The sequence below is a fragment of the Hevea brasiliensis genome, chromosome 1, assembly GCF_030052815.1.
Source record: "Hevea brasiliensis isolate MT/VB/25A 57/8 chromosome 1, ASM3005281v1, whole genome shotgun sequence".
NCBI lineage: Eukaryota > Viridiplantae > Streptophyta > Magnoliopsida > Malpighiales > Euphorbiaceae > Hevea > Hevea brasiliensis.
Window position 1 is genome coordinate 119,284,085 of NC_079493.1, and position 60,948 is coordinate 119,345,032.

Sequence of the window (60,948 nt, forward strand, 5' to 3'; positions counted from 1 at the left end):
TGAGGGTCTTCTTCAGTAGCTATTAACCCTCTTGAAGTTGAGGTATTTCAATGGGTGCTAGTTCAAAGGATCATTACTTTCACTTCTTCACCATATCAAAAAGAGGGGGAGAGATATGTAGGGGACAAAGAGGGAGAGAGAAAGGGATATATTTATAAAAGGAAAAGAGGGAGGAAGAGACATACAAGAGAGAGAGAGAGAAGGAAAGAGGGAGAGAAGGATAGGGGTAATATAGGAATAAAAACAATTCTCACTCATTAGACTTACTTTTCATAGCATTGATTAACTATAAAAAAGTATAAAAATAGATGAAGGGACTATTTAATTGACAAAAACAAAATTTAGGAACTTTTAATATAATTGTCAAACTATAAAAATTGAATTGGCAAATTAATAATGTCAAACCCTATGGACCTTAAGGTAATTCACCCAATTATTTTTATATCTAATTGAACCTCAATGCTGAATACAACAACCATATTCACATTTTGAATTTTAAGTTTGGCGTATTGGGTAAGTCTATTGACTTGAAGTTTAGTTTTGGCCTATTGTGCTAAGTTTTTCCTAGATTTTATTAATAAAATTTTACTTATTAAAAATAAACATATTTTTGATAGGAAATTAAACAGCTAGGTTTTGGTGAAAGATTATCTACTAGAATCGCATAAAATGTACTAACTAATGCTCAGAAAAGATGATGAAGTCACATCGGTCTCACTTAAGTACCACCTCCTTAGGTAACATTTCTTAGATATGAAATTTATGCAATCCAAATAAAACCGAATCTATGAGTAAGTACTCTTTTCTCATAACATTATCACGGTAATAGATAGGAGTCGCCACTCGGGTAATAACTAGGACATATTCATTGTTTCTTCCGAGGGACATCTGATTGAGGTAAGTTTTTGATGGGACAATCGAAGGGACTTGATTGATGCACTCAATTTTCCGATAGGGTCGTGGATGGCAACTCACTCATTGCAGAGGTTTCACAATCGTCATCACCATAGCGCAGTGTCTAGATTCAAGATAGTGAGTACATAAGGGGAAGGTGCCTGATCTAACCTTGTTAATTCGAGTGCCAGTCTTCTACTAATGTTTCTAAAAGTCTTATTTATTATTCTTTTATTAAACTTCTTACTTAAAGATGCAATTTTTAAACATACACATGCAAGTAATTCAAACAAGAGTTATTGTTTATAAACAATTTTTATGCATAAGTACACTCTATCCATGGGATTGCTAAATTAAATTAAGTGAAATTTACCGAATGACTAAAATTAATTTATTATTGATAATTTAATTTATAAATAAATTCAATTTACAAACAACCTTAAGTTTCTAATTAAATTATTTTATTTATTTACCAAGTTACCCTAAAGATAATTAAACTAAATAAATTATGTACATGTTGTAATTTATTCTAACAAACACATAAAGGCTCAAGCTATTACATCATAAAAAATATTTATTTCTAATATTCTAATTTATTTTATTTTTTACCAAATATTTAATTACATTTAATTTATATGCCGAAGTTAGTTTTTGTATAAACAAGATTTAATTTTAATTTACCTAATATTTGTTTAATTAAATTTTATACATAAGTGGGTTAAATATACAAATAAAATTGATTTTATTATTTATCAAGTAAATCCTATTATTATTACATATTACATACAAAATTGTTTTTTTAAGAAAGTTTAAGGGTAATTAACTTTTAATCATTGTAGTTGCCATTGGGGCAAGTTACCCTTAAAGAAGGGCTTTCTCTTCTAGTATGACAAGTTAATTTTCGTTTTACTCCCGTTAAGCTATACTAAGGTCCAAGTAAATATTATCCTTTTTGATACTTATCTTAGGATTACATACCAATTTATTTTTTAAAATAAAATAAGCCTTACAATTAAAAATTTAATCACTTACAATATGGGCTTTTAATAGATCAAAATTATACAATGGCCATGGGTCCATTTAACATAATTCTAATACTTTATAACACCATATCACATCACATATATCATTAAAATTAAATCAAAATGCAATTTAAAATTTGAACACAAAAAAAATATATAAACAAAAGGAAATTTCCAGATCTAATATATTCACTTTGTCTTTGTGTTTGAATTTCTAAAAATATCTAAACAATTATAAAAATTAAAGAAAAATTATAGGAGCAAGATCAAACATCATGTTAAATTATAAAATTAACTACCAGGGCAAAGTCATTACCAAATAATTTACAAAAATCAGAATTTTTAACAATGATAGATTTATACTATTTTTTTTAAACTGCAATATCTCTCAAACTGTAAAATATATTTTTATGAAACCAAAGGAAAAAGTTAGAAAAGATCTTGAATTTAATTTTAGACTCAATAATTGCAGAAAAAGATGAAGAATTGAGGGAGAAAGTCAGCTGCATTGCAAATCATGATCTATAGATACCTTAATTTTGGACAGCCATAATTCACTCAATTTAATAGCTTTTGTCACGATTATTGAGGTTAAAATTATCAAAATTTCATGAAGATTACAAATATAATTTTTATAAAAACATATATACACAAAAATTAATTAAAAATGAAGTGACTAAAATAAGAATATGCTAAGAGTTGTTATCAACCTGAAATTTATCACATATACATAAATGTTATGAATATATGAGACTATCTAAAGGCACATAAATATGAAATAATATATGTATAGTACATTTCTTGAATATTTATAACTTAGAACACATACTTTAAAGAAATCTTAAAGGTTTTTTGAAAAAAAAAAAAAAAGAAGAAAGCAAGAAGAAGAAAAAAGAAAGTAAGAGATGAGGAAAGCTCATCAAATTGGAGGGATGGAGTGAAAGTTTTTTTTTTCTTGTGTTGTGTTGTTCTCTCCACCCCTTCCTCTCTCCCCCTTGTTTTTTTTTTCTCCCTTTTTTTTTTAGGTATTTATAGGGTTTAGGTCAAAAATCTATATAACAAGTGTATGTAATCATTAAATAAGAAGATTTAAATAGCTTAAAGAGGAAATTTCTTATTTAATTTTTATTTTTCTTTAAAAAAAATTATAGGCTTTTATTTATTTAATTAAAGTTTCCTACTAAGCCTTAAAGAGCCCAATTAGATCTAATTAGTTTTTTTAATAAAACATATTCTCAAAATTAATTTTAAACAAAAAATAAATCTTATTTAAATTTAATTAAACATTTTTTTACTCTTCAAAATTATTTTCTCCATGAAACATGCTATACATATGATTATCCATTTTTAATGCCTTTAAATATATCTCACAGTCATATAATTTTTTTTATTATCGAGTTTCTCATGCCTCAATATATATGTCTACAAGGTTACAAAAATAGGAGACTGCACATACCAATTTGCAGCCAATAGAATTGCTTGACATCTTTCGGGTTGAACTTTAGTTAAACCCCTTGTTAGCTACCATGTGAATGTTCAGTTGTTTACCTTTTAGAAATAGACAACCAAATCCTTGGTTTTGAATGAATTTAATTGAAGTCTTGCAGGCCTGTCAAGGCTTCCATTTATCTCATTTTGAAGGAAAAACTTTAAAATACAATCATTGTATATATAACTATCGATCATGATTATATATATATATTTTTTTGTTTGACTGAAACTTGAATTTGAAAACTCTTCTATACCATTGAACTAAAATTTATTGGCCGAGTGTCAAGCTTTTTAATAAAATGGTTTACTATATTGACTAGACTCAACTGGACTAAAATATCCTATTAATTTTAAAGATACTTTCACTTAATTTTAGCTATAACAGATTGTTAATATGGTTGGCTAGGCATGGAGCAACAGCAGAGTACATGCTCCTTTACGTCGAGTGATCATCAATGGAAGCCAAACAAGATACTCGATTGGGCTCTTTTCTTTTGGCAAAAGTATAGTAAAAGCGCCAGAAGAGCTAATCGATGATGAGCATCCTCTCCTGTTTAAGCCCTTTGATAATATTGGATTTTTGCACTACCTTGGCACCGAAGAGGCTCATGCAAACGACTATCCTCTCAAAGCCTACTCTAGCTGTCTTGCTTTCTTTCTATTATTAAGCTATTATAAACTAGGATCGGAAGAAATTTTTAGTATTAATAAATTTTAACTTTTTGATTTTGGCTTTCTTATATAAAACAAGCACTTATTAATTATTAAGTTTAATAATTTAGTTATTTATTATTATTATTTTTAAATATGTTAGATGAATGATATGTCTTCTGCCATTAAATTAAGTCATATTAGATGTTATTCATTCGTCATTAAATTATTAATATAATCTTTAAAAAAACTATAAACATGTATGTTGATTCTAAAAACTGACTACTAATGATTATATATATATCTCATAATTATGAATTTAATATATATATATATATTATTAATTAAAAATTTTAAGATAAAATAAAATAAATACGTGCTTGTCCACATTTATATTTTAATGTGCATTTGCAAATGTGGGTATATTTATATGTGCATTTTTATATATTTTTTAAAGGAATAAAGAAACAAATAATGCCATCCAGTTGAAAACATCCTCTTCCTCTGTAGCAGATTGGGCAACCTACTGTTTAACCCAATGTTATGTCCTGCTAACGATTTTTAAGGTAGAGTTTATTGTTTTGATTTTGTTAAAATACTATCTCTTTTATTTATATTATTTAATGATATAATATTTATATTAGTAGCTAGAAGTTGAGAGAGTGTTTTAACTATGATAAAAAAAATCACTATTTTTATATTTACTAGTTATTTTTATTGAATACTTTTATTTTAAATTATTATATAAATAATTAATTATCAATAGTTAATATTTAGCAGTATAACAATTAACTACTAAAACAGCTAATCGCTATTAGAACAATTAATATTATCAAACTGATTCTATATAAAGTTGTATACAAAAATGCTAATAATTTAAAAAAAACTTCAGATTTTGTATACTTTAATTTTTAGCCTCGATTATAATATTATAAATAATTTAATTTAATTATTATCAATATTATAATTTAGGTTAAAACTGATATAATTTTTTAAAAAATTATAAATTTAGAAAAATGTGTAAAATTAGGATAATAAATAAATATAAATATGATAATTACTATCAATGGTAAAGGGGCCTAATTATACAAATCTTTAAAAAATAAAAAGCAGCCTTTCTGGCCTCTATTATCAGAGAGTTAATTACTTTGGGTAGGGACTAAGCATTTCCAACTTTTTTTCTTAAAATGCTGAGAATCTGTGCCCAACGTCAAAACAGATCAATAGGAAAACGACTAAATTCTGCATTAAGAGACATTTTGAGGTAGGTTAACCTTATATATCACATACATAGTTAATTAATTAATTAATTATTAATCCGATCGATTAGATTACGCTCATTAACATTGTTGCTTCTTAATTTGCAGATAAGATTCTTTATATATAGATTTTTTTTTTTAAAGATTTCTCTAAGCAACAGTAGCACCAGTATTGAGAAATTCTAACTCAAATTTGATTTATTATTAATTTAAAACATAAATATATGAAATTAATATATTTAATTGATAAATCTCGTCCTACATTTTATTTTTTGGGTTTATGATAAATCAGGTTTATGTTTTTGTTGTCGATAAGTTAATTGATTTATGCTAACTTTATTAACAATGTCTATTGTAACAATAAAATGTGTATTTTTGCTATGAAAATTATTGAACCAAAATGCAAAGGATGATGATTGTTTTTATTAATTTATTACATACATTAATTAAAAGGATATTGCTAGATAATTCGATATTTATTCAACTGTTGCGGTATTTAATAAATTGTTATATTTCTATTTTGCCATTATTATTTCAATTACAGATGTATGAATAAATATAATCTTTCTACAATTTTTTTTTGGCGTATATAATTATTTTATATGAATATATTCGCCGCTGGGTGTATGTACCTGTGCACTTAGACAATCGTTAGGAAAGAAAAGTTGGCACCGACGAAAGCCCCACCGAGGAATTAATAATAAGATTGCGTGCAGATTGTTGAGAGTATTCAACTCCCAACTTTATGTTTTTAAATTATAAACTAACCTCTAACAACTTCCCTATAGTTTTTAAATTGTATCCTGTTTCTCTTGATTTTTTCATTGGAAAGGTCTAATGGTCGAGTCTCAGTTGGATGATGCATATATTAACATTTTTTTAAATTATTATTGATAATTTTATATGGAAAAGTTGTTTTAGAAGTCATAAAACATTTCCTAGAGTTTTTGGTGTCCAAAACATATGTATGACATACAATCGATGAGTTTTTAGAGGTTTCCATGCGTAGTATAAATAAATATTTTAACATATAGAATTACTATAGCTTTTGATATATTAATTATAAGGATTTTAATTTGATATATAGAATTACTATAAATTTTTTTAATAGATTAGATCGTATATTTATACTATAAAGTCCAAGCTGCATTCATGAATTTTTTAGGATGATGTTGGATTCATGAATTTTGAAAAAGCCTTATTAATGTTTTTGTATGATAATAAAAAAAAGTAATTAAATTATTTAAATTAAAATAAAATTCTCTTTAATTTAACTAAATCACTCTTTATCTCACTTAATAAGAAGGAGATGATAAGGTAAGTCATAAAAAATTGTAAAAATAATTATTGTACTTAGTAAAAATAAGGATAAAATGAGAAAAAATTAATTAATGCACCTTAATATTCTCAAAATGACATACATGCCCTGTTTGACAATATTAATTGTTCTAGTAGCTGTTACTATTTGAGTAGCTATTAGCTGTTTTATCAGCAGTTAGATATTAACTGTTCGTGATTAGTTGTTTATGTAGTGATTTAAAGTAGAAGTGTTCGATAAAAATAGCCATTGGATTAGCTATTAAATGTAAAAATAGTAATATCATCTTATTAGCCGTAATTAAAATGCTTTCTCAACCTCTCAAAATTAAGACGGATAACTTTTTATAAATCACTCTTTCAATCTCTAAATATTATTATAAATAATATGTTATCAAAGTATAACTAAGATAGGGAGTATTTTGATTATTGCCAAAATACTAAATGCTGCTTTAAAAGTTACTGCCGAACAGGGTCATAATTTTAAACAAAATAACTTTTGAAGAATGACAGAAAAAATTAGGCGGAGGAAGTATTATTCTAAAATCATTTTCTATAAGTTCTCAATTACATTTATTATTATAAATTCAATTAATATTTAGGATAAAACGAAGTAAATGGATTAATTTTTATTTCAAGCATTTAATTGTGTATTTTCACTTAAACTGTTCGGCTCGTGAACATATTCCATCTTTTTTTAACTTAACAAACCAATCTTTAACTTAATTAATTGGTTCAACTCAATTAATAATTACACCAATAAGCGTATTTCTCAGCTTGTATAAATTGGATGGAACATCCAAATTACTCAAACTCGTCATAAGTTCTCCTTATCAAATTAAAGATTTTTTTGTGGAAACAAAATGAGCCGTGAAACCCCTCTTAGTCTTCCTGTTATAGATTTCTGTAAGTTAGATTTAAAACCAGGCACTACTGAATGGGATTCGTTAAGGTCCCAAGTTTGGAAGGCAATAGAAGAGTATGGTAGCTTCAGGGCTGTGTTAAGCCAAATTTCACAAGAGCTCCGAGAAGCATTTCTTAATGAACTTGAAGAGCTATTTGCCTTACCTCTTCAGATCAAGAGATGTTACGTTAATGAAAAACCCTTCCGTGGATATGTTGGGCAATCACCCTCCTCGCCACTCAATGAATGTTTCACCATTGATGACCCAGTCATCTCCCAAAACCTGGAAAATCTCTGTAATATCTTGTGGCAGCCCCAAGGAAAACCCAGTTTCAGGTACATTTATGTCATGTCCTGGTTTCTATATATATATATATATGATTTGGTTATTGTGTGATTCACATGAACGATCTGGTTTTTGGTGGCAGAAAAATTATACATTCCTTCTCCAAAGAAGTACTTGAATTGGAAAAAATAATAAGGACGATGATTATAGAAAGCTTGGGTGTCGAGAAGTACTTGGAAGAGAACATGGACTCGGCCGACTACATGCTTAGAGTCACAAAATATGGAAGCCCCCAGACAAGCAATGAACTGTCTGGTTTACGTGCTCACACAGATAAGAACATGATTACCATATTACATCAAAATGAGGTTGATGGGTTGGAGGTACAAACCAAAGGTGGAGAGTGGATTCAGGTGAAATTTTCACCAGAGTCTTTTGTCATCCTAATCGGAGAGTCTTTCGACGTAAGAAACTCCCTTTTCTCTATCTATTTATTTATTGGTATTACGGATTGGTGCATTCAGCACAATCGATCTTTGATTGATAAGGAAGTAGAGCTTTCGATCATTAGCCTTCTATAATTTTATAATCTTATACATTTTATATTGTAAATACAGGTACAATTTTATTTCGCATTCCTATATTTTGTACGACATTTATTTAGGGTGGGGACATGTCCCCATGAGGACAAATCTTTTTTCCTTGTTTGCAGGCATGGGCAAATGGCAGACTTCACTCTCCTTATCACCGGGTAAGGGTGAGTGGAAATGAAGCAAGGATCTCTGCTGGATTTTTTTCAGTGTTCAAAGCAGGGTATTTAGTAAAAGCCCCAGAAGAGATGGTTGATGAAGAATATCCCTTGCTATTTAAGCCCTTTGATTATTCCGAGTTCATCAAGTTCTTTCAGACACCCGCTGGCAGGAGTTCTCCATCTGCTTTAAAGGAATATTGTGGCGTCTGATCCGCTTTCACTAGATAAAATTATTGTAACTACATTGGCTTCACTAGATAAAAATTTGGATGATTAAATACTAGTCCATCAAGTATTTAATCATTTTTATCTTTTTTTAAGAATTGTTAAAAAAAAAAAAAAGTTTGCCCACGTAAATTTTCCTATTTGATAATAACTTATTATTTAGCTGCAATTTATATAAATAAATATGGTTGAAAGCAATTCTTTATTCATGACATTTGACACCTTCACTTTTGGTGGCATATTATTTGACACATGAACTTCATAAAAATGTAATTATTTAACTCCTTATCTTTACAAAAATTTATCAACAATGATATATTCTAAGAAATATGCTTAAAATTTATTCTAAATGGATACAAATATGAGAATTATTGAAAAAAAAAAAAAACAAAACAAAAAAACTGATAGAAAAGAAATTATAGTGAGGGATTTCCACCATTGAAAATATTCATTAGTGGCTACCTAAAGAGGAGATAAAAAAAGAAAAGAGAAAAAAATAGAAAAATAGAGGAAAGTAAGAGATTTGTAGAGAGTGTAGGGCCCTTCTCTATTTTTTTTTTTTTCATTATAAAGACTAATTATATTATTTATATTGATTGATCTACTTAAGTGAAAAAAAAAGCATCACATATGTATGACATAAGTATGCCATTCATAGCTTTGTTTATTTATTTATTTTAATTGATTAATTAACTTAACGAGAGCATCTCTCACATTATAAAATTGTTTTATCATTTCATAACATGATTCTAAAGATATCTCTATGATTAGAGCAGGGCATGACATTATTAGGGACTCCAGGGTGGAAGAAGGAATCAACTAGCTCTAAATTCCTTTGCACATGAGGACATCCCTATACCATGTATTACTGCATATATAAGATTGTTCCTAAATTGTGGATATGCCTCAGTTCTAATTGACAAGATCAGATCATGTATTTTTGTTGTATAATTAGGGTTAAACAATGTTAAGAAATAATATATTTCTAATTGTAAAACTAATTAAATTGAAAAAATCTACTTCATTGTTGTAAATGCTCCTACAATTTAGATGAAATTTTATTAAAATTTAAAAATATTTTAACCTTATTAAAATTAAATAACTAGCTAGAGTCTCTCGCACCTTAATTTGTTTCAGAATTTGATATTTTCTGCATAAATCAAGTGAGAAAAAAAGGCCTCAAGAGCTAAAATATTTATTTTCTTTTAGGGATAGGATGAGGAAATATATTAGAGATTTATGCAAAATTCTTTTCTAAATTTAGTTAAGTATATCGGACTAAATAAGTTTTTCTTGAGACTCATATTGAAAAACTCATGAAAATAAGGGAAGAGAGGCTGCCATTTGATTGAAAAATCAAATTTATGTTTAAATATAAAAATATATTTAAATAATATTTTTTATTATATGTTATTTTTTTAATATTTTATATTTTAAATTTATAATTAAAATTATCTTGATTATAAAAAAATTCTCTCAATTAATTTACTATTAAATATTGAAGAAGTATAAATTTTAACTTAAATAATTACTCAAAGTTAATCTCCCTTTTACCCATTAAATTATTTAATGGTATTAATTCCATTGATTTAAAAATAAAAATTTTTCTTCGTCATTGTCAATTAGTTTGGATTTTTTTTAAGAATTATTCTAAAATTATTTAATAATTTTAATATATTAAATGGAAGTAAGGACATCTACAATTCCAATATTAATTAGTATGTTGGCAATCTAAATTTTAATTTAAAATTAAATTAATAAAATTAATTTTTCAAAAATTAATATATTTAAAATTAATTCAAAATCATTTCTATATAATTATTTGAAGAATAATTTAAATAATTGGCAATTTAAAATAATATAATATTGTGTTTGGATTCAGAGATTTGAATCTATTGATTTTGAATTAAATAAAATGTCTTATTTGGAAAGCTTCAAAAAATATGAATTTGGATTTCAATCAAATCCAAACTAGTATGAAACTCAAAAAAGTGATATTTAAAATAATAATATTTGTCGCAAGGTATTTTGTGGTTGCCTGAACGAAAACTCTTCACTGAAGTGGGAAAAGTGAGGAGTCGCCACTTTAATTTTGAGGAAAATTAAAGAAAACCATTCATGAAAATAAATTTTTAAAAAAAATGACTTCGAAAACAGAGATTCTAGGTTTGGGGTTCATATATGGGCAGGAAAGGTGTTAGGCACCCTGCCTCGTTCCTCAATGAAGGTAAATAGATTTAATGTTATGCTCTTTTATAAATTAAAAGGGTAGTTAGGGGGGGTGGGATAGTGATGATGTTAATCCTTTGTGCAAAATAAAGGGATGTTTGATATTTCACTTATCTTGGGTTGCCTAGGAACACAAGTTCGTGAGATGGCCCTTTAGTGAATAAGTGTTTGAATTAAAGTAGTATTGTGTATTGGAGTTATATTATTAATTTGAATTTTGTTAAGAGAGCTCGGGGTGGAGCTTCTCCCGATCCCTAGGTATGTTTTGAAAATTTTAAGCTGGAGATTTCGGATAAGAACTCTCCTCTGGTCTCCTCATATTTGATTTAAACGTGCATCAGGTAAGAACTCTCCCCCGATCTCTTAAAGTGTTTGGTTTAAAATTTGACGAAGGATCTCGGATAAGAACTCTCCTCCGATCTCCATGTTTTTTGTTTGAACGAGGATCGAGTAAGAACTCTCCCCCGACCTCTTAAAGTGTTCGGTTTCAAATTTTAATAAAGGATCTTGGATAATAACTCTCCTCCGATCGCTGTGTTTTTGTTTGAATGAGGATCGGGTAAGAACTCTCCCCCGACCTCTTAAAGTGTTCGGTTTGAAATTTTAATGAAGGATCTCGGATAAGAACTCTCCTCCGATCTCCGTGTTTTTGTTTGAATGAGGATTGGGTAAGAACTCTCCCCTGACCTCCTAAAGTGTTCGGTTTAAAATTTTAATGAAGGATTCTCGGATAAGAACTCTCCTCCGATCTCCGTGATTTTATTTGAATGAGGATCGAGTAAGAATTCTCCCCCGACCTCTTAAAGTGTTCGATTTAAAATTTTGATGAAGGATCTCGGATAAGAACTCTCCTCCGATCTTCGTGTTTTTTACTTGAATGAGGATCAGGTAAGAACTCTCCCCCGATCTTCGTGTTTTTTACTTGAATGAGGATCAGGTAAGAACTCTCCCCTGACCTCTTAAAGTGTTCGATTTAAGATTGAGCCTTTCTCCGATCTTGTATATGACTCTCTTGTCCGAACTCTTTGGCTGGCTACATCTGATCTCTTCCGGTTACCAGTCTTGGGTCTTATCTCGATCCTCGCTTTATTATGTTATTTCCTAGACTCGCTTAGTAGCCCAACCTCATGACTTTTCTCCTGATTCCCTATTCATTCTTTGATTATTTTTACTTATTTCAAAAGACACTATCACGTTAGGATATTGCTACCAACACTTTGCTAAATTACCTACAAGTTACTCGTAACCAGAACACCTATATTCGAAGGAAATAAAAACTAAGAACAAATAAATAACGTGAACTGAAGAATAGAAAAAGTAAACTCAAGAGAATAACTATCGGCCTGAAGGATCCACATGGGGATTTTTAGTATAACTGAACTTAATGAAAATTTTGAGAATAAAAATAGAGAAAGTAAAATGCGAGCGTTCGGTAAGGTGATAGTATAGATACTTACCTGTGTGAGGTCAAGGCTATCAAATTGACTTTAGAGATCACAAATATTATTGCGTTGAAGGCTGGTGGTTCCGGACCAATGCTTACTTTGAGATTGCGAGAACCAGGTTGAAATGCAGTTAAGCCGAAGCTACGGCTATCGGGTCAGAATGAGGTCAAGCTGAGAGAAGAATATATAGATGATGGGGTGATGAAGACGAGACTGAATGAAAATGGTATGGCAGAGTGATGAACAAACTGAAAATGAAGGATTTCAGGGTTCAAAAACTCTATCAATGGAAACACTCGAGAAAACTAATTTCTGAAGTTTCTCAATTTTTATGCAAGCTTAGAATGGCAAAGCAGCAAGATTGAATTAAATTTCAGAGCTTTTCCACTATAATCAACACCACCTTTTTTTGTCTATCCTTTCTACAGTATTGCATGCAGGCATTTATAGGGAATGGGTGCTCCCAATAAAGGGTCAGGATCTCTCATGTGGAGATGGAAGGTCTGGATTTCAAAGGACATGATCCGATGTCTGAGAATTAAAGAGAATCAAAATGGATGGTTGGGATCCTATCTAGAATATCCATCCTTTCTCTTCCTAATCCAACGGTTCAGGATCCTACCTTACAAGATGGATCTGAGGGCTGGGAATAAAAGGCGCTGGACCTGTCATCTGTTTTTGATCCAAGGGCTCCGAGTTCGTCCTTGCAAGTATGATCAACGGTGGGAATTGTGATGTACAGAACTGTCATAACTGTTTTTGGCGTCTGTCAGCAATGTGGGTGATTCTGCAAATGAGGCGTGCGGTGAAGATTTGATCACGCCTGCCACGCTTTAACTACCTCGGCTTTGATTATGTAGAGAGTTATTGGAAGTCATCTTATCCTCTTCGTGCTTTCCGATCTCTTATTCCTTCCGATCTCTCTATTATGACCCTTTTCCGATCTCTCATATCGGGCCCCTCTCCCGATCTCTCCCATTCTAGAACCTTCTTCTTTACCCGACCTGCCATAGTCAAAGCATTTAATTCTTCGGTTACTGATGCATCCGTTTCGATTTTTGTAGGCAATAAATGCTCAGGCCTTATATATATATGCCTCAGCGGGGAAACTCTTCCACATTTCATTTCTCCTCCTTCCATTTTCATTTCTTATGTTCTAGTTTCTCCGGTAACAATTCAGGCCATGGTGATCGCTTTTGATCTTTTTCCGACTGTTCTCTTTGCTCCTCGATTGAAAATTTATGATCTCGGTCATCGGAGAATCATGAGAACCACATCTGATGACAGTGAGAGAACTGGAATAATTTACTGATCAAGATAAAAAATGTCGATCGTGTCGATCTCGAATCGGTCTACCGATATAATCGGTGAACCGATCTCGGGCGAGAGGACTGCTAATTTCCATCTTAATATCGGTGAACGCCTCTTAAAGTTCATTTGGCTCATCACTACATCAAGTATCCCGACTGCAGCTCGGTTCTGGTCACTGACATCGACGATGACTCCACTCACCATCATGAGAGTCATAGTCACTCCATCTGAGCTGCACATCTATCCAATGCCTATGGCTGGCTTTTTGATTAAACACATTTTTTGATTCAGCCACAAGACTAGGCTTTGACATAGATCTTTACTAGGTAGGATGTAGTGCCAATCTTTAGAGATCGCCCAAATGATGTAATATGACCTTTAAAGGTTCTTAATGATGTAATCCAATCTCTTGAGATCGCCTAAATGATGTAATCTGACCTTTTGGAAATGAAATGAAATTTTATTTGACGGTTATTATTTAATTATTGCATTGGTTATTTTCCAATCTCTGATGTGCATATCTGATCTGATCTCTAACTAAATCGTCATTAGCTGATCTGTGGCTCTGAAAATTCGCACAACTTGATAACCCCGGCTATCCGATCTCATTTTATTCGATTTTATTATTGTGTTTCTGGAACTTTCCCGCGACGTGTCAAGAAAGAGGGTCAATTCTGCTAATCAAAGCGCCGCTTAGGACTTCATGAGCATTAAATGCTCAGACGGGTATTGCTCTCTTATGTCACTTTCAGCAATTTGCTAGCAACTTCAAAATTCTCTCGTTTCTTCAAATTTTTTCGGCACCGATCATATCCCGGTAAGGGTTTTAATCCTTCTCTTAGTTAAACTTCTTTCATTTCTTTGAAAATGAGCAGCGCTGAGGGTCAGAGAGCGATAAGCCCTCCTTCCGTCCATATCTCATGGTCATCGGATGAAGTCCAGGTGATTAGGTCAAGTGGGCACCCTGAGCCTCCTACGACCTCTATTTCAGCCCTTGGTCAAGCGGCACAATCAAGACGAACACCTTCCTTTGGGAGAGAAAATCTTCCCATGGATGAGTTGCCGTTAGTCCTCCAAGAAATCGATCTGCAGCCGATTAGTCAAGAGTACAACCTTCGGACCGACTCGTACGAGCTTATCAGATGCCATGGCGATCTCTGAGCCGATCACTTCTTTGAAGACAATGATGCGATCATGATATATGAAGAGCAATTAAAAGCCGGGCTCCGGTTTCGTCTTGACAACTTCTTCAAGGACGTTCTGAAGTTCCACCACGTATGTATAGCCCAAGTACATCTGAACTCATGGCGAATTCTGGTGGCTTTTAGAGGCTTATGCCGAGCCAAGAAGCTCGAGCCTACAGCAAAGGTTTTTGTCGAGCTGCATAGACTTACTAGTTGAAAGGACGACGAGTATTGGTTCTTCCAAGCCAAACCGCACTGTGGGCTTTTTACCGATCTCCCCTCTTCACTGAAAAATTGGAAGAATCGCTTCTTTGTTTTGAGGAGCAAGATTTCGAACGGTTTTGAGGGTTTCCCTGGCAGCATCTGGGCCCATCAATTCCAAAGAAGATCGCCCTGAGTAGGGACGATGGTGCCATGGTAATGGAATTAAAGGATCAGGCGGCCACTCAAAAGTATTCGTGCTTTTACGCTGTTATGGCCTAACTGAGATGGTGGCTGATGTGGATGATTGCCAATAAAAACTATGAACTGCAACTCTCTGACCTCGGACCCGGGACTGGTATAACCTAAATCTTTAGTCTCCTAGTTTAGGTAATCTCACTAACTGTTTTTCTGTGCAGAAATGGCTGGAGGCGAAGGCGCAAAGGAGAGCCGTAAGCGGAAAAGAGAAGTCTCTCGAAAGGTACGAGAAATGAAGATCGCCGAGGCATCACAAACGCTAAGGCGGGATTCGAGAGAAGTGCCGGGAGACTCGTCCTGACCTTCGAGGCAACCGGTCCCAGAAGTAGAGGTAGCTCTTTCTCTCCCTCGACAAGAAGAGCCACCACCTCCACCTGTTCCTTCAGGTGCGGAAGGGGGGTCTTCCCAACCTATTGTGAGGACCCTTTCTCATGGTGCCCAAGTCCTCATTCATTCTCTGGAGAAGAACCGATCCATTCGGGAGAATCTGGGCTTGGCCAAAGTTCTGGGTGCTACCATATGCCTCCAGGAGGACCGGAACAGGCTGACCCCGGATAGCATTGACGATCTCCTGGCTCAAACGATGAGTTTGAGCGTAGAGAGCCTGGTGAATCAACATATAATCAAGGAAAGGCTTATCTTCTGAGGCAGGAGATTCTGAAAGCGGTCTAGGATGTAGCTTCCGCCCGAGCCCAACTTTCATCCGCCCAACACTATATTGCTGAAATCAAAAGTTAGATGAAATCCTACGAGGATAAGCTGGCCGAACAGGCTCTTGAACTTGGGGAAGCTTGGTCATTCTGAACTGCCGACATCGCTCGCCTTACTGAGGAGCTCAAAGCGAAGGAAGAAGAGGCTGTGACGAGGGAAGCTGGTGCTTATGTGAATGCACGCAGTGATCTTCTGGCCGAGCTCGAGAGGCATTATCCTGGGGAAGACTTCTCCTGAATGGTGGATCTTGTTCCCAGAGACGAAGAGGGGAGCGAGGAGGAAACCAAAAGAGAGAGAGAGGATGAGCGAAATGACAATGTACCTGGAGAACGGGCTGGGGGAGACCCTCCAGCCGAATGAATTGTAAATTTATTTTGAAATGAAATGAAATCCCTTTTGCTCAATTTCTTGATGAGATCGGAAAGTATCCAAATTGTATGAGTGCTTGATTGTTTGAACATATTAAAACATCAAACTTAAAAGCGATTATTAATCTAAGTATAAGAGATCGGAAAAATATTGTAAGCATGAGATCTGCCTAAGCCGGGACCAAACACCGGGTAGAACTTCAGATCATTAAAATTGGAAACTTGATTTGAATACTTAAGATCGGAAACACCATTAAGTCGGACTGCAACCTTAACTTTGTCAAACGATTTTCCACAATATTTATAAAGGAGAGATCGAAAACAAGACTGGATGACACGGAGACCTGATATTGGTTTGATCTCCTTTGACGAGAGATCAGAAATGAGATTGGATGGCATGGAGACTTGATATTAGTGTGATCTCCTTTGTTAGGAGATCGGAAAGCATTCGACTAGATGCGGGATCGGTTTATTTCCTGAACGAGTCACTTGTAACCGAAGAATGTCAGTTGGGGTCATTTTTCAAAGTTCATTGACTTCGGTGATCGGCCAAAATATGGTGTCGACAATATTAATAATATTATTTGAAATTCTAATTCATGCTAATGAAATTTTTTTTAATACTCACTTTTATTTTAAATTTAAAATTATTTTTTTAACCAAGTATTTGCGACATCTGCATAGGTTAATTAGTTGATTTAGCATTGCTTTTGCGTTTAATTGTATATTTTACTTTAAATTAGAATTTTTATAAGAATTTAATTTAATTAATTTTTTTAATATTTATATTTAAAAAAATAATTTTTTAATTTTAAAAAATTATTTTTAAAAATAAAAATTAAATATAATTATACGATAATTCATTAAATTTTTTTTTTTATAAATGATTTATTCTACGCAAGACTTTAATTCGAGAACAATCAGGGCGGAGCCCACACCCTCCCTCACTCCAAAGTTTTGGAAATTAAAATTTTACGCCGAATATATATATATATATATATATATATATATATATATATATATAAATTACTGCTTGCCTCCTAAAAGTTTTTAAAATTAAAAATTTATTTATAAATTTTAATATATTTAAAAAAATTATTATTTACCCCTATATTTTTATTTCAACCTCTACATTTTTATATAAATTTAATTCATATTTTCTATATAATTTAATTTTAATCTTTTAATATTTTATATTTTTATTGTAACTCTTATATTTTATTAAAATTTCATTTAATTTCTTTTAGTTCTTATTTTTGGCCAAGAGTTAATTTCGAATTTTTTCCCTGAGAACAATATACCTAAACATATCCATTTTTTTCAGTGTTTAATATGATTTACATGTACAATCACTGAGAAAGTTCACCCCAACATCACAATCTCTGGTTTGTGTTTTTATTTTCTCTCCTTAATTACAATTCTCTAATAATTTGATTTTAATTAGAGTGGCAAATCACTCGTACCAAACACCGATTCCTAATTACCGCTTATTTTTTTATTAAACGAAAAGGTGATTGAAATTTCAATAGCATATATTTAATGAATTATATAATTAGAATTCAGAATGTCAAACAAGAAAGTTTAGTTATAAAAGCAAATTTGTTTATGAATTGGCATCAATACAATTCATAATTACGTAAAATTGTAAACTCAATGCATTTATTATCCTATATATATATATATATATATATATATATATATATATATATATATATATATACACACACACACACTTTCAACTGAAAATAATTTATAATATGTTTTAATTCGTATAAAATTCAAAATACTAATAGATCCAAACTCAAATGATATCTAATTAATAATAAATCAATGATTTGTTTGATTTATTTTGAATTTAATTGATTTTAATTGACTTTAGTATTACAATTTTGAATTGTAACCCCTCAAAATTTTAAATAATTATTTTATGTGTAGTATGTGAGTTTTAACTAGTTGGAGGGCTCAGGAGAGGCCAGATGATGTTGTTGAGATATGAATTTGAGACTTATAATTTTAGAAGTGTGATTTGAGCTATTTACAGGTTGGGTAGATCCTAGGTGTAAGGGAAATATTGCTGAATTTTCGGCAAAACCTAGATTGTCTTTGACTCTTTCAATATTTTATTAAGTAAATATTTATCAGTTTGTAATGTAATTGTTTAGGTGAGCCGGGCCAGCCTTCCTCCTTCGCCCAGCCGCAGTAGTGACTTGTGAAGTACTGTGAATAGATATTGATTTTACTTATAATTTCAATATTATTATATATTCAAGGCATGTTCATGCATCACTTATAGATATATGTACATAGTTATTAGCTAGGCATGCCTTGTATTGCATTTGTATTTGATGACATTGTTGCGGTTGATGCTTTATGGTAATCTGGAGTTGCGTGTGTGAGTTAGTGTACATATGATGTGTCTATGGATATGGGTAGGACGGGTAGTCGAAGCTGGAGCTTGACTCACCGAGACCCAATCCTCATTATGAATAAGTCGGGGTAGGCACAACTCGAGTTAATCTTGCTGGCCTCTGCATTTGGATATTAAGAGAAAGTCTGACTTTAAGTTGATCTCGTTGGCAGAGGTTGGAGCTAAGAGAGCTATATAGGAGATCAACTCTTATGTGTGAGTATGAATTTGACACACAGGTGTGTGAGTGCTCCAAATTACCTTTAGTGTGATTATGACTTGACTTATTTGAATTATGTGAAAATGTTATATTTCATTCTAAGGGATGCACTAGACTTAGATAGTTCGACTCAACAAATTTGCAAATCATTACTATTAGCAATAGATTAATAAATCTGTTACTAATTTTATTTTCAAATATTTTTTACAATATTGATTTGCAATAAATTTTACCAATGAAATCAAGATTTTGTTGTTAAAGTGTTATTCCATCTAATTTTATTTTAAATAGTAACGAAATAAAAAATAATTACAAAATTCATTACTCTAATCCGTTGCAAAAATCTATTGTTAAAAAGCAAAAATATTATGCTTTCCTTGTGTGCATATTGAATAGAAAACTAATTCCACGCAAGAGGAACTCCTATACGCTGTAGGAGTCCACCTTTGTTAAATTATTCCAAACAAAAATGTTAAATTTGGACAACCTTCTTAAGAAACATGGTGATGGGAATATATGCACAAGAAATTGGGCCAAATTTCAATATCCGACCCAAGATATCGAAAAATCGATGAAGCAGGTGGTAGTCGCATAATCTCGTGATAGGATGGGACAGCTCAAAATAATCTAGTGGCAGTCACATATATTACCTTAAAAAAATTAAAATTATTCTCAACGAGTTTTCATATTTTCAAAGCATTGAATAGCCGTTCATCATCTATTCTATCAAATACATCATTATCATTTTCAATGTAAATAATTAAATAATTATTTATCAATTGATCACCCCCATTTGATTACGTTTTCACAAATAATATCTTCGAATTTTATCTTGATTATTAGGATGATATTTTTATTATTTTGCTGCTCATGCTCTATGAGTTTTTGTTTTATAAGAAATTTATCCATTACCGACAAAAAACATGTTTCATAATTAAATTTAATTTTACAAAAATAATAAATAAAATAGATAGATGCAATTGTCTTGGAATAATATCAAATTAAATGGGTTAAATAAAATAGAAATTTTGATGGGTATTAGATCAAACTAAATGGATTGAAATAGTAATTAACTCAAGGAAATAAAATAATATCCATACAATTCTTAGCTTGTATAAATTGGATGGAACATCCAAATTACTCAAGCTGATCATAAGTTCTCCAGATCAAATTGAAGAATTTTTTTTTTTTTTTGGGAAACAAAATGAGCCGTGAAACCCCTCTTAGTCTTCCTGTCATAGATTTCTGTAAGTTAGATTTAAAACCAGGATCTACTGAATGGGATTCTTCAAGGTCCCAAGTTTGGAAGATAATGGAAGAGTATGGTTGCTTCAGGGCTGTGTTAAGCAGAATTTCATAAGAGCTCCGAGAAACATTTCTTAATGATCTTGAAGAGCTATTTGCCTTACCTCTTCAGACCAAGGGATGTTACGTTAGTGAAAAAACCTTCCGTGGATATGTTGGGCAATCACCCTCCTTGCCACTCAATGAATGTTTCACCATTGATGACCCAGTCATCTCCCAAAACCCGGAAAATCTCTGTAATATCTTGTGGCAGCCCCAAGGAAAACCCAGTTTCAGGTACATTTATGTCATGTCTCTGGTTTCTATATATATATATATATATATATATATATATATATATGATTTGGTTATTGTGTGATTCACATGAGCGATCTGGTTTTTAGTGGCAGAAAAATTATACATACCTTCTCCAAGGAAGTACTTGAATTGGAAAAAATAATGAGGATGATTATAGAAAGCTTGGGTGTCGAGAAGTACTTGGAAGAGAACATGGACTCGACCAACTACATGCTTAGAGCCACAAAATATGGAAGCCCCCAGAGAAGTAAGGAACTGTCTCATGTGTTTATCAGAGCTTCACTAATATTTTGCCATCATGAGTTCATCCCAAATGGTTCTTGCTACCCCTGTTTCTTCCTTTCGCTCCACCGCCCATCACACATTTTCTGTCAAACTCACTCCTAAAAATTACCTAGCCTGGAAAACATAGTTCATCCCACTGCTCAATTATCAAAATATGACCTCCTTTATCACGGGCTCTCCCCCGCTACCATCACGCACCACATTGTCTTCTGATAATCCACCCACTGAAATTCCCAAATCTGAATTTGGTACCTGGTATAAAAAGGATCAAATGCTTCATTCATGGATTCTTTCCTCTCTCTTTCTGAAGAAGTATTTCCCTATGTGATCGGCTTAACCTCTTCCTTTGAAATTTGGCAAGCTCTTGCCAAAGCCTTTGGTTCTGTTTTAGAACCGTCAACTTCAGCTTCACATCGAATTGCAAGAACTCAAAAGAAATGATTTATCTCTCTGTGTATCTACAATGTGCCAAAGGCTTAGCTGATGAGCTCGATGCCGCAGGCAAAACCATAACTCCAGCCGAGTTCAATGCCATATTTTACCGCAACATTGGTTCAGAGTTTCACCCATTATTACAGCCTTGAATCTCCGTTCAGAACCTGTCTCCTTTTCAGAATTGCATGGGCAATTAGTTGCTCATGAAATCCTTCTTAAAAGCTCCACCGAAATTCCACAAGTCAATTTTTCTGCTCGCTCTAATGCTAATCCTCCACCTTTGCCCACTCCTTCAAATCCAAATCAGAAACGCAGCAACAATGGTACTTCTCAACCCCGTGGCCCTTGTCAAATATATGGGTTCCGAAATCATACTGCTAACAAGTGTAGAAGACACTACACCAATTACTTGAGATCCAATTCTCAAAATCAAACAGTTGCTCCCACTGCCAATTTTTCAAATGCTAGCCCGACCAGGATTGCCTCTTCTCTATCTGCACCTATTGCTTATTACACACACATGAATTCTCCAATGCCATGGTACCCTGACACCATTGCCAACTACCAAATCACACCCTATCTCTCCACCCTTAGTATTGCCAACAAGTGCCAAGATAACGATCAACTCCATGTTGGTAATGGACATGGTTTAGATATTGCATTCACTGGTAAGACTTCCCTTCCTTCCTTTGGTCGTCCCCTTCAATTAAATAATGTTCTTTGCGTTCCTCACATAATTAAAAATCTGCTTTCAGTCCAAAAATTCACACGAGATAACAATTGTTTTTTGGAATTTTGGCCCTCTTATTTTGTTGTCAAGGATCAGGTGTCAAAGAAAATTCTCATGCAGGGCCTAAGTGAAGTCGGAGTATACACCTTTTGGCCTCATGTCAAACAAGCTATGAATTCTGAAATTCCATCCATCAACGATTGGCATGCTACCTTAGGCCATCCTGCTTGTCGGATAGTGTCAAAATTAATAAAAGAATTTCAATTACCTTGTGCTAGTCAGTCCTTTCAGCCTTGTTCGTCTTGTCTTTTAGGCAAATTAGCTTGTGTCCCATTAGCTTCTATTGAACATCGGTGCTCTGCTCCCTTTCAAATTATTCATTCAGATGTGCAGGGTCCGGCACCACTTTTATCTTGTTTGGGTTGTCGTTAAGTGTTCATTCTTGTAGATGATTTTTCCCATTTTACTTGGATTTATTTGCTTAAAAATAAAAGTGATGTTTCATCTATGTTCTTTAATTTTCAAAGTATGATTCAATGTCAATTTAATAGCAAAATTTTGTCCTTCCATTCCGACTGGGGTGGTGAATTTCAAAAGCTTAATCCATATTTTCAACAAAATGGTATTCAACATCGCATCACTTGTCCTTACACCCATGAACAAAATGGCGTTGTTGAATGTAAAATATGTCATTTAGTTGATACTGCTTTAACATTACTTGCTCATGCTAATGTTCCAAAAAAATATTGGAATAATGCCTTTGAAATAACCATTCATTCTATTAACATTTTTCCATCTTCAGTTCTTAAAAATAAAAGCCCATTTTCTGTTTTATATGATAAAAATTCAGCTTATGTTGATGTTAAATCCTTTGGTTGTGCCGTTTACCCTCTTTTGCGTCCTTACAACAGATACAAGTTTGATTTTAAAAGTAAACCGTGTATTCATTTAGGCCCTAGTCCTTCTCATTGTGGCAGTAGATGTCTTGATTTTACAACTGGCCGAATTTATCTTGTAAGACCTATGGTTTTTAATCGCAAATTATTTTTATATAAGTCTATCAATCGAGAGTCCCACTCTCACTCAAATTTACCCTTTTCACCGTGGCTTGTTAATGATAGTAATACTCCTCCTTCTCTGGCCTTGCAAACTTCAGGTATTTCTCCTCATCCTAATCCTCAAATTTCTAATTTAAATAATTCTGTTACTGTTAGTGTATGTGCACTGCAGCCAATGTGTTAATTGCAAGTGTGATCACTTAATTCATGTATATATATATATTATTCTTAATAAAAGGCTGCTTTATCTTTAATTATATCATTTAATTTTAATGAATATTAATTAATAAAGATAAAGTTCATGGAACTTATATACATAGCAGTGGAAATTATAATGTGGTTATAATTATGAGATTCTGACTGTATTATAGCATTGGTCCAAAAATTTTCTTGGTCAATGTTATATCAAGATTGGACATTGATATAACTGTTGAAACCAATACACGTTGCATTCTTTCTTTTATGAAAGGAAGCAGCAGTTCTCATTAAGCTGAGGTATGTGAGATACCTAGAACCAACGTGTAAGTACTTGTGGTGACAAGTTTACTGAACTGACCCGCATGAGGATTCCATATGGAAGTTTACCTGTGTCTATGGAAAGACTCATGTGACAGTCGTGTAAATGATCCTTAGACTTGAGACATTAAATTATCTTATGTAGGAATTACTGTATTTTGATACTGCTCACATATCATTTTATATAAAGATAACAAATATGGCAGCTATTGGATATAGTATGAACTATGTGGAGATATTTAATTGTCAAGATAGAATTCATCACCTTAGGTAATTAAGGAAAATATTTCAATTGTTCTTGGCCAGTATGGATTATTAAATCCTTGCGCAAGGTAAAATAAGATTGAGATCTTATTTAATTAATCAATCATACTGGAAAGACAGAAATGATTTATATATAGCAGACACATTCCATGCATCAATGTATAAATTGAAATATTATATTGAAGGGATATTAATTACACTGACAGACTGATCATAGAAGGTTAGTCAAACCACTTTGACAAGTTCTAATATTTGGGTGGTCGTTACACATTGCTAGATGTCAATAATGATCTACAAATATAATTAATCAATTGTGAATTGATGATAAAATTAAAGTATTAATTTTATTTAATTATATTTGTTGCCAACATATTAGGAACCTAATGGGTCACACACATAAAGACTGTAAGTGAGGAATTAAATTGAATTATCAAGTTAGACTTGATAAAAATAATTCTAGAGACTTAAGGACTGAAGTATAAATTTTATTTATACTGCTTAATGTCCTAATAATTAAGTATAGACTTAATTTAAAGTTTCTAAAATTATAGGAATTAATTATGTGAATTATAATTCCTATAAAGGGTCAATTTATAATTAACAAATTTAAAAGGTTAAATTTATAATTAAAAGAAGTTGTTCCCTATAAATAGGGAAGCTTGTCTTCCATTATAGAGAAGTTAGAAAAGAGCTAGCACTCATAAAAACTCCCAATATATTCTCTAAGAGTGTCTTGGAGAATTTCCTCACAACCAGTCTGTGTGGATACCATCAGAGGCCGGACATTTGGACGGCTGGTGGTTTGCTACAACCCGGTCCGGTGGTTAGAAAATTTCACAAGCTGTTTGAGGTAATTTAATAAATAATTTCATTTTAATTATCACCATTCCATACTTAGTTAAAGTTGATCTTGTTTAATTGAAAATTAATGCTTCCTTACAGTGGTATCAGAGCCATTTTAATTAATTATGGAATGTTTTGTTGTTGTTGGTGTTAGTTTGAGTATTAAATTCATGTAATTATATATTGTTTCTCCCAAAATTTTTCTTTCCTCTGCTCAAATTTGGATCTGAAAATTTTGAAGATTTGGGTTTTGTTTCTTATAGATTTTAATCTATAATAATATAAAATAAAAAAAAAAGGAAGGAAAAATCTGGGATTTTTTTTTTTCTGTTTTTGAAACCCATTTGAGGGTCTTCCAGATCGAGCAAGGAAGCTCGTTTGCTGGAGATTGGCTCCGCCAAAGGACCATTCGGAATGCATGTTGGACGTCCGGTGGTCTTCATGGTGGCGATGCGTCGTCCAGCCACCTCAAATGCTGCAGATTTATGGCCATCAAAGCCATGCGAGGCTGCTGGTTGTGCGACAGGAGAATGGCAGCTTGATGCTGCTGCTGGCTGGTTCTGGCAGTGTCAACGACGCTCCTTCAGCCGGAAATAGCCATGGAGATGGCTGCTGAACCTGCTGCACTTGGTGGTTTCAAGTGTGGGCTGCTGGTTTTTGGAAAACCAGACTGGACGAGGAAGGAGAAAGGAGCAGTTTGCTGCCACTCTGTTTCATAATATTTACAGTTTTGCCACTGTATTATACTGCCATTACTTTTGCTTGTAATTGCAAAACTGCCACTGCTATTATTTAGAAAATTGCCACTGGTCATGTGGCTGCAAATAGGTTCTTGTTTTGGCAGAATTTGCAACTATGCCATTAAGATTTCCTTATTCCAGTTTTGCCCTTGAATTTCCTATTGACTAAAATTAATAAGTACATAATATTATTTTATTAAAATTAATTTTTTTTAAATAAATAAAATTATGATTTTATTTTAGTTCAATTGGAAGATAAATTAAAATTGTTTAATTTAATATTAATTTTGAAAATTAGTTTCTAAAATTAATTTAGGGCGTTTGAAATAAAGGAATTTATTGAATTAAATTGTTTAATTCATTATCAATTTTGAAAATGTGTTTTCTAAAATTGATGACAAATTATGTAGCGTCTAAAATTGTTTTAGATTTTAATTATCTAATTAGATTAGATATTGAATTAAATTGTTTAACTCATATATATATAATATTAGAAAATTGTTTCTAAATTATGTAGTGCATTGGGTAGTATAAAATTTGATTTAATTGTTTTGTTAAATTAATAGGTATTTAATTGTGATTAAATTACTTATTAATTAAAGGAAATTGTTTCCAAGACAATTAAATAGAATTATTTAGTGGGAGGAACATTATATATATTTGTTTTGATTTAATATTTCTAATTGGTAGAAATATTATTTTAATTACATATGAAACCAACAACAACAATAAGGATGATTAAATTTATTTATGCATTTTAATTTGATTATGATGCATGATGGATGGTTATGGACTAAAGACCAATGCGATTGCTCTTTATATGGTTGAATGTTTGTATACTCATAAATAGGGATTGTGTTCCCTGCCTTCTCTTATATTCTGTGTTGTAAATTCTTTTCTCATCTTACTCCCCTTGAATGAAACTCGGGGTTTCAATTTCTGAAATATGTAAACGTTATATAGTTTTTAGAAAGAGTAGATAAGAAAATTATTTATGAATGTAAGCAGAAAGAGGAGCTGATGAATATACTTCAAGGAGCTGCTAAGAAGACTTGTGAAGTCCTAAAATGCTACTACCTAGGTTTTTGACCCTATAATTTTCTCAAATGGCTCGAGAAAATTATTTAGTAAAGTCCATAATCATCTAATTAGAAATGCATGCTAAGGGTGTATGTTATATATATGTGATGTATGATATTGCTAGCATGTTAATTAATGAGATCTAAAAATTGGCATAGACCCAAAATCCCTCATTCAAATATTAAGTACATGTTATGAACATGATGCCTTCCATTGTTATAGTATAAATCTGAGTTCTATATTAAAGTTAACTTGTTGAGCACACTCAAGGTTGCTTTTCTCTCGAACATGTTTATGGCTATGAAATATTGGATATTTGTGAACAATGGGTTTTACTTAACTGATTTACATGATTTGGATGAGCACACTCATGATCATGTAGAATCAGAGGCATAGTTTGGAGAAACATAAAATTATGTTTAGACAAATAGTTGTCACCTAACTAATCTAGGAGTCACATAGAGATGTGATTGATAAATAGTTATCTACCTAATTTAATTTTATTTTGATTTGTTGAGCACACTCAAGGTCAAATAAAATTAAAAGGGTTCCTAACCCACTAAGGAAATTAATGCGTTAAATTTCCCGAATTAATGGTGAGGGCTATTAATTTGAGTAAAATAGTGGGAGACCAAATGGATATTAAAGACCTTATATTAATTTGGTTAATGAAAATCATATACATGAAATTAATACAATTTTTATCTTTGTATCTGTAGATCACTAATATCACCATGAGTAACAACCATTCCCTCGTAGCATCTTTGGATGCTAATAAGTTGACTGGACCAAATTTCTTGGACTGGTATAGAAACTTGAGAATTGTTCTCAAGCAAGAAAAGAGGCTATATGTCATTGAACATGCCAAACCCAGTATTCCTCCTGTTGATGCTCCTGAAGAGGTACTAAGTGAGTTCATTCGTCATACAGATGATGATGAGCAAGCCACATGTGTGATGTTGGCTAGCATGTCTCCTGAACTTCAAAGGCAGCATGAGAATATGGATTCTCGAACAATCATTTTGCATCTCAAGGAGTTGTTTGATTCAAAATGCAGGAATGAAAGGTATGAGGTATCAAGGGAATTGTTCCGCTGTAAGATGACAGAAGGATCTTCGGTGAATGTTCATGTTCTGAAGATGATTGGCTATATTGAAAAATTAGGCCAATTGGGTTTTGTCATGGATCATGAGTTAAGTATTGAATTGGTCTTACAGTCTCTACCTCCTAGCTTCTCACAGTTCATAATGAACTTCAACATGAATCAGTTGGAAACTACATTGCCTGGACTGTTGGGGATGCTAACTACTGCTGAAGGGGAACTTAAGAAGAACAAGTCCCCTGTTCTTATGGTTCAATCTTCTAAGACCAAATCCAAAAGGTCCAAGAAAAAGAACAATAAGAAGAAAGGGACTTTCCCTAAAGCACTCAAGCCTACTGGGGGCATTAAAAAGGACAAAGGTACTTGCCATCACTGTGGCAAATAAGGTCACTGGAGGAGGAACTGTGCTGATTATCTTGCTGCACTGAAGGAGAAGAAGCTTAATGAAGCTTCTACTTCAGGTATGTTTATGATTGAGATAAATTTATCTATGTCAAATTTATGTTCTTGGGTATTAGATACCGGATGTGGATCTCATATTTGTAATAATATGCAGAACTAAGAAGACTTAGACCTTTACAGAAAGGTGAAATGGACCTACGGGTTGGAAATGGAGCAAGGGTTGCTGCTTTAGCCGTAGGAACATGTATTTTGTCTCTGCCTACGGGCCTTTTGCTTGAACTTGATAACTGTTATTTTGTTCTAGTACTAACTAGAAATATCATATCTGTATCTTGCCTAGCACTGAATGGTTTTAAATTTATTATTGAAGGCAAATGTTGTTCCTTTTATAATAATGATATTTTCTATGGATCTGGTGTTTATGCAAATGGTTTGTATATACTTGATCTTGAAAGGCCTGTTCTTAGCATAAATAGCAAGAAATTAAAATCAAATAATCAAAATCCATCCTATCTATGGCATTGTAGATTAGGTCATATAAATGAAACAAGAATCACAAAGTTACATAAGGAAGGATATTTTGATCCTTTTGATTATGAATCATATGAAACATGTGAAGCTTGCTTAACGGGAAAAATGACCAAATCACCCTTCACTGGAAAGAGTGAAAGATCTACTGAATCATTGGGCATAATACATTCAGATGTATGTGGGCCAATGACTATTCATGCTATAGGAGGATACACATATTTCATTACATTTACTGATGACTATTCGAGATATGGGCATGTATATCTAATGAAATATAAATCTGAATCTTTTGAAAAGTTCAAAGAATTCAGAAATGAAGTGGAGAAACAAATTGGAAAAAGTATCAAAATACTTCGATCTGATCGAGGTGGAGAATACTTAAGTCAGGAGTTTCAAGATTATTTGAAGGAGAATGGGATTCTTCACCAGTTGACACCTCCTGGAACGCCACAACATAATGGTGTTTCTGAAAGAAGGAACCGAACCCTATTAGATATGGTGCGATCCATGATGAGTAATGTTGACCTTCCAGTTTCTTTTTGGGGCTATGCCCTTCAAACTGCTGCATACCTTCTGAATAGAGTTCCATCCAAATCTATTGAAAAGACACCATATGAGATATGGATGGGCAAGAGACCTTCACTGTCACATATAAAGATTTGGGGATGTGATGCTTATGTGAAGCGTCAAATTTCTGATAAGCTAGGTTCTAAATCAGATAAATGCAAATTTGAGGGATATCCAAAACAAACAATTGGATATTATTTCTACCATCCAACTGAGCAAAAAGTGTTTGTCTCAAGGCATGCTACCTTTCTTGAAAGGGAATTTGTTCTCAAAGGTAGCAGTGGGAGTAAAATAGATCTTGAAGAAATTCAAGAACCACAAATTACCATCCAAATGGAACCGATGAGTGAGACTGTAGCATCAGATGCACAGCCTGAAACTCAAGTAACACAGGAACTTCGAAAGTCTAGTAGAATACGTTATGCTCCTACAAGATTGGATCTTTTAATAGAAGTCGATAATGACATGTCATTCTTACCAGAAGAACCTGCTAACTTTCAGGAAGCAATGTGTGACATTGACTCCGTGAAATGGCTTGAAGCCATTAAATCTGAGATGGATTCCATGTACATCAACCAAGTATGGACATTGGTTGAACCACTTGAAGGGATAAAACCCATTGGGTGTAAGTGGGTCTTTAAGAGAAAGACTGACATGGATGGCAATGTACAAACATATAAAGCCAGGCTGGTTGCTAAGGTTACTGAGCAAAGGCAAGGCATTGACTTTGATGAAACCTTCTCGCCAGTAGCCATGCTAAAATCTATAAGGATTTTGCTTGCTATAGCTGCATACCATGATTATGAAATTTGGCAAATGGATGTCAAAACCGCATTCCTAAATGGGAATTTGCAAGAGGATGTGTACATGACACAACTGAGGGTTTGAATCAAAGAATTTTCAAATAAAGTATGCAAGCTTCAAAAGTCCATTTATGGACTAAAGCAAGCTTCACGAAGTTGGAACATCCATTTTGATGAAACAGTCAAAGAGTTTGACTTCATTAAAAATGTGGATGAACCTTGTGTTTACAAGAAGGTTAGTGGGAGTGGAATCATTTTCCTTATTTTATATGTAGATGACATATTATTAATAGGAAATGATGTGCCATTACTCCAATCTGTAAAGATATGGTTATCCAAGAAATTCTCCATGAAGGATTTGGGAGAGGCAGCCTATATTTTGGGAATTAAAATCTATAGAGATAGATCCAGAAGGCTCCTTGGTCTGTCACAATCTGTGTACATAGACAAAGTGTTAAAACGGTTTAACATGGAAGAATCAAAACTAGGATTCTTGCCTATATCGCATGGTATTTTTCTTTCCAAAAATATGTGTCCTAAGACACAGATTGAGAAAGAGAAAATGGATAGGATCCGTTATGCCTCAGCTATTGGATCTATCATGTATGCGATGCTATGTACAAGACCAGATGTATCTTATGCTTTAAGCATAACTAGTAGATACCAAGCTAATCCAGGTGAACATCACTGGACAGCAGTAAAGAACATTCTTAAGTACTTGAGAAGGACTAAAGTTATGTTTCTGGTCTATGGAGATGGTGAACTGGTAGTTCAAGGGTATTCCGATGCCAGCTTTCAATCTGACAAAGATGATAGCAAATCCCAGTCTGGTTATATTTTCATACTTAATGGTGGTGTTGTGAGTTGGAAAAGTTCCAAACAGGAAACTACAACAGATTCTACAACTGAAGCTGAGTACATCTCTGCATCTGAGGCAGCAAAAGAGGTTGTTTGGATCAAAAAGTTCATCACTGAACTTGGTGTGGTTCCTAGCATTGTTGATCCAGTAACTCTATACTGTGATAACAATGGAGCCATAGCACAAGCTAAGGAACCAAGGTCTCATTAGAGATCCAAACATGTGCTTAGGAGATTCCATTTGATCAGAGAGATCATTGAGCGAAAAGATGCAATGATAGAAAAGGTCCACACTGAAGAAAATCTTGCAGATCCTCTTACTAAGGCATTGTCCCAACAAAGACACGATCACCACCTACAGGGTTATGGTATTAGATACATGGGTGATTGGCTTTAGTTCAAGTGGGAGATTGTTAGTGTATGTGCACTGCAGCCAATGTGTTAATTGCAAGTGTGATCACTTAATTCATGTATATATATATATATATTATTCTTAATAAAAGGTTGCTTTATCTTTAATTATATCATTTAATTTTAATGAATATTAATTAATAAAGATAAAGTCCATGGGACTTATATGCATAGCAGTGGAAATTATAATGTGGTTATAATTATGAGATTCTGATTGCATTATAACATTGTTCCAAAAATGTTCTTGGTCAATGTTATATCAAGATTGGACATTGATATAACTGTAGAGACCAATACACGTTGCATTTTTTCTTTTATGAAAGGAAGCAACAGTTCTCATTAAGCTGAGGTATATGAGATACCTAGAACCAACGTGTAAGTACTTGTGGTGACAAGTTTACTGAACTGACCCACATGAGGATTCCATATGGAAGTTTACCTGTGTCTATGGAAAGACTCATGTGACAGTCGTGTAAATGATCCTTAGACTTGAGACATTAAGTTATCTTATATAGGAATTACTGTATTTTGATACTGCTCACATGTCATTTTATATAAAGATAACAAATGTGGCAGCTATTGGATATAGCATGAACTATGTGGAGATATTTAATTGTCAAGATAGAATTCATCACCTTAGGTAATTAAGGAAAATATTTCAATTGTTCTTGGCCAGTATGGATTATTAAATCCTTGCGCAAGGTAAAATAAGATTGAGATCTTATTTAATTAATCAATCATACTGGGAAGACAGAAATGATTTATATATAGCAGACACATTCCATGCATCAATGTATAAATCGAAATATTATGTTGAAGGGATATTAATTACACTGACAGACTGATCATAGAAGGTTAGTCAAACCACTTTGACAAGTTCTAATATTTGGGTGGTCGTTACACATTGCTAGATGTCAATAATGATCTACAAATATAATTAATCAATTGTGAATTGATGATAAAATTAAAGTATTAATTTTATTTAATTATATTTGTTGCCAACATATTAGGAACCTAATGGGTCACACACATAAAGACTGTAAGTGAGGAATTAAATTTGATTATCAAGTTAGACTTGATAAAAATAATTCTAGAGACTTAAGGACTGAAGTATAAATTTTATTTATACTGCTTAATGTCCTAATAATTAAGTATAGACTTAATTTAAAGTTTCTAAAATTATAAGAATTAATTATGTGAATTATAATTGCTATAAGGGGTCAATTTATAATTAACAAATTTAAAGGGTTAAATTTATAATTAAAAGAAGTTGTTCCCTATAAATAGGGAAGCTTGTCTTCCATTATAGAGAAGTTAGAAAAGAGCTAGCACTCATAAAAACTCCCAATATATTCTCTAAGAGTGTCTTAGAGAATTTCCTCACAACCGGTCTGTGTGGATACCATCAGAGGCCAGACATCTGGACGGCTGGTGGTTTGCTACAACGCGGTCCGGTGGTTAGAAAATTGTAAAAGCTGTTTGAGGTAATTTAATAAATAATTTCATTTTAATTATCACCATTCCATACTTAGTTAAAGTTGATCTTGTTTAATTGAAAATTAATGCTTCCTTACAGTTACATCTCCATCTTCTTGTAAATTTCCTTCCCGTGTTTCTCTAAACCGACCTCTCTCTCCTACTCAAACTCCAATACCTGATCCTCTCTCTCCTCCCTCATCCTCATCCAACAACTCTATCTCACCAAGTTCCTGTTCCCCATAAAATTCAAATTCTAGTGTGTTACCCAACTCTTCCTCATTTGATTCTTAGGGATTACAACTTGTAGTTGATCTTACCTCCTATCCACAACCAACAAACCCATCAACCTTAACGTCCTCTTCCCCTCAAAGAACCCACCCAATGACATTAAGACATACCACCATGAATAAACGACAAGCCTTAATTATTAGTCACCAAAAATATTTCTTACCTCTCTGTTGAACCCAAAACTTACAACCAAGCCAAGCGTTATGCTGAATGGAGAAGTGCAATGCAATCTGAAATAAATGCTTGACTTTAGAATCAGACATGGACTTTTGGTCCCTAAACCTTCTGGCAAAAACATTATTGGCAACAAGTGGATATTTCGGATTAAAAGGAAGGCTAATGGTGAGATTGAATGCTACAAGGCATGATTTGTAGCTAAGGGCTTCTCTCAATAGTCCGGAATCGACTGCAATGAAACTTTCAGCCCTGTGGTTAAACCAACAACAATTCGCATAGGACTTTCCATTGCCACAACTTCAAAGTGGCCTATTCATCAGCTTGACATCTCAAATACCTTCCTTCACGGATTCATTAACAATGCAATATACATGGAATGACCTTTTGGTTTTCAAGATCCTACACATCTAGAGTATGTTTGTAAATTAAATCGGTCCTTATATGGTCTTAAACAAGCTACACGAGCTTGGTTTTAGAGTCGCACATCCTTCCTCCAAGGACTTGGTTTTCAAGCTTCAAAAGCAAACTCCTCTCTTTTTATTTACAGGTTTGGTGATGTTCAATTTTTTATTCTTATATACGTTGATGACATCTTGTTAAACTATTCAAATTCGACCAAGCTTGATTTGTTTTTATCAAAGCTCAAATCAGTATTTCCAGTACATGGTCTTGGTCCTCTTCATTTTTTTCTTAAATTTGAAGCTACACAGTTGCTGAATGTTTTGCTGCTCACTCAATCAAAACACATTACTGATCTTTTGGCTCTCACCAAGATGTCTAATTGCAAGCCATGTTCTACACCCATGGCAGTCAGCCATCCCCTGTCCAAAATCTCTGGTGAATTACTTTCTAATGGTGAAGAATATAAGCGAATTGTTGGCTCCTTACAGTACATCACATTGACTCGACTAGATATTGCTTTTTCTGTGAACAAATTATCACAGTACATGCACTCTCCAACGCATGAACATTGGGCTGCTGCAAAACGCTTGCTGCGTTATTGGAAAGGTACCTTCCATATGGGTTTGTTCTTCTCAAATAGCTCACCGATTACACTTCAATGCTTCTCTTGCATAGATTGGGCTGGTTGCACAGATGACTGCGGGTCAACATCTGCCTATGCTATTTATCATGGGCATAATTTAATTTCATGGTCCTCTAAAAACCAACCAACAATTGCTTGCTCCTCAATTGAAAGTGAGTACCGATCCATGGCCAATGCCACTGTAGAAATTATGTAGTTAAAATCATTGCTTTTTGAACTTAGTTTTCTACCTTCTCAACCTGCCACTTTATGGCGTGACAACATTGGAGCAATCTACTTACGCTCTAACCCGATTTTACATGCTAGAATAAAGCACATAAAGCTTGATTTTCATTTTATTCGGGAGCAAGTTCAACAAAAAAACCCTTCAAGTGAAGTTTATTTCAAGTGCTGATCAATTGGCAAATATTTTGACAATACCTTTGGGCCTTCGATTATTCAATCATCATCGAGGCAAGCTTCATCTCTTGTCCTAGCTATCTTCAGCTTGCCGGGGTGTGTTAAGATAACAAATCTCCTTGTTATTATGTTGTTATAACTGATTGTATTTTAAGTTATATTTGCTGTATCTTATAGTTACAACTATATTGTATTTATCTTGTATTATCTTTGTCAGCTAACAGTTCTTTATAAGCTGCTCATGTACCATCTTTACTATGAATGAAAACCAAAACGTTTTATATCCATAACATGGTTTACCTGCTCACACAGATAACAACATGATTACCATATTACACCAAAATGAGGTTGATGGGTTAGAGGTACAAACCAAAGGTGGAGAGTGGATTCAGGTGAAATTTTCACCAAACTCTTTTGTCATCCTAATCGGAGAGTCTTTCCATGTACAACAGTGCTCCCTTTTCTCTAATTTATTTATTAAAGTTACCAATTGGTGCATTCAGCAAAGTCAGAACTCTATTTGACAAGGAATTTAGAGCTCCCGTCATCATTACCATTTTATAATTTTGTTATAATCTTATACATTTTACATATTGTAAATACAAGTGCAATTTTATTTTGCATTCCTATATTTTGTACTACATTTATTTAGGATGGGGACATATCCCCACGAGGACAAATCTTTCTTCCTCGTTTGCAGGCATGGGCAAATGGGAGACTGCATTCTCCTTATCACCGGGTAAGGATGAGTTGTGGAAATGAGGCAAGGATCTCTGCTAGATTTTTTCAGTGTTCAAAGAAGGGTATTTAGTAAAAGCCCCAAAAGAGATGGTTGATGAAGAACATCCCCTGCTAATTAAGCCCTTTGATCATTCCGAGTTCCTCAAGTTCTTTCAGACATCGGTTGGCCTGAGTTCTCCATCTCCTTTAAAGGAATGTTGTGGCGTCTGATCCACTTTCAGACACCCAATGGTTAGGTAAATAATAAAGTACATTCCGAACATTAAATACTAAGTGCATCAAGTATTTACAAAAGATTAATTAAGTCAGAAATTAAAAAAAAAGTGTAACTTACTCTTTTATAAGTGAAAATGCATATGTACTGAGTGTATCTAATAATTTTCAAGTTGTTTGTTGTTGTTATTAGCTATTTTACAATGCATGATATTAGACTTTAAATTTTAATAATTTTTATCTTTTTTAAGAATTATTAAAGTAAAAAAAAATATTTGTCAATGTAAATTTTCCTATTTGATAATAACTTATTATTTAGCTGCAATTAATATATGAATAAACATGGCTGGAAACATCTTTTGATCCCTGACATTTGACATCCTCACATTTAGTTACATATCATTTGACACCTAAATTTCATAAAAGTGTAAAAATTCAACTCCTTACCTTTGCAAAAATTACTTGGCACCTTCCCCTCTAACATATTCTATTTGATACTTTAACTTTATAAAAGTGTAGCTATTAAACTTCTAAAATTCTAGTCAGCAAAATACGTGAATGAATGCATGCTAAATTAAGTGAGCTAAGATGATAATCGTATTACTATAACTTATATAATTATAAAATTAAATAAATTATGATAAATGCAATAATTCTCTCTCCTCTCTTCATTGAAAAACTTCACCAAAGTGAGTATCATTAATCCAAAAATAGAGCTGGGGTTGAGAGAAAGTTGATTGATGCATGCCTCTCCTGCGTTGGTCACTAGAAACGGCCGATATAGCCACCTATAGATCCTATTCTATCGCGCACAGCCGAGAGGGAAAAGCACCCTTAGCGCTGTCATTAATGTTATCTGAGCATTGCTTTGCCATCGTTGATGTTGCCAAAAGGATTAATACAAGTCAGCAATCACATAAGTTAAATAGTTATATTTTTGTAAAGTTCAAGCATCAAACAAGATGCAATCAAAAGTGAAGGTGCAAAGTGACTTTTCGCGTAAAGAATATAAGTTAAATAATTATAATTTTTATAAAATTTAGGGATTAAATTGAAAAAATTTACTTCATTATTATACATACTATTACAATTTGGATGAAATTTTATTAAAATTTAAAAATATATTAATCCTTAGTTGCATACTCTAATTATAAACATTAAAATTAAAAGGATTAAATTATTTTATATATTAAAATTAAAGAAATTAAATAATTAATTTTTTAAAATTTAAAAACTAAAATATAAAATAAAATTCGAGACTAAATTGTAAATTCCTCTTCTTCGATATGATTTGGGCGTATAATCATTGATTAATTAGAAACAAGACACAGTCTGATAGTGGCTGTAACGCCCTCACCAAAGGTAGTCTGTACATTTTACTGTTCTGACGGCTAATGTCTGTTCGGATAGTTAAACTGTCTGGAACTGCACCTAGACTATAGTGAGGAGGCATCAATTGAAGAAATAAATATTAAGAAAATATAGGAAAAATGTAGAGAAAAAAATAAATTAAAGTTTAGAGAATTTATAAATTGATACAAAAATAATAAAAATAACCCAATATGCACTACTAAGGGCATTTTGGTCATTTCACCCCCAAAGGTGAATTTTGACCTAAATGTCAAAATAAAAAAAAATTTAGAGAATAAAATAATTAACATTAATTAAAATTTATGAAATAGATTAGGAAAATGAGAAGAGAAAAGAAAAGAAAGGAAAAGAAAAGAAAAGAAAAGAAAAGAAAAAGGTTAGGAAAATTCAAAAAAAAAAATTATAAATAGGCACTAGAGGACAAACTCCCACCTACTTCCATCTTCTTCCTCCATTTATTCTCTCTCTCTTTCCCTCATTTCCTCCATTGTTGTCAAGCTTCCAAGCTTGATTTCCCAAGCTTCTACACACTAAAATCCATAGCTCACTTCACAAAAAATACTCTCCACACCCTAAGGAAGCTATAGACACCCATTGGAAGCAAGAAATTTGAAGTTAGGGAAGCTCAAGTAAAGTTAGTGCACTAATCCCTCTTCTTCTCTTTTTTAAACATGAAAAGCATGTTTAGCCAAGTATAAATACCATGGAAATAAAAAGAAAATCTTGAGCAAAGAACCCTTGAATTTTTAGTAGCCATGGAACTTGAGGTTTATTGCTTTTAAGTGATGAAAAATGGTTCCATGAGAATGTGTGATGAGTTGAAATGATTGGGAGTTTGATTGTGTAGTGTTTGTGTAAATTTGAAACTTTGAAAACTAGAGTTTGTGTAAATGTTGAGGACTTTGTGTAAAATGTTGAAATTGACCTATTGAGTTGAAATTGTTGCTTATAGAAGTATATTGCATGCAAATTGAAGTAAGAAAGTTGAAGGAATTGAGATATTGGGAGTGTTCAATTTTCTGCAGTTTTGGACTCAATGAGTCTAGTGGGTTTATTGACCCATAACTGAAAATGTGTGACTCCAATTGGTATGAGGCCAATTGGAGGTGAAATTAGACTCAAAATAGCCCATTTTCTATGAAGAAACCATGCCCAAATTCTGTCTAAAACTTGACCAAATACTGTCCAAATCCGGATTACCCTGCACCAAACTCAGAAAATGACCAAATAAACACTTCATTTGGTCATAACTCTCTCTATACTGGTCCAAATGACCTAAAATTTCATCAATGGAAAGCTTAGACATAGGGCTACACTTTTTATGAAGACCACTTGACCCAGTTTTGCCTTTAACCAAATCAAATTGTTAGCATACGTTCAGTCACTAAAACTGCCAACCCAGAAAATGACCAAATGAACAATACGTGTTCATTTGCTCATAACTCTCTCTATACGAGTCCAAATGACCTAAAATTTCATCAATGGAAAACTTAGACATAGGGCTACACTTTTCATGAAGACCACTTGACCCAGTTTTGCCTTTAACCAAATCAAATTGTTAGCACAAATTGAGTCACTAAAACTGCCAACCCAGAAAATGACCAAATGAACAGTATGTGTTCATTTGGTCATAACTCTCTCTATACTGGTCCAAATGACCTAAAATTACATCAATGGAAAGCTTAGACATAGGGCTACACTTTTCATGACCACTTGACCCAGTTTTGCTTTTAACCAAATCAAATTGTTAGCACAAGTTGAGTCACTAAATCTGCCAACCCAGAAATTGATCAAAATACTGTTCCTTTGGTATGCTTGACCAGTTTTGGCAAAAATGCCATAACTTGGTCTCCAAAGCTGCAAATTGAGTGAAACTAGTGCCAAAAGTTTTATAAGACATAGCACAACAATTTTTATGTTTTGACCAAGCTCTAGAAACCATTTCATCCTAGGGAAAATATTAGCCAAAGTTAGGAATTGAAATATGGAAAATGTTAAGTTGAACCCAGAATGCTATTTGATACTAGTGTGTTCATTTGGCCATAACTCCCATTAGGAAATTCCATTTGAGATGTGCCAATATGATCTGAAAACATGATACTTAGGGCTACAACATTGATTTAGACACCTTTGCCAAATTCTAAGTGTAAAGACCCTAAAAAAAGGGTCAAACATACTACCCTGAATTTGGTTATTGCCATTATAGGACTGAGAGTCCAGGTTAATACACTGACTATAACTCACTATACCAAGCTTGAAAAATTATGAAATTGTACCTGGGAGTCCCTAAGACATAAAGGAACATATCTTGTGTAGGAACCTAAGTCTAAAAATGACCATAAAATGATCAAATGATTGGTCAAAGTTTATTGATCAGGAATTGTAAATTTTGGACAGCTTAGAGGCAAAGGGACCAGTTATGGTATGTTGACCATAACTTGAGTTTTACAACCCCAAATTCAGAGATTCAAAAACTGAAATTCAAGTTTAAACATAGAGGAGCAATTGTTATGAAGGAAGTATGACTAAATAGACATCCTAACCTAGTCAAATTCCTAGATAAAGAAAACACATCAACATGAACCTAAAGAAAGGTTCATGGGAAAAATGCTATATATGAAAATTAAAAGACTTATAAGGATAATTAAATATTAAAAATGATATGAATATGTAAATTGGGACTAATGTCCTATTAATATGAAATTAATGGTACCAATAAACAGTACCAGAAAATAGTAACAGTGAATAGTGCTAAAATAATTAAAAATGTTTGATTGCACATAGTATACCTAGACTTATATATATATAGTTGGATCTATTGGTATACCAATTAGGGACCACAGATAGCAGTACTGCTTACAGAGCAAATCATGAACTGACAATATATGTCTGATATGATTGTTCTACAGGCTATATGCCTACTTACTGGCCATTGTGCCTACTTTATTTCTGGTTTTACAAGCCTGATAGCGGGTCTCGTGCCCGACAGACGGCCTCGTGCCTGACAGACGTATACTGGACAGATATGTGGCTGTCTAAGCAGTATACACCCGTGCATCTAGCTTTTATAATTTGTTATAGATTTCTTGGGCACTGATAAAAATTAATTAAAACTTAAAATACAATAAGTAATTATAAAAGTTTCCGATAATATTAATTGTTTCTAAAGAGCAATAAAAACGTAAAAGACCCAGAAATCATGATTTACAGATATTAATTCAATTGTTTAATTATTGTTATTATAAATTATGCACCACTAAGCGTTATGCTTAGCGCGTTGGTTTTCCATCGCGTAGGTACTGAAGATCAGCAGCAGCCACAGTAGTGTTCGGACAGAGTTCCGACTAGATCTGCCACTGACCATAGTCACCTCACCGGTCTTTTGTATTTTGGTAGGGCCCATGTATAGACTAGTATTTTGATTCATTATGTCTAGTCATGATGTATTTTATTTTGGACTTGTAATTAAACTTTGAGATTAAAATGAAAACTTGTAATTTATTATCTATGAATTTCCATTTGAATGCAATAGATGATACTTCATTTTTAGATCTTATAAATAATTATAAATGATATGATACACGAGAATATGATATGAAAATGTGTAAAATGAATATGGACCTGTTAACAAGTGATTAGTGGAACCTGCCAGATGCTAATAAACCAGGGGAAGCTCTGTCCAGATCTCCACAGAAATAAGATATTAAAAAAAAAAAATTTCACACATAGAATACATGTTTTAAATGACATCAAAAGTTTACAATAGATATGATAAAACAAGATAGGGTGCTCCCGCACCTAGTGTGATACTTCTTGCTCGGCTATATAATAGACGGGTAAGAGGCTTCACAATGACTGGTTTGTAGTTTTATTTTCCCTCTTTAATTATAGTCCCATAATTTGTTTTTAATCTGCAATTTTCATTGAATTTTTTAAAATGCAATGATTTATGATTTACATCATTGATGACCTGAAATTGCCTCATCATCTTTGTTGCTTTTTGTGCGCAATTGTCAGTATTTTTTTTTTATTAAATGGAAACGTCAGTGAAATTTCACTAGAAAATATTTAATGAATTATATAAATAAGAATTCAAAATGTCAAACAAGAAAGTTTATGCAACTATTGCTTACTAATAATACAGCGATATATTTTAAAAAAATAATACAATGATAAAAGCAAATCCATTTTAATTTGCTTAAAATTTAAAATAATAATAAATTCAAACTCAAATGATCTCTAAAATTAGTTAGAATTAATTAATTAGTTTGTTGATCATTGACAGCTTAGTTTTGATTTTTTTTTTAAATGTGGGACTCTTAACAATTAGCAATCTAAAATTTAATTTAAAATTAAATTAATAAAATTAAATTTACAAAAATTAATATATTTAAAATTAATTAAAAATCATTTTTATATAATTATTTGAACAATAATTTAAATAATCGGCAATTTAAAATAATATAATGTTATATTTGGATTGGATTTAAATAAAATATCTTATTTGGAAAGCTTTAAAAGATATGAATTTAGATTTCAATCAAATCCAAAATAGTATAAAACTCAAAAAAGTGATATTTAAAATAATAATATTAATAATGTTATTTGAAATTCTAATTCAATCTAATAAAAAAATTTTTGTTGAATACTCACTTTTATTTTAAATCTATTTTTTTTAAACTAAGTATTTGCGACATTCATATAGGTTAATTAGTTTTTGCTACGTAGAGTTTAATTATATATTTCACTTTAAATTAGAATTTTTATATGAATTTAATTCAATTAGTTTTTTAATGTCAATATTCATATTTAAAAAATAATAATTTTTTAAAAAATAAAAATTAAATATAATTGTGTAATAATTTATTTAATTTTTTTATAAATAATTTATTCTAAACAAAATTTTAATTCGAGAACAATCAGGGTGGGAGCCCACACCCTCCCTCACTCCAAAGTTTTGAAAATTAAAATTTTATGCCTAAAATTTAATATATATTTAAAAAAAAAACTACTGCTTGCCTCCTCAAAATTTTTAAAATTAAAAATTTACTTATAAATTTTAGTATATTTAAAAAAATTATGATTTTCCCTTTTAATATTTTTATTTTTATTCCAACCTCTACATTTCTATATAAATTTAATCCATATTTTCTATATTATTTAATTTTAATCTCTTAATATTTTATATTTTTATTTTAGCCCTTATATTTTTATTAAAAGTTCATTTAGTTTCTTTTAATTCTTATTTTTGCCCAAGAATTAATTTCGAATTTTGCTCCTTAGAACAATATACCTAAATATATCCATTTTTTCAGTGTTTAATATGATTTAGATGTTCAATCACTAAGAAAGTTCACCCCAACATGACACTCTTTGGTTTGTGTTTTTATTTTCTCTTCTTAATTATAGTCCTCTAATAATTTGATTTTAATCAGAGTGACAAATCACTCATATCAAATACCTATTAGTAATTACTACTAATTTTTTTATTAAATGAAAAGGTGACTGAAATTTCAATAGCATATATTTAATGAATTGTATAATTAGAATTCAGAATGTCAAACAAGAAAGTTTAGTGATAAAAGTAAATTTGTTTATGAATTGGCATCAATACGATTTATGATTACGTAAAATTGAAAACTCAATGCATTTATTATCCTATATATATATATATATATATATATATATATATATATATATATATATATATATATATATATATATATATAATTTGAAATTTTCAACTCAAAATAATTTATAATATGTTTTAATTCGTATAAAATTCAAAATACTAATAGATCCATACTCAAGTGATCTCTAATTAGTAGTAAATCATTTTGTATGATTTATTTTGAATTTAATCGATTTAAATTGATGTGAGAATTACAATTTTGAATTGAAAGTTGAGGGAAATGAATGGGATAAAAGTAAGGGTTTGCGATTCAAAATCCGTTACTAAGTATAATTATATACACTTTTAAATTTTTAATAGGAAAATTTTTTTCTAGTAAAATTAGCAATAAATTTTAGAATTTATTGCTAATTTGACAAAATAATTTCACCTTTGTTAAATTATTCCAAACAAAAACGTTAAATTTGGACAACCTTCTTAAGAAACATGGTGATGGGAATTCATGCGCAAGAAATTGGGCCAAATTTCAAGATCCGACCCAAGATATCGAAAAACCGATGAAGCAGGCGGCCGTCACATAATCTCGTGATAGGATTTGTTGCTTTTTGTCGGCAATTATATATATATATATATTTTAATGAAAAGTCAAGCAACGACTTTGTTGCTTTTTGTGTGCAATTGTCACTATTTTTTTATTAACCGGAAACGTCACTGAAGTTTCAATAACATATATTTAATGAATTATATAATTCACACTGTCAAACAAGAAAGCTTATGCCTATTGCTTACTAATGCAACAATATTTTATTAATATAGTTGCTTCTTAATTTAATAATAAGATTGCGCTCAGATAACTCCCAACTTCATGTTCTTAAATTATAAACTAACCTCCAACAATTTCCCTATAGTTTTTAAATTGTCTCGTGTTTCTCCTGAATTTTTTTTATTTATTATGTATTGTTGTATGTCGAATGTATTGAAGAAGTCTGATGATCGAGTTTTAATTGAATGATGGATCTATAAAATTTTTTCTAATTACTATTAATAAAACTTTTTTCTCATAAATTTTTTTTTCCAAAATTAAAAGCAACAAAAATATATGGAAAAGTTGTTTTAGAAGTCATGAAACATTTCCTAGAGTTTTTGGTGTCCAAAACATATGTATGACATACAATCGATGAGTTTTTAGAGGTTTCCATATTGTAAATAAACATTTTAACATATAGAATTACTATAGATTTTGATATTTAATTATAAGGATTTTAATTTGATAATCTATAAAAATTTTTAATAGATTATCATATAAAAGAACTAAGAAATTTTGGAATAAGAATTCTGATCTTTATTGTCTCAGAAATCAAAGATATATATAAAAAATTACAGCTAATAAATAGGTTCCTAATCAAGCTAAACTACCAAAATTGTATCAGAATCATACAACAAAAGGTAAGAACATATATGCACACAAAAATTCCTAAACAAATGCCCTAAATAAATGCAAAATAAGTGGCAGCTAATAGCTGCCTTTCCAATACTCCTCTCAAGTTGGAGCATGAAGATCTCGAATGCCCAACTTGAGAAGAAGAAAGTCAAACTGATCCTTTCCCAATGCCTTTGTGAAGATATCCGCAGGTTGCATTGAACTACGTACATAATCTGTTCGAATGTTACCATTCAATATCTCATCACAGATAAAATGACAGTCCACTTTAATGTGCTTGGTACGTTCATGATAGACAGGATTAGCAGCTATATGCAGAGCTACCTGACTATCACAATACAAATTCATAGATTCAGTATGCGCCACATCAAAAGAATTCAATAATCCTTTCAACCATTTAAGTTCACAAGTTGTAGTACTCATAGACCGATATTCAGCTTCAGCAGATGAGCGAGACACTGTCTGTTGCTTTTTAGTCTTCCACGAGATAGGGGATTCACCTAAAAGAACAAAATAACCGGTCAAAGACCGTCTCGTTAAAGGACAGCTAGCCCAATCAGAATCACAGTAAGTAGACAATTTGAGATCACAATTGGCATGCAATAGTATACCCTGACTTGGATTTCTTTTCAAATAATGCACAACTCTAACAGCTACTTCCCAATGAGCTTTCTTCGGTTGTTATATGAACTGAACAAGAATATGCACACAATAAGACACTCGGGCCGAGTTATTGTTAGATAAATAAGCCGTCCCACCAGACACCTAAACTGAGCAGAGTCATCCACATCATCACTCTCGGTAAGGGCCAGCTTATGATTTTGTTCAAGAGGAGTTTTAGCCGGCTTGCAAACCAGTAATCCAACTTCTGAAATTACATCCAACGCATACTTACGTTGACACGAGAAAATACCATTCGAGTTTCTGGCTACTTCAATCCCTAAGAAAAATTTCAGCTTCCTCAAGTCTTTCATATGAAAGCAACAACTCAAATAGTTCTTGAATTTTTGTATAGCGGAAACATCATTGCTGGTGATAATAAGGTCATCCACATAAATAAGCATATTCAATTGAACAGTCCCAGCTCGAAAAGTGAACAAAGAGTAATCTGAATATGATTGCTGAAATCCATATGCTTTCAAAGATGCAGCCAATTTCGCAAACCAATATCTAGGTGCTTGCCGCAAACCGTATAGAGATTTCCGGAGTTTACAAACCTTCCCTGGTGATTGAGAAGCAAATCTAGGCGGCATCTTCATGTAAACCTCTTCCTCCAAATTATAGTGTAAGAAAGCATTTTGGACATCCATCTGATGGAGTTCCCAATTCTTTGCAGCCGCAACGGCAAGAAAGGTGCGCACAGTAACCATTTTTGCTGTAGGAGCAAAAGTCTCCTGATAATCTATACCTTCAACTTGATTATTTTCCAATATCACTAACTGCGCCTTGTATCGTTCAACACTTCCATTAGAATTGTATTTAATTTTGTATACCCACTTGCTTCCTATTGCTTTCTTCTCAAATGGTAGATTTTCAACTGTCCATGTACCATTATCCTCCAAAGCCTGTATTTCTTTTCTCATAGCTGCTCTCCACCGTTCATCCTTAACTGCTTCTGCATAAGAGCTTGGTTCATGTCCTGTAGTAATGGCTGCCAAAAAACATCGGTGTTGTGCAGAGAATTTATCATAACCCACATAATGTGCTATAGAGTAAGGTGTACCTGAGGAATCAAATTGGGAAGGTGAGCATACCGAGTGGCTTGTTTTGATGGCGTTTATCACATAATCTTTCAAACGAACACTAGGTTGCATGGCCCTTTGTCCCTTACCTAGTTGCTCTTCAACAACTTCACCTCTATCCACTCCTTCACTGTTTTCATGGATTAATTCTTTCGTTTTAGGATTCACCTCACTTTCTCTACCCACACTTTCATCGTGCTCCTTTCCCAATTTGTTCTCTAAACCATCAACTTCATCACCCAACTCCTCAACTCCATTTTTAATGAGTTCATCACCCATTGTTTTCTCATTTGCATATGGAAATTCTGTTTCAGCGAATACCACGTCTCTTGATACAAAGTATTCTTTAGTTTCCAAATCATACAATCTCCATCCCTTCTTTTCAAATGGATACCCAACAAAAACACACCTACGACTTCTACTACCAAATTTATCTTTATCCGGATTCAGATTATGCGCATAGCACAAACAACTGAAAACCCGAACGTGTTTGTGAGAAGGTACTTTCCCAAAGAGCATCTCATATGGGGTTTTACCATTTAATAACATAGATGGAGTCCTATTAATCAAATACCTGGCTGCAAGTACACATTCTCCCTAAAACTCTATGGGTAAATTTGCTTGGAAACGCAAGGCTCTTGCCACATTAAGAATATGGCGATGTTTTCTTTCCACTCGACCATTTTGTTGAGGTGTTCCTACACAGGAAGTCTGATGCAACATCCCTTGTTCATCAAAATATTCTTTCAAGCACATAAATTCACTTCCGTTATCACTTCTGACAATTTTCACATTTTTTTCAAATTGGTGTTTAACCATCACAACAAATTTCTTAAGAACACAAGCTACTTCTTGTTTTCCATTCAGCAAATATATCCAAATAGCACGAGAGTAATCATCAACAATTGTTAAGAAGTAAATTGCTCCACAAAAAGTTGGGACTCTATAAGGTCCCCACAAATCATAATGTATCAATTCAAAACAACCATCAGCTTTATTGTCACTAGAAAAGAAAATCTCTTTTGTTTGCTTTGCTCTAAAACAAACTTCACAAGTTTTATTAGTTTTCCTAACTATGCTACCAGCTTCTGGAATTAACTCTACCACCTTATAGGAAGGATGACCCATTCTCTTATGCCAAAGCTCAAAAGACCCCACATCAGTTACCTTGCAAGCATGTACCGATGTCACTCCCTTGAGAAAGTACAGCCCCTCGCGTTGCTCACCCGCTCTAATCAGGTTCCTCGAATTTAGGTCCTGTATAGCACAAAGTTTGTTAGTGAGTTGAAAAACCAAATTTGAATCATTAAATAGTTGTGATACAGAGATCAGATTGCAATTCAAATTTGGCACATAAAGGACTCGTTGCAATTTCAAGTCTCCTCCAAGCAACACAGTTCCTTCTTTCACCGCCAAGGTCTTTTCTCCATTAGGTAACCCGACTGAGCATGGCACAATGTCACACAATTCACTCAAAAATGCCAACGTTCCTGTCATATGATGGGAAGCTCATGTATAAATAATCCAAGGAAATATCCTCTGCGTACCTGTCAGCCTCTCATTGCCACCATTATGATAAGAATTCAACATGCCCAGCAAAGCAGCCCATTGCTCTTCATTTAATCCACTAAGACCCTTTCGATCTGAATCTGTCACAATTCCACGCCCACCATCAACTCCAGTTGCTTGTGTGGCGTTGGCATGAGCAACTCCACCCTTGCTACGTCCTGCTCCTTTGCCACGCTTTTGACCACCTCCTCGTCCAGCAAAAGTTCCACGTGGTCTATTACCCCACCATTCTGGATAACCTATCAGCTGGAAATAACTTTCAGCATTATGTCCCTCTCGGTTGCAATTAGAACAAATTGAGGATTTGTCTTTATCCCCCCCTGAATTTTAACTTCCTGCTCGAATTGCAAAACTCATAGGATTGCCTCTTTCTTCCTTGGTTCATGTCATAGTTCGCACCCGCTCTTGCTGAACAACCATAGCATACGCACGATTCAAATTGGGCAAGGGTTCAGTGCTCAAAATATTAGAGTGCACTGTTCCGTATCATTCTTCATCCAAGCCCATCAAAAACTGATGAACTCTCTCTTCTTCACGCTTTCTTTCCAATTCAATGGTAAGATTGCATCTGCAGCCTGCACAAATACACACTGGTATCTGATCATAGTTGTTTATTTCATCCCATAACGTTTTGAGTCTTCCAAAATAGGACACGATCGGTTGACCTTCCTGCCTATAATTCGCCAGATCTGATCTCAGTTGCTGCATTCGTGGACCATTCCCAATCGAGAACCTCTGTTTAATATCCTCCCACAGATCCTTTACGTTCTCCATGTGAGAGATGGTCGAGCGAAGCGTCGGTTCAATGGTGTTAAACACCCAAGAAACCAGCATAGAGTTAACCGTCCACCAATCTTCGAGTTCCAGTGAGTCATCTGCTGGTTGCTTAACAGATCCATCAATAAAACCATATTTTTTTTTGGCCCGCAATGCAGTCCGCATAGCTCACGCCCATTCTTCATAATTCTTGCCCTTCAACTGAACTTGGGTAATCAAGTTACCTGGGTTGTCATTCGAATTCAATGTACAAGAACTAGAAGTTTTCTTCCCTGATCCAGAACTCTCATTTTTCTTTTCATCAACCAGGCTCTGATACCATGTAAAAGAACTAAGAAATTTTAGAATAAGAATTCTGATCTTTATTGCCCCAGAAATCAAAGATATATATAAAAAATTACAGCTAACAAATAGGTTCCTAATCAAGCTAAACTATCAAAATTGTATCAGAATCATACAACAAAAGGTAAGAACAGATATGCACACAAAAATTCATAAACAAATGCGTAAATAAATGCAAAATAAGTGGCAGCTAACAACTGCCTTTCCAATATATCATATCGTATATTTAAAATATAAAGTCCAAGCTGCATTCATAATTTTTTTTAGGATGATGTTGGATTCATCAATGATGAAAAAGCCTTTATCTAGTGTTGAAAGTTTTTGCACAATTATTCGAAAAAATAATTAAATTACTTAAATTAGAATAAAATTCTTTTTAATTTAATTAAATTACTCTTTTTCTCGATTAATTAAGAGAGAGAAAAATGTGATAAGATGAACCATAAAAAATTTATAGAAATAATTATTGTGCTTAATAAAGATAAAAATAAAATTAAAATAAATTAATTAATATGCCTTAATCTTCTCAAAATTACATAAAATTTTAGACAAAATAACTTTCGAAAAATGATAAATAAAAGTAGACGGAGGGAGTAGTAACGAAGCTAGACATTTTACTTAGTGGGTCAATTTCATTTAAACATATTAATACATATGTTACCTTAAAAAAATTACAATTATCCTCGATGAGTTTTCATATTTTAAAAGCATTGAGTGGTCATTCATCATCTATTCTATTAAAAACATCATTTTTAATGCAAGTAATTAAATAATTATTTATCAATTGATCACCCATCCGGCGACGTTTCTGCAAATAATATTTTCAAATTCTATCTTGATCGTTAGGATGATATTTTTGTTATTTTGTTGCCCATGCTCTAAGAGTTTTTGTTTTATAAGAAATTTATCCATTACCTAACAACAAACATGTTTCATAATTAAATTTGATTTAACAAAAATAATAAATAAAATAGATAGGTGCAATTGTCTTAGAATAATATCAAATTAAATGGGTTAAATAAAGTAGAAATTTTGATACATATTAGATCTAACAAAATGGATTGAAATAGTAATTAACTCAAGGAAATAAAATAATATCCATACAATTCTCAGCTTCTATAAATTGGATGGAACGTCCAAATTACTCAAGCTGATCATAAGTTCTCCTGATCAAATTAAGGATTCTTTTTTTTTTTGGAAACAAAATGAGCCGTGAAACCCCTCTTAGTCTTCCTGTCATCGATTTCTGTAAGTTAGATTTAAAACCAGGCACTACTGAATGGGATTCGCTGAGGTCCCAAGTTTGGAAGGCAATAGAAGAGTATGGTAGCTTCAGGGCTGTGTTAAGCAAAATTTCACAAGAGCTCCGAGAAGCATTTCTTAATGAACTTGAAGAGCTATTTGCCTTACCTCTTCAGACCAAAAGATGTTACGTTAATGAAAAACCCTTCCGTGGATATGTTGGGCAATCACCCTCCTCGCCACTCAATGAATGTTTCACCATTGATAACCCAGTCATCTCCCAAAACCTGGAAAATCTCTGTAATATTTTGTGGCAGCCCCAAGGAAAACCCAGTTTCAGGTACATTTATGTCATGTCCTGGTTTCTATTTATATATATATATATATATATTCACATGAACGATCTGGTTTTTGGTGGCAGAAAAATCATGCATTCCTTCTCCAAGGAAGTACTTGAATTGGAAAAAATAATAAGGAGGATGATTATAGAAAGCTTGGGTGTCGAGAAGTACTTGGAAGAGAACATGGCCTCGGCCGACTACATGCTTAGAGTCACAAAATATGGAAGCCCCCAGAGAAGTAAGGAACTGTCTGGTTTACCTGCTCACACAGATAACAACATGATTACCATATTACACCAAAATGAGGTTCATGGGTTAGAGGTACAAACCAAAGGTGGAGAGTGGATTCCGGTGAAATTTTCACCAGACTCATTTCTCATCCTAATCGGAGAGTCTTTCCATGTAAGACAGTGCTCCCTTTTCTCTTATTTATTTATTAATGTTACGAATTGGTGCATTCAGCAAAGTCAGAACTTTACTTGATAAGGAATTTAGAGCTCCCGTCATCATTACCATTTTATAATTTTTTTATAATCTTAGATATTTTACATATTGTAAATGCAGGTACAATTTTATTTTGCATTCCTATATTTTGTACTACATTTATTTAGGGTGGGGACATATCCCCATGAGGACAAATCTTTTTTCCTTGTCTGCAGGCATGGGCAAATGGGAGACTGCATTCTCCTTATCACCGGGTAAGGATGAGTTGTGGAAATGAGGCAAGGATCTCTGCTGGATTTTTTTCAGTGTTCAAAGAAGGGTATTTAGTAAAAGCCCCAGAGGAGATGGTTGATGAAGAACATCCCTTGCTATTTAAGCCCTTTGATCATTCCGAGTTCCTCAAGTTCTTTCGGACGCCCGCTGGATTGAGTTCTCCATCTCCTTTAAAGGAATATTGTGGCGTCTGATCCACTTTCAGACACCGTCTTCGGACACCGGTTGCGTAAATAATAAAGTATATTCCGTGCATTAAATACGAAGTGCATCAAGTATTTGCAAAAGACTAATTAAGTGAGAAATAAAAAAAAAAATGTGTAACTTACTCTTTTATAAGTGAAAATGCCTATGTATTGAGTGTATTTAATAATTTTCAAATTGTTTGTTGTTGTTTCTAGCTATTTCACAATGCATGATATTAGAGTTTAAATTTTAATAATTTTTATCTTTTTTAAGAATTATTAAAGTAAAAAAAATTGTTTGCCAATGTAAATTTTCCTATTTGATAATAACTTATTATTTAGCTGCAATTAATATATGAATAAACATGGCTGGAAACATCTTTTGATCCCTGATATTTGACATCTTCATATTTAGTTACATATCATTTGACGTCTAAATTTCATAAAAGTATAACTATTTTAACTCCTTATCTTTGCAAAAATTACTTGGCACCTTCCCCTTTAACATATTCTGTTTGATACTTTAACTTTATAAAATTGTAGCTATTAAACTTCTGAAATTCTAGTCAGCAAAACACACGATGAATGCACGCTCAGTTAAGTGATTTAAGATGATAAAATAGTATTTTTAAAATTTATATAATTATAAAATTAAATAAATTATAATAAATGCAATAATTCTGTCTCCTCTCTTCATTGAAAAGCTTCAACAAATTGAGTATCATTATTCCAAAAGTGAAGCTAGGGTTGAGGGAAAGTTGATTGGTGCATGCCTCTCTTGTGCTAGTCACTAGAAACAGCCGATATAGCCACCTGTAGATCCTATTCTATTGCGCACAACTGAGAGGGAAAAGCACCCTTAGCGCTGTCATTAATGTCATTTGAGCATTTCTTTGCTATCATTGATGTTGCCAAAGGGATTAATACAAGTCAGCAATTACATGAGTTAAATAGTTATATTTTTGTGAAGTTCAAGCATCAAACAAGATGCAATTAAAAGTAGAGGTGCAAAGTGACTTTTCGTATAAAGGATATGAGTTAAATAATTATAATTTTTATAAAATTCAGGGATTAAATTGAAAAAATTTACTTCATTATTGTATATACTATTAAAATTTGAATGAAATTTTATTAAAATTTAAAAATATATTAATTCTTTGTTGCACACTCTAATTATAAACATTAAAATTAAAAGGATTAAATTATTTTATATATTAAAATTAAAGAAATTAAATAATTAGAAACAAGACACAGTCTGATAGTGGCTGGTTTGTGGTTTTATTTTCCCTCTTTAATTATAGTCCCATAATTTGTTTTTAATCTGCAATTTTCATTGAATTTTTTAAAATGCAATGATTTATGGTTTACATCATTGATGACCTGAAATTGCCTCATCATCTTTGTTGCTTTTTGTGCGCAATTGTCAGTAATTTTTTTTTATTAAATGGAAACGTCACTGAAATTTCACTAGAAAATATTTAATGAATTATATAAATCAGAATTCAGAATGTCAAATGATATATGCATTTTACATAGTTATTTATATTAAATTTTATGGCTATTTTATTTATTTATTAGTCACTTTTAATTAATATTATTAGTTATTTAGATAGTTTTTTATAATTGTCAATTTTTAGATTAATTTATAATTTTACTTTATTTTGAACTTAATTAACTTGGATCTAGAAATAGACTAAGGATTAACAGAATTTACAGATTAATTAAGGAACTTAATGGGTCTTGATTAATTTTAACTCCCCGAAGGTAGGATTAAGTTAATTAAGACACTTTTTGTCTCATTCGAAATAGTATTCAAAAAATTTAAGAATTAATCTCCTTAAAACCCATAATTTCCATAAGATTGGATAATCAATTTAAAAATTTCAAAATAGCTTGAATTTGAATTTCCAAACTCCGAAATCGCCCTTTTATCATTATTAATTTCTAATCGAATTTAATTGTTTGTCATTTTAAATCTTGCCATATTTCAATTTGCACATTTCAATTTACCACAAATTTAGTTGAATCTTCATATTGGTAATTAGATTATTAATTTTATATATATAGATTTTACAACTCAATTTCTATCAATCTATCGCTTAAATTTCAAAATTAACTTAAATTAGTCAATTTTTATATCAAAAATTCAATTATTAACACAACTCTTCGAGGGAATGATAACTTTTCTATACTACTTGTACGACCCGTGCACTTGCAGTTGGGCCACATCAAGTTTTTGGCACTGTTGCCGGGGAGTTGTTTGTTTAAGATTGAATTCTTGATTATTTTAGTTTTTATAGTTTTTATTTTTATTAACTTTTCATTTTGTGTTTGTTTGTTCTTTTTAAAGTACTCTTAATCTTTTATGAGAAGAGCTAGAAGCACAAGTGACACATCCTTATTGTTTAATCTTGAAATTGAGAAGTTTTGTAGAGCCAACAAGAAAGAAACCAGAAAAAGGAAAGAAGCCTTGAGAGCAACTAAAATTGAAGCAGAAATGGATGATGAAATAATTAGAATTGGTGGTGGTAATGCTGGAAATGATCGAAATAATGAAAATGCAGCCCATGGTGAAGAAGTTGTAAATGCCAATGTACTTAGGGGAAGTATGATGGATCATGCATTCCCTCATTTTGATGATTTGAGAGAGAGTATAGTAAGACCAAGGATTGATGCAAATAGCTACAAAATAGATTTTGGGGTACTACAAATTATTCAAAATTCCCAATTTGGGGGACATCCTTCAAAAAATCCACACACACATCTAAAGAAGTTTACTATGATTTGTGATATGCAAAAACAACCTGGAGTAGCTGATGATGCAGCAAGATTGAAGCTATTCCCATTCTCTTTGAAGGATAGAGCATTGGATTGGCTTGATTCTTTACCTCACAACTCTATTACAAATTGGGAGTAACTCACTAATGCATTTCTTGCACAATATTTTCCACTTGGAAAAACTCAAGAATTGAGGAATCAGATGACAGCTTTCAGACCAAGAGAAGATGAAACTCTTTATGAATCATGGATGAGACGGAAGGAGTTAGAGAGACAATGCCCATATCATGCCATTCCAAAATGGATGATAAACCAGAATTTTTACACCAATGTTACTCCTGCAATTAGAGGAATTATTGATGCTCAAACAGGTGGAGAATTTATTATGAAGCAAGAAGATGAAGCTTATGAGCTGTTGGAGAGAATACTCATCTTTGGAGTAATCCAAGAGGACCTATTCCAACTCAAAAGAGGCAAGCTGCTGGAATGTATGACCTTGATCCATTTAACATGATTAATGCAAAGTTTGATGCACTTACAAATGTTTTAGCAAAGAAGATGAAAGATTTAAGTATGCTGGTTAGTTCATCATCATCATCTGGAAGTTCACAATAAGTTGCTTATGCAGAAGGAACTACCAACTGTGGAGTCGAATATGGAGAGCAGGCTACATATGTTGGTAATTATGGAAACAAACAGATGGGGAATCCTTACTCTCAAATGTATAATCCAGCTTGGAGGAATCATCCCAAGTTTTCATGGGAAAATCAGCAAAATCAAGTCCCAAATCAAAATTTTCAATCATAACAGCAACAAGGAATCCCATATCAGCAAAATTGGCATTCAGTGCCTAATTTTCAACAGAGAAACATGAATCCTCCACCAAAACAGCAAGAGCAAGGTTTCACCATAGAAGCTTTGTTACAACAGATTCTTGCTAACCAAACTAAGCATGATGAAGAGATGAGAGAGATGAAAGCAAGGCTAGAACAGATGCAAACACATAACAGAATGCTGGAAAACTAGATTGCACAACAAGCATCTTCCTCAGGTGTCAAATCTTTTGGAAAACTTCCAAGTCAGCCGAAAAACCCAAGAGAGCAATGCCAAGCTATCACTTTAAGGAGTGGGAAGGTTGTAAACAATGAGAAGAGTGAAAAAAGTAAGAAGAGAGAAATTGAGAAAGAAATTGATGAGAGTGAAAATTAAGAAAGTGAAAAAGAAAGTGCAGAAAAAGGTAAAGAGAAAGTTGAAGAGAAAGAAGAGAAGTATATACCTCCGGAGCCCTATAAGCCACAACTTTCCTTTCCATAAAGATTTCAAAAAGCTAAGCTTGATAAGCAATTTGGGAAGTTCTTAGAGGTTTTGAAGAAGCTATACATAAATGTGCCTTTTATTAATGCTCTTTCATAAATGCCTTCTTATGCAAAATTTTTAAAAGAAATTCTCTCAAATAAGAGGAGACTTGAAGACCATGAAACTGTAGCTTTGACAGAAGAATGTAGTACCATACTTCAAAGGAAACTTCCTCCTAAGCTTAAAGACTGATGAGGCGAATCCGCAAGTATACGGGTCGTATCAAGTAATAGAGTGATAAGTAAAGTATCGTTCCCACGAGGAATTGTGTTGAGTACTAAATTATGATTATTTTGATTATTTAGACTAATGACAATTTGTAAGAACTAATTTTACTAAATGCATCAATTTAACTAGAAAATAAAGAAAATAGGTAATGGGTAATGTAAATAAAGTGTTAATCTAAGCAAAAATTAACTAAATTAATAATGGGCAAGCAAAAACAAAGACTAATTAATAGTAAAATTGATTCCAAAGTTGGGGTTTATGAATTAAGTCTATTGAGATTTGTCTTGGGTCATCCAATTTTAAAAGAAAATAGAGTTTGAAGGTGATTGATTCTAAAATCCTTTGATATCTTTTTCAAGCAAACCAAAGAGTATTTTAAGAAAACCAAACCTACTTTAAATGCGATATTTGATTAACTTAAAACCCATTAAGTTTTGTAATCAATCAATGAATCCTCTTAAAACCCTAGTTTATTTCTAAATCTAGGGGATTTCAAGTTCTAATCCTTGATTATCTATCAATGATTTTCACCTTTCGGTCCTTCAATCAAAGATTAAAAACTAGACCCAATGGGATCCAACATTAGGTAAGTCATAAAGCGCATAAGGAAAAGAATCAAAACTCATATTTATATAAATCTAGATAAAACCCAATCCAAATCCACAAATAGATTTAAAATAGTACAACCCAACTCTGAAATCTTAGAAAAACTATTCTATCATGATAAAATTTACAAGAGGAAATGATAAAACTAGCAAAAGAAACATAAAAATAGACTAAAAAATAGAAAAACCCAGGGGAAGGAGAGCCCAAAACTCTGAAAAACTGCAGGTGGACATCACTTGGTAGCAGCTCTCCAGCAGAAATGGTGTGCTCCTTCTCCTTATTCTTTCTTGCATTTTTTTTTCCTTTTCTTTTGTTTCTTTCCATTTCCTTCTGTGGCAAAACTAGGAAATAATGAATTTATATGATCCCAAAAAGTTGCCCTAAAAGTGAATAAGAGCCAAGGAGTTGATAGGAAATTAGGTGTAAAATTATCCAAGTCAGCAGCATTATTCCCATTCTGGGCAGTCTGCTTAGGGTATGGCTTAACCCTAAGCAGCTTCTTAGCAAATTTCAGCTTCTGGTCGCACTGTCTGCTTAAGGTTAAGCAGACCCTCAGCAAATCTCGGCAGACTTAGAAGACTTAGAGTAAAATAGACTTTTCTGCTCATGCTTGACTTGTGCTGTACCTTAAGCACTGCCGCTTTACCCTAAGCAGGATCTTAAGCAAAGTCTCAAGCAAATTTCGGCTAACTTGCTCTTTCAAGGCTTGATTTCTTCAACTTCCCTCTATGTTTAAAGAACTCCAAATTTCTTCAAATCACTTCCTAATACACTCATTGATCTTCGATTTGCTACAAAATCCTATCAAAAATAACAAAATTATAAAAATCAAATATAAAGTATCTAAAGTTAACAAATAAGCTAAAATAAAGCTAAAAATATAAAATATACTAAAATATAAGGGCAAAATGGATGCAAAACTACCCTAAAATGCATATATGAGATGAGTGTAACAAAGTCTCCCAAACTCAAACCTTTGCTTGTCCTCAAGCAAATTAAAACAATTAATGCAATTTGGGGTACCTTACCTTAAATTTATGAAAATTACTTATCCAAACTCTCAAGCTTACCTTTAGCCACCAACAAACCATATACCCACTTTCAAGATACAAAGAGTTTAATCCTCACTAAAGTTATCACCGCTTAGCCTTGGGTCAGTTATCCATATCATCAAGCCTAAACTAATCAATCACAAAGAATAATCATGCCTAAATAGACTATAGGGTAATCCATAAACTAAAGTGTCTCAAATAATGATGGAAGTAAATGAATGGATTAATGATATCCCAGTCCCATAGGCAATTCTCCTATTCCAATCTCCACTAATGTAGTAAAACACCATCAAAAGATCAAAAGGACTTTCAAGGGTTGTAATGGGGCCAAGGGGGTGATAATGTGGCTAACAAGGAAAGGATAAAGGTAACAAAATATGAGAATAATCAAATTATTAAAAGATCAATACACAATTTTTTTTTTTGAATCAAATAGGGGAAGGAGCTTTACAACTATTCACCAATGCTAGCATATAATTTTGAAGCTTTTAGAGGGACTACATAAATAACATTGACTTTGAATTATAATTGTCCCTTTCAATTCACCCCCAAACTCATTTCTTTGTGTACTTGGGTGGTGAATTACTTTACATACCATAGTTGAATTTGCTAGCCTTTTTATTTTAGTCACTTCTCCCAACTAATTGTTATATATTTTTTTTTCTTCCTTTTTTTTTATGTGTATCTATCACTCAAAGAATTATTCTCATGGAGGGTAGGTAAGTGTTTGGGTTTATGGCTAGGCATTGTTGTGGGTTCCAAAGGAATAAGAGAGATAAATGTAGGCTCAAATTGGTTCCAAAGGGAAATTTTAAAGTGAGGTTGGCTAAGGCTAAAATATGGGTTTAAAATTCAAAGAATGCCTAGATCATTTCTTTTTTAAGTGTATGCTATGATTTCGCCTTGAAAGGTTTAGAAAGATTATTCTAGGATTGGTGAGACATCAATTAGCTACTTCTCACCCTAGAGTTTTCTCTAGGTACTCAAAGTCAATGCAATTGATTGGGTGGCCCTTGGCTAAGAAGATATAAACTAAAGCAAGAATCTAATAACTTTGCACCTATCCAAAACTTTCAATCCATCAAACCCTTCTAAAAGTAAGCTCAATTGCTCTTCAAAGCAATTCTCAATCCTCTAAGGACAAGGTAAAAAATTATTTTTTATGATATGCATGATCCTAAAATGAATGCATAAATCAAATTAAAAATAAGTGTAATCTATATGAAAACTATATGCAAATGTATGTGTATGAGTATAGACATGTGTGTGGTATATGTATAAGTGTATGGATTATCTATATATGGATGAATGAAATCCAATAAATGAATGAATGAAAATTTTAAAGAAATTTTTTTAAAAATTTTGCAAAAATTTTGCCCTCACCCCCAAACTCAAATGAAACATTGTCCTTAATGTCTAAAATGAATGCAAAGATGGGCAAAATTGTGTGAACTAATCAATATACAATTGGGGTTAAATCAATATAAGCTCAATAATTCCAAAATTAGCTCAAAATGATATTAACAATGAAGCTTTAGAGAGAAAAATGTGAAAAAGTATCCCAAATGTATGAATTTACACTGCTTAAAATATTGCTTGACCTGTTGCGTAGGGTAAGCAAAAGCATAAGCATTGGCATAAGCATTGGCATGAGCATTGGCAATATACCATAAGCATAAATAGTAAAAGAGTAAGCTGTTACCTCAAAATGATGTTAAACATATGAAGCTCAAAGGAAATTGTGCAACTCATCAATATCAACAAAATTAGGACTGAATAAAAGATAAAGTACAAAAATAATGTGCAAGAAGATGAAAAAGTGTAATGAAATAAGATCTAACAGTTAAATCAAGAATTAAACCAAAAAACATTCATAGAATAACAATATCCATATTAGAAGATAGAATAAAATAAACTAAACTAAAGGAAATGAATGCAAATATAATCATAAAAACTAATTACCAAAGTATTACAACTATTATTAAAGTTTGAAGATTAAAATAAACAGATTACAAAATAAATCTAAAACAGAAACTAAAACTGAATTGAAGAACTAAAACTAGTACTAAACTATCACATCGTTCAAGCTCACTGTCAAGGCTTTACTGTTGTTCAGCTTGCTGCTGGTGGGTCTACTAGTGGCATAAGACATTTTGCTGGGGTAAGCACAAAATTACTTAAGGTTAAGCATGACTTACATAGGGTAGTTGCTTAGGTTAAACATGTAGCAATTGCTAAAATTAAAGATTCTGGGTAATGTTTAGGGTCTGCACAAATTTGCTTAGGGTTAAGCAAGATTTGCCTAGGGTACAACTTAAGGTAAGCATGCAGCAATTGCTGAACTAACGATTCTGGTGTTGGTTAGGGTCAAGCACAAATTTGCTTAGGGTCAAGCACAAATTTGCTTAGGGTTAAGCAAGATTTGCCTAGGGTTAAGCAGAATTTGCATGGGATACAACTTAGTAAGCAACATCATCAGTAAGTTTCGGCAGGTTTTGGGAAAAATTGTGATTTTACTTACCAAAAACAATCCAAATGCTATGGAATGCTATCATGACCCTCAGCAATTACCAAATACACACAAACACCATAAAATTAAAGAATTTTAGCTCATCATCTTTCATAAACTTATCAAACATAACACAACCATGAAGGAATTGAAAGGCAAACAGCTTAAATTAGGCATGGATTGTAATTACCTTTCTGCAACCCAACGAAATGGTTTTATTCCTAAGCTTATACCCAAAGCACATTTTCAGCAGCATTTAAGATAAGTTCCAAACATTCAAAAATTGCAGAGAAAACATAGAAATTGACTTCTTAAGCAGCATAAACAGTAGCGTGAACAGTAACAAAATTTAGCAGACTACAAAAACTAGCAGCAATTCAAACAAAAACATGCAAATTCTAACAGACTACAAAAACTATATATACAGTAAAAGGTAAAACTTAACAAACACTATTTTTTTCACTTTAATATAGCTCACATCAGTTCTAAATATCAAAATTGATCCTCATTCAAGTTGCATTTCACAAAATTTACACAAGACACAAAATCAGACATGTGCTATCAAGTAGATTGCAATATCAACAATTTAGCACGAGTTTAAAAGTGTTACTGTTCACAGGTACTAGATAAAGTGCAATATTTTGCTTTATACTAGCTCTCTTTCAATTCTTTGTTTTTGCTACAAGTGTCAATTTGCCCAATCTTCATGAATGACCTACAAAAGATAAACAAATGTCACTTTTGAGTTTAATGAGGGTAAAACTCAAAAACTCAAAAAAAAAAAAAAAAAAACAAACAAACAACTAAAAGTAAACTTGGGTTGCCTCCCAATAAGCGCTTGTTTAAGGTCATTAGCTTGACCCCTTCAGATATGCTAATCAAAAAGTGGCTTCCTTCCATAATAATTATCATATAATATAACGTATGGGTCTTGATGTAAAGTGCCATCAAGATTGGCCAGATTTGAAGCAAATTTCCATGTAGCATGAACAAAACTTGGAGTTGAGTCACATGCTTGGGTTGAAGAAAGCTTTAGCTCATGTAGGATATAAAATGATGAAGGAGATATCCATGAAAGAAAAAGGGTCTTCTGGTGGTGTATGTGAAAGATCCATCAATGAGCTCAAGTTGATGGTTTTATCAATTTCCTCAACCACCAACTTCTTTTCTAACTCATTTCCATATAAGCCCTCTTCCAATGACTCTCAAAGGATAAAAGAGTTGTTTCCTTTAACTTTAAGTTCTATTTCTTTTTCAAGTAACTCATTTCTTGTGGAAACTCTATTGGTAACTCATCTTCAAGGGATTTTTCTTTTTCTGATTGAGGCTCCACTTCTTCTGCAGATTCAAATTCCCA

At 32.6% G+C, this 60,948-nt stretch overlaps 4 protein-coding genes and 1 non-coding gene across 5 annotated transcripts; 4 read left to right on the plus strand and 1 right to left on the minus strand.

Annotated features, from left to right (window-relative positions):
• The first annotated feature begins 7,497 nt into the window (after positions 1 to 7,497).
• LOC110663541 (probable 2-oxoglutarate-dependent dioxygenase AOP1) lies at positions 7,498 to 8,785 on the plus strand. The gene is made up of 3 exons (XM_021822888.2): positions 7,498 to 7,874; positions 7,967 to 8,288; positions 8,537 to 8,785. Exons 1-3 carry the CDS (start codon positions 7,498 to 7,500, stop codon positions 8,783 to 8,785), a joined length of 948 nt encoding a protein of 315 aa, XP_021678580.2.
• A 6,806-nt stretch (positions 8,786 to 15,591) lies between these two features.
• On the plus strand, positions 15,592 to 21,516 carry LOC110663544 (probable 2-oxoglutarate-dependent dioxygenase AOP1). The gene is made up of 3 exons (XM_058154383.1): positions 15,592 to 15,651; positions 20,498 to 20,715; positions 20,823 to 21,516. The coding sequence occupies exons 1-3, from the start codon at positions 15,592 to 15,594 to the stop codon at positions 21,121 to 21,123; spliced, it is 579 nt and encodes a 192-aa protein (XP_058010366.1). The 3' UTR covers positions 21,124 to 21,516.
• Positions 21,517 to 25,466: 3,950 nt separating this feature from the next.
• On the plus strand, positions 25,467 to 28,174 carry LOC131183792 (uncharacterized). The gene is made up of 2 exons (XM_058154390.1): positions 25,467 to 25,562; positions 27,407 to 28,174. Exons 1-2 carry the CDS (start codon positions 25,467 to 25,469, stop codon positions 28,172 to 28,174), a joined length of 864 nt encoding a protein of 287 aa, XP_058010373.1.
• Positions 28,175 to 49,782: 21,608 nt separating this feature from the next.
• Positions 49,783 to 51,071, plus strand: LOC110661605 (probable 2-oxoglutarate-dependent dioxygenase AOP1). Its single transcript, XM_021820277.2, has 3 exons — positions 49,783 to 50,159; positions 50,241 to 50,562; positions 50,820 to 51,071. The coding sequence occupies exons 1-3, from the start codon at positions 49,783 to 49,785 to the stop codon at positions 51,069 to 51,071; spliced, it is 951 nt and encodes a 316-aa protein (XP_021675969.2).
• A 2,956-nt stretch (positions 51,072 to 54,027) lies between these two features.
• LOC131169789 (small nucleolar RNA R71) lies at positions 54,028 to 54,134 on the minus strand. Its single transcript, XR_009140700.1, has one exon. It is a non-coding gene; the product is annotated as a small nucleolar RNA R71 (small nucleolar RNA).
• Positions 54,135 to 60,948: the final 6,814 nt, after the last annotated feature.

Excerpts from the sequence above, each read along its gene's own strand:
- LOC110661605 (XM_021820277.2), top strand. The coding sequence starts at position 49,783 with ATGAGCCGTGAAACCCCTCTTAGTCTTCCTGTCATCGATTTCTGTAAG. Across the intron at positions 50,160-50,240 it reads CAAGGAAAACCCAGTTTCAG|AAAAATCATGCATTCCTTCT; the intron begins GTACATTTATGT and ends TTTTGGTGGCAG. Across the intron at positions 50,563-50,819 it reads TAATCGGAGAGTCTTTCCAT|GCATGGGCAAATGGGAGACT; the intron begins GTAAGACAGTGC and ends CCTTGTCTGCAG.
- LOC131183792 (XM_058154390.1), top strand. The coding sequence starts at position 25,467 with ATGGAGATGGCTGCTGAACCTGCTGCACTTGGTGGTTTCAAGTGTGGG. Across the intron at positions 25,563-27,406 it reads CGAGGAAGGAGAAAGGAGCA|ATCACTAATATCACCATGAG; the intron begins GTTTGCTGCCAC and ends TTGTATCTGTAG.
- LOC110663544 (XM_058154383.1), top strand. The coding sequence starts at position 15,592 with ATGGCTGGAGGCGAAGGCGCAAAGGAGAGCCGTAAGCGGAAAAGAGAA. Across the intron at positions 15,652-20,497 it reads AAAGAGAAGTCTCTCGAAAG|CTCCGAGAAACATTTCTTAA; the intron begins GTACGAGAAATG and ends ATTTCATAAGAG. Across the intron at positions 20,716-20,822 it reads CAAGGAAAACCCAGTTTCAG|TGGCAGAAAAATTATACATA; the intron begins GTACATTTATGT and ends TCTGGTTTTTAG.
- LOC110663541 (XM_021822888.2), top strand. The coding sequence starts at position 7,498 with ATGAGCCGTGAAACCCCTCTTAGTCTTCCTGTTATAGATTTCTGTAAG. Across the intron at positions 7,875-7,966 it reads CAAGGAAAACCCAGTTTCAG|AAAAATTATACATTCCTTCT; the intron begins GTACATTTATGT and ends TTTTGGTGGCAG. Across the intron at positions 8,289-8,536 it reads TAATCGGAGAGTCTTTCGAC|GCATGGGCAAATGGCAGACT; the intron begins GTAAGAAACTCC and ends CCTTGTTTGCAG.